Below are 60,948 nucleotides of genomic sequence, written 5' to 3' on the forward strand. Positions count from 1 at the left end.
ACCTTTGCCGGTTGTGGGTTGGGGAGCGGTCAGGGTTGCTGGGCTTGTACAGCAGTTTGAGGTCGCCTGTTAGGATCTCATGTCCTCCTCCATGGTCCCCACTTGACCCCACTCTGGCCCTGGGGGAGAATCAACGTCAAGTGACAAAGCCAGAAAACTCAACAGAGGCAGAGTGGCCGCCTCCCAACCACTGCACCACCCTGCCTCCTCCTGCCGCAGCCCAGACGGCCTCCCAGGGCGTCTCCTGCAGCTGTGCCCCGACTGTCCCAGCCCCGGTAGGGCCGAGGGACCTGGCTTCTCTTCTAGGATGTGGTGTGGGCCTCAGGGGAGAGCTAGAACAATGCTGGGCCCCTTATCAACAGCTAATCCCATCCTGGTCAGCTCCTGGACTTCCCTTCTCAGAAACACCAACTCTTATTTTAACACATGGCGTGTTCGCTTCTGAGTCACCTCAGCCCTAATTGTGTGTGGACAGAGCAGTGGCAAGCCCTCCCTAATGCCGTGGCCACACTCTTCCAGGGAACAAAGAGCTAACACCTTCAAGTCCACCAGGAATGGGCCTGGCTTCCTTCTGCTCTTGTCACAAGCCCTGGGTGCCATAACGTGAAGGCACTGGAAGCAGAGACGCTGGAAATCATCAAATCCTACCCCTCACTCACAGCTGAGTTCACCGAAGCCTAAAGAGGGCCCGGCCTTGCTCAAAGTCACACAGCAAGGTCAGGACTCCTGGTCCAGGCCATTGCTTCTGAGACACACACCTTTCAGAGGTGTGTGTGTGAGGAGGCAGGAGGAAAACCCCAGGAAGTTTGCTTTTGTTGGAGTTTATTTCTATTTCAGTTTCCACTCTATACTTGCCCAGAAGGGTGTTTGTCCTACCTCAGGGCTCAGCACTGGGGCTCAGCTCAGCAGCAGGAGGGGTTTCAGGCACCTCAGTCATCAGGATTATCTCTACCCAGAAGCAGACTATCAGGAGCTCCCGTGTCAGAACTTCCAAGTGTCCCAAAGTGTGGCACTTCCAAGAGAAAGTGCTAAGTGGTTAGATAAATGGCTAATAACAAGAGTTGGTATGGTGTGGGGTGGTGGGGGGACCCCAGGCGCTGGCCCCATCCAGGGACATCTACAGCCCTGGAAACTGAGAACTGGGTCCAAAATGGCCTCCCACAGGCCCCAGGTGGTGCTTTACCACCACTCTGTTCTGAGAGTCTATGAGAAGGATTTCTATCAAAGCCAAAAGGGGTTGAGGCTAATCCCCAACTAACCTTGCATGTGTCCCATGACTCAGCCCACTGCCCCATGTGCATTCTCATTCATCAGAAGGTGGGCTCCAGAGGCAGTCTGCGTGGGGTCAGAGCCCAGCTCCGCTACTCACGGGCCATATAGAGAAGCGAGAGAGCCTAAGTGATGCACTCACTCTGTAAATGTGTGCAGTAACAGACCCTTCCTCCCAGGGATGGTTTAAGCATTAAAGCATTTGGAACAGTGCCTGGCATGTGACAGCTTAGATATCATCATCATCATCATCATCATTATCATCAATCATCATCACTATTATTATTTCAAGTACTCAACAGATACAATCTGCTTCCTCTGGATCCCTAAGTATATCCCTTAAGGGCCAGCATTGTGGAAGCAGGAAATGCTAAGTCCTGTGATCCTCAGGACCACGCCGGGTGCAGCTTTGGGGATCGCTATAAGATAGACATAAGCCAGCAGCTGTGATCAGAACATTCCAGAACAGGAACAGAGGGTTTAGACAGTCTACTGTGTTCTACAATTCAGCCAAAACATCAAATGAGCATTTGCTGTGTGTGTGTTGCTCAACATTTGCCCAAACACTTCCCTTCTTTCTACTTCTGTGTCTTGATAAAGGTAGAAGGCAGACAGAAGTTTTCATTTGATAAAGAGACTGAAAACAAGAGAATTTGAGCTCTGGCCCCAGAGAGTTCCTAGCTTTTGATAATCTAATATCTGACACACTTTGTCATGTCTTTTTAAAGGATTTTTACTTACATATTTTTTATTGTAAGCTTGTTTTAGTTTTTAGCTTTGAAATAATATTAGACTTTGAAAACACTGCAAAAGTGGTACAAAGAATACTATATACCCTTCACCCAGCTTTCCAAAAAAAGCTGCACCACTGCACCATATAATTATCCTAATTCTCACAACCAGGATAGGAACACTGATACAGTACTGTGAACTGATCTCCAGACTTTATTCAAACTTTGTCAACTGTCCCACAAATGTTTTTTTTCTGTTCCAGGATCCCGCATTGCACTGAGTTGTCTCATTCAATCTGGGACAGCTTCCTCCGTCTTTGTCTTTCATGATGGTGGCACTTTTGAAGAGTGGTGGCCAATTATTTTGTAGAATGTTCCTCACTTTGGGTGTGTATAGTGTTTACTCATTATTAGATTGTAGTTACGCATTTTTGGCAAGAACACCACAGAAGGGACAGTGAGTCCTTCTCAGTACATCACAGCAGGAGGCACAGGATGCTGGTACATCTTGTTCCTGGTGATCTTAACTTGGATCACTTGGAAAAGGTGGTACCTACCAGACTGGTCCACTGCACAGTTATTATGCTATTGTTCCCTTTGCAATTAATACGTCTCTTGTGAAGAGGCTTTGAGACTATATAAATATTTTGTTTCTCATCACATTTGCAGCCATTAACTTCAGTGTTCATTGATGGTTCTTGCCGGCCACAGAATCATCTATGAACACTGAAGTTAATGGCTGATATATATACCTAATATATATACCTATAACACATATATATAGTAGATAAACTGTTATAGTTATATATGTATGTGTATGTATATATAGTTATATCTATAACTATAACTGTTTTTATATCTACCTAATATATATACCTATAACAGTTTCTATATCTACCTATATATATAAACCATCCATTCACACCAATTCCTCTGATTCTAATCCAGCTCCATAGGGGGTATTCTAACCTTCCCCCTTTCCATATTTGTTATGCTTTTTCAACAGTGAAAAACCTGGTTCTCACTCTCTGCCACATATTTACTTATTTGATTAATTGTGGAATGCACTTGAGATAGTTTCAGGATTTTGGATGCCTTTTTTATGTTTGTGTAATTTTAGTCAATAAATGTTGTTAAGGTTAAAGGTGAAGCAAGACAGACTGGTGGTTAAGTGTGTAAACTCTGGAAGTTGGAAGTTATTTAATCTTTCTGAATCTCACCTTCCTTATCTGCAAAATAGGAATAATAACAATGTGTAGCTCATAGGAGTGCAGTGAGGATTGAGGGAACGTACGTAAAGTGTTTAGCACATAGGAAACCCTAAATAAATGGTACACATTTTTATGAGCTATTGTTTAGGAAATAAAGTGAAATTTTCTATGAGTACCCAATTGTTTTAATAAAAAGTTGACCCATATATCAGTTGATGTGAGGGAAACAAGAAAGAGGTTGGAAGCTCTGAAGCTTTCCATACAATTTCTCTTTCCACATAGTTATGTGCCACACAATGACGTTTCAGTCAAAGATGGACTACATATATGACAGTGGTTTCATAAGATTATGATACCATATTTTTACTGTACCTTTTCTATGTTTAGATATGTTTAGACACAAATACTTACTAGCATGTTACAATTGCCTACGGTATCAGTACAGTAACACCCTGTAGGGGGTTGTAGCCTCAGTGAAATAGGCTATACCATATAGCCTAGGTGTGAAGTAGACTATACCATCTAGGTTTGTGTGATACCATCTAGGTTTGTGTGATACCATCTAGGTTTGTGTGAGTACACTCTATGATGTTTGCACAACGATGAAATCACCTAAAGACGCGTTTCTCAGACCGTATCTGTATTTCTGTGGTTAAGTGATTCGTGACTTTACGCAGTTGTAGAAACTGATCATTTTCCTCCACTAGGTGGCAGCATATGCGTCGTTGCCTTTAAGGCGGGTTCCGTATGAGACGACCCAAGCATGTTGGAGAAAGAAAACAACTTCGGAATTAGGATCCTCATACAAAATGTGAGAAATAATCCACAACTTTAAAAAAAGAAAAGAAATGCGCCATCCCTAAGCACACTTTTGAAACACCCACAGTGAATTCAAGCAAATCTGCCCAAACCTGGTCCAGGCCACAGGACACCTGCTCCTGATGGGTGGGTCTCAGGTTCCCCCAGGACTTGGAATGTCATCCCTGGGGTGGAAGGTGGACAGAGCTTATTGAGGTCCCAAGCCAGGCAAGGAGCTGGGCAGGTTCTCGGGCTCTGCCCCTTCACACTCTGGGATCTCCCCGACCCAGGGCCTGGGTGGGGCTTACAAAGACGCACAAAGTCATGCGTGCAGGCTCTCTATCTGGGGCTGGAGAAACAAGAGGCTCCATTTGAAGCAAGAAACAGAGACCCACTCAACATGGCTAAAAAGGGGGGTGAGAGGGGGGCAATGGGGCCCCACTGTGGGACCTTGTGTCCATCTAACCACAAAATAAGAGGCTCAGACACAGGAAATCAAGATGACGGCAGTCACTTCCCCTGTCAGTGTCCTCACACTACCAGTCCTGCTCCCATGAGTGGCAGGAGAGGGCAAGAGGCACCCACGGGGGGCGTGCTGGAAGTCTGTTGCAAGAACCCCAGGGTTTTCGGCCTGAGCAAGGGGAAAGCATATCTCACTTAGGTCACCATTTTTCTACGGGTAAATCTCCATCCAGTTCCTGATTCTGTCAGAGACATCTCTTCCTATTTGGAAGTACCACAGTGACAGTACCCACCTGCCAGCACAAGCTGTGCTGGGAATTTGGCACTGCCTATTCCTCTGCCTATCTTCTTTTGGAGAATTATCTGGCACCTACTTTGTACAGTCTTGGTGGAGAGTAAACCCAGCATCCGCCATCCCATTCCTAAGACAAAAGGGTCTTCCAGGTGCCCTGCCGCTGCCTGACTTTCCTCTCGCCATCTTACAGCAACCAAAGGCAGGCATGAGAACTAAGCTTGGACTTGCTTTCCTAGGAATGTGACTATGGAGTAAGAAACACAAGGACAGAAGGAGTGGTGGAAGCTCATTCATCCCAGTAATGGCACCTGGGCGAGACCGTGGAACCGTCCCTGCTTCCAAAACCATCTGAGCTGCCTGGCCCCTGTCTGTTTAAGCTCTGTTCTAGTCCTTCCCTTCCATCCTGTGGCAGCCATGGCCGCCCTGTCACTTCCCTTGTCTTAATTTAGCCTGAGTCCATTTCTGCTTCTTATCATCAATGAGCCTGGCCTTATACGAGCTCATCCTGAGGAAGAAAGAATTCCTATTTCCCCTTCCAAGGGAAGACCAAGGTGGAGCCTAAAGAAAAAATATGACCTTCCTACCCTGAGGGAATAAACTTGCTATGATTCTTAGCCGAAAAGAAGTCTACATAATTTGCTAGGCCTAACCAACAGCCAGTTGGTAACTTCTAAGCAGAACATGGAAAACCTGAGTGTGCTTGGCAGAAAGTTAGGACACCTGTTATGAAAAGGGAAGGGAGGAGTGGAATTTCAAGTGGTTACTCAATTCACCCACTCTCTATTGCATCACTCCTCAGACTTGTGCTGGGAACATTGCAGGGTCAAGCCCATTGCCTCACAGGATGAAGGAAATGGTCAACACGGTCAGGGACTTGGTTTTTCCTCCCCCCAGCCATTTCCAGTCCTGTGCAGAGCATTCTGGTCCTGCTATTCCTCAAGGATATGTGCCCAGATTATTTACCCCAAGTTACAAGGGAGCTCAGGCCTCCATTCTTTGGAGAAAGGTGGATTTGTGTGGTGGTTCACAGCTAAGACTGCCTGGATTCAAATCCCAAATCTGCCAAGGCAATTATGGGGACTGAGCCCCCAACCTGTGGGATCTGACACTGTCTCCAGATAAATAGCGTCAGAATTGAGTTGGAGGACACCTAGCTGGTGTCCACTGCGGAACTGATTGCTTGCTTGCTGGTGGGGAGAAACAGCCACATATTTGGGAGTCAGAGAAGTCTTCTGTGTTGATTGTTGTTGTGTTGGTGTAAGAGCAGAGGAAAAACATGGTTTGTTTTTCCATAAAAGGCATTGTTGAAAACAACAGAGCAATCAGCCAGGAATTAGCGTAGTTTAACAGATAGCTGTGGTCGGAGAAAGAAACAGATAAGAGAGCCCCGCCAAAACCACTGTCATTACAGGAAGACTGTGGGTACACTCAAGGCAACGCTCCTTAAGGTGCAACATCAGAGGCTTCACACTGTGGCGGTGGGGGAATTCACTAAAATAATCCAACCAGTCACCAAACAACTAAACAAGTAAATAACAGTGTCAAGCTTGGATAGGGGCAGGGGGATGACCGGTAGCCAGATATGTGACAATATATTATCTAAAAAGCCCAGTTTCCCAGAGAAACTTATGAGCTATAAAAAGAAATAAAAGAGTGATCCATACACACACACACACACACACACACACACACACACACAAAACAGGAACAGAAACTGCCTGTGAAAGCAACCAGATATCAGATTTAACAAAGATTTCCTAGCAACCATTATAAATATGTTCAGAAATAACTAAAGAAAACTGTGATTGAAGAAGTAAAGAAAGATATGATGATAATGTCTCATCAAATAGAAATATTAATACAGAGATAGAATTATTCTTAAAAAGAACCAAATGGAAATTCTGGAGTTGAAAAGTACAATAACTAGTGGGGCACGGTGCCTCACACTTGTAATCCCAGCACACTGGGAGGTCGAGGCAGTCAGATCACCTGAGGTCAGGAGTTCGAGACCAGCCTGGCCAACATGGCAAAACCCCATCTCTACTAAAAATACAAAAATTAGGCTTGGTGGTGCGCGCCTGTAATCTCAGCTACTCGGGAGGCTGAGGCAGGAGAATTGCTTGAACCCAGGAAGCAGAGGTTGCAGTGAGCCAAACTTGCGCCACTGCACTCCAGCCTGGGCAACCAGAGCAAAACTCCATCTCAAAAAAAAAAAAAAGAAGAAGAAGAAGCAAAGTACAATTACTAAAATGGAAAATTCACTAGTGGAGCTCAACAGTAAATCTGAACAATCAGAAGAAAGAATTAGCCAACTTGAAGATATTAATAAATCAATAGAGATTATGCAATCCAAAGAACAGAGAGAAAATAGAATGAAGAAAAATAAACAGAGCCTCAGAGGACTGGTACACCATAAGCACGCCAACATATGCAGAACAGAATACAGAAGAGAAGGAGACAAAGAACAAAACAGAAAAAAATAGTTGAAGAAATAATGGCTGAAAATGTCACTAATTTATTGAAAAACAATCTACATACCCAGGAAGCTCAATAAACTCTAAATAGGATACATGCAAAGAGATCCACAAATAAATATATCACATTAGAAATGCTGAAAGCCGCCAGGCCCAGTGGCTCACGCCTGTAATCCCAGCACTTTGGGAGTTCAAGGTGGGTGGATCACCTGAGGTTAAGAGTTTGAGACCAGCCTGGCCAACATGATGAAACCTCGTCTCTACTAAAAACACAAAAAATAATTAGCTGGGCATAATGGTGGGGGCCTGTAATCCCAGCTACTTGGGAGGCTGAGGCAGGAGAATCGGTTGAACCCAGGAGGTGGAGGTTGCAGTGAGCTGAGATGGTGCCACTGCACTCCAGCCTGGGTGACTGAGCAAGACTCTGTTGAAGGAAGGAAGGAAGGAAGGAAGGAGGGAGGGAGGGAGGGAGGGAGGGAGGGAAGGGAGGAAGGAAGAAAAGAAAGAAAGAAGTAAGGAAGGAAGAAAAGGAAGAAGGAAGGGGAGAAAGAAAGAGAGAGAGACAGAAAGAAAGAAAAGCTGAAAGCCAAATACAGGGAGAAAATCTTGACAGCAGCAAAAGAAAAACAATTCATCACTTACAAAGGAACCCCCAATTATTAACAGGTGCCTTCTCATCAGAATCAGTGGAGTGCAGATGAGTCCGGATAGCAGTGGGGAAACACACCTCCAGGATAGACTATGTGGTAGCCCATAAAACAAACCTCAATAAATTAAAAAGGATAGAAAGAATACAAAATATGTTCCCTGACCACAACAGAATAAAACTAATAATCAGTAACAGAAACAAATTTGGGGAATTCACAAATATGTGAAAATTAAACAACACACTCCTAAATAACCAATGGATTAAAGGAAAAATCAAGAGGGAAATTAGAAAATACCTTGAGGTGAAAGAAAATGAAACCACAGCACACCAAAACTTACGGGTTGTAGCTTAAGCTGTGCCAAAAGGGAAATTTGTAGCTGTAAATGCCTATATTGAAAAAGAGGAAGATTTGAAATCTTCGTCTCAGAAATCCCATTTTAAGACAATGGAAAAAGGCTGGATGCAGTGGCTCACATCTGTAGTCTCAGCACTTTGAGAGGCCAACGCAGGAAGATCATTTGATGCCAGGAGTTCAAGCCCAGCCTGGGCAACATAGCGAGATCTATCTCTAAAAAAAGGAAAAGTAAATTAGCTGAGCATGGTGGCCTGTGCCTGTAGTCCTAGCTACTTGGGAGTCTGAGGCAGGAAGATTGCTTGAGCCCAGGAGTTCAAGGTTACTATGGAAAAAAAAAAAAAGACATGAGAAAGAAGAGCAAATTAAACCTAAAGCAAGCAGAAAAAAAGATATTTAAAAAATTAGAGTGGAAATGTGGAAATTATTAAAATGGAGACTAGAAACAATATTTGAGAATACGAGATGAAATCAAAAGTTGGTTCTTTGAAAAAGCAAGTCTTTAGTTAGATTGACCACAATAAAAAGAGAGAAGCTGCAAATTACTAGAATCAGAAATGAAGGAGGGGAAATTACAACTGACCTTACAGAGAGAAAAAGGATTATACTATTATGCTAATTAATTATGCTAATGCATTAGACAACTTAGAATGAAATGGGCACATTCCTACAAAGACACAAATGACTGAAACTGATGCAAGAGTAACAGAAAATCTGAATAGACCTATAATAAATAGGTTGAATTAGTCATCAAAACAATGACTCACAAAGAAAATACCAAGCCAGATGTCTTCATTGGTGAATTCTACCAAATATTTAAAGAATTAATATCAATTCTTCAGAAACTCTTCCAAAAACTAGAAGAGGATGCCCTGATGCCAAAACCAGGTGAAACCAGATGAAAACATCAAAAGAAAAAAAAAACTACAGACCAATATCTCTTTTGAATATGGATACAAAAATTTTCAAAAAAAATTCTAGCAGGCTGAATCCTGCAACACATAAAAACAATTATATACCATGACCAAGTAAGATTTATCCAGAAATGCAAGGCAAATCAGCAACCAAAAGTCAAGTAATAAAATTCATCATATCAGTAAAATAAAAAATGAAAAACACATGATCCTCTCAATAGCACAGAAATATCATTTAACAAAATTTAACATCTCTTCATGATAATAGTCTCAACAGCAGGGGAATCACTTGGACCCAGGAACCTGGGAGGTAGAGGTTGCAGCAGCCACTGCACTCCAGCCTGGGGGACTGAGCGAGACTCCGTCACAATAAAAAGGTGTTTCCACTTATGGCAGAAAAGAAAGGGAGCAAGTGTGTGCAGAGATCACATAGTGAGAAAAAAGAGAGACAGGAGGTTTAACAAGCAGCTCTCACAGAAACTAATAGAGCAAGAACTCACTCATTACCACAAGAATGGCACCAAGCCATTCATGAGGGATCCTCCTCCCTGACTCAAACACCTCCCACTAGGTCCCACCTCCAATATTGGGGATCACATGTCTTTTTTTTTTTTTTTTTTTTTTTTTGTGAGATGGAGTTTCGTCCTCATTGCCCAGGCTGGAGCGCAATGGCGCAATCTCGGCCTCCCAGGTTCAAGTGATTCTCCTGCCTCAGCCTCCCGAGTAGCTGGGATTACAGGCATGTGCCGCCACGCCTGGCTAACTTTGTATTTTTAGTAGCGATGGGGTTTCTGCATGTTGGTAAGGCTGGTCTTGAACTCCCAACCTCAGGTGATCCACCCACCTAGGACTCCCAAAATGCTGGGATTACAGGCATGAGCCACTGTGCCCGGCCAGGGATCACATTTCAACATGAAGTTTGAAAGTTGCATTCTTGCAACTTGCCATGGAGTTTGGAGATTACACCTTCCAAACCTCCCAGTGTAAACAGGAGCCCCTATTTACCCTTAAACAGGATTCCCCACTGTTAACACCTTACCACATTGCATGTATGTGGTATATACCTTATCACACTCATTCTTTGCGTATGTATTGCCTTTTTTTCTGAATCATTTCAGAAATTGTAATTGCAGATATGATGACCTATTACTCTTTGAATACCTTAGCGTATATTTTCTAACAAGGACACTGCCGTACATAACCATAGTACAACCATCAAAATCAGGAATTAACATTAACAGAATATTACTATCACAGATTCCAGTCACATTTTATAAATTGCCCCAATTATGTTCTGTATAGGTCTGGATCCAAATCAGGATCATGTGTCGCAATTTGTTGTCATGTCTCTTTAGTTTCCTTCTATCTGGAACAGTTCTTCAATCTTTACTTGTCTTTCAAGACCTTGGCATTTTTGAAGAGGACAGGCTAGAGTGCAATGGCTCCCGCCTGTAATCCCAGCACTTTGAGAGGCCAAGGCAGGCAGATTACTTGAGGTCAGGAGTTTGAGACCAGCCTGGACAACATGGTGAAACCCCTTCTCTAATAAAAAATACAAAATTAGCCAGGTGTGGTGGTACATACCTGTAATCCCAAGCTACTTCGGAGGCTGAGGCAGGAGAATCACTTGAACCCAGGAGGCGGAGATTGCAGTGAGCCCAGATCGTGCCACTGCACTCCAGCCTGGATGACAGAGCCAGACTCAGTCTAAAATAAAAATTTTTTTTTTAATTTTTTAAAAAAAGGATAGGCTAAGTATTTTGTAAAATGTCAGTTTGAGTTGCTCTGATGTTTCCTCATGATTTTTGCATTTTCGGCAGGAACAATGGAAAAGTAGTATTATATTTCTCTCAGAGCATTATACTATGAGGCCCATGATATTGACTTGCCCCATGGGAGGTGGCAGTAACTTTCATCAGCTGACAGGCTTCTCCACTGTCAGGTTAACTAATAATGGAATGTATTAATTAATATCAAATTAGTGAGCCAGGCGCAGTTCTGCACACCTGTAGTCCCAGCTACTCTGGAGGCCTAGGTGGAAGTATCCCTTGAGGCCAGGAGTTTGAGGCTACAGTGTGCTAAGATCATGCCTGAGAAGGGCCACTGCACTCCAGCCTGGGAAACAAAGTGAGACTCTGTCTCTAAAGAATAAATAAATAAATAAATAAACACTTTTAAAAAATCAAGTTAGTATATGATATACTCACTATACCAAATATGTTAGTAGGATATACTTTGCAACTATGTCTACATTTATTAACTGTAATTGTATTGTAAGGTAGCACGTTTCCTTTTCCCTTGTTTATTTATTCATGTATTATTTGTATTTGTATGAATTCATGGATTCTGCTTTATTCAATGGATTACGATCTGTTCTTGTCATCATCTATTCTGAGGCTCAAATAGCCCCAGATTTGGCCATCGGTGGTCCCCTTGAACAGCTTCTTTGATTGAACCCAGAATAACACACCATACTCCTTGGGTGGCCAGCATCCATTTTTCCCTCTTCCCACCAACAGCAGCCCAGATTTTCATGTTTATTGTCAACCAAGTGATTGGGTTGAGATGGACCCCACCTCAGCTCCAGGGGTGTGCCCTGCTTAGCTTAAGCCAATCAGTGTACCCCATTATTCTCCAGGACACAGTGATTGGTCTGAGGGTGGGCAAATGACCTGTGAGAACTGGCCAATGAGAACTGAGGAGATAGCTGATAGGCCTTCTGGGAAAGAAGCTTCCTATCTCTTTCCAAGGGAGCTCTCTCTCCCTCTCATGGAGGCACTGTAAAGAGGTGAAGTGTGGACCTGATGAGGCCATTTCTGCTGCCAAGAGAGAAGCGAACCTGAAGACAATTTCAATATACAGAGGTCGAGAGAATGAAAAATTGCAATAAAACAGGACTGGGGCTCTGCTGACGCCACACATTTCTGGATCATTCTGTGCCTGAACATACCCGCGGACTGGTTAATTATTTGAACCAGTAAATTATCTTTTTTGATTAGGCCAGAGTGGGCTGAGACTTCTGTTGCTTGCAACCAAAAGGGCCCTAAACGATACACTCCCCCGAAACAGCAAAGGAAGGCTGCCTGTCGCAAGAAGCAAGAGGATGGGTTTCTGTTCCTTTTCACCAAAAACAAAACAAAAACACCTCTAACCCTGCTGGTCTCTCCCACTGGTCTGAGAGCTTCTGGGGACTTCGCCACTGTGTGCCTTGGCCTTTCTGAATAACACATGGCTGTGGTGAGTGCTCAGTAAGCATTTCACGACTAACTGTGTGAATGCTGTTAAGGTTGTCTCGTTCACCATTAAATCCATAACATCTACAACAGTGTATGGGACACACGACAGACATTTATTGAAGGACTACACAGCTCACCCCAGCATGCCACTGACACCCACCCCTCAAATCCACCAAAGAAGAAGCAGCTGCGGCTAAAATCTTGCTTGACACTTTATTCTCCTGAGAGGGGAGGACAGCAGAGGGAGTCAGGGGAGGGAGACTGGAGAGTGGATTCTGGATCGAGGAAGCGAGGAGCCGGCAGAGGTTGCTGAGGTTCCCGGGATCTGAGGACAGGAGCCTGTGCTTCTTCCACAGGACAAGGTGAGAGGGCTCAGAGGGGACCTGGAACGGAGAGAACAGCCAGCTGTGGGCAGATGTGGTGGGTACTCAAGGAGAAGCAGGCACTCAGAATGTTACTTGCTTAAGGTTCCAGAGCCACCTGACCCTACTGAACACACCCAGAGGCACATCCTGGAAGCCAGTCGGCAGCCTGAGCAGGTTGTGGGGCCTTGAATAGAAAAGCCACAAGCTCCAATGACAGGAAATGGTGGGGACCCCCGATCTGCTAGCATAAAATCCCAGAGCATTGGCAAGTGCCAGCTGAGCTGCCAGAGCCAATCACCGAGGCCCCTTTCTGGCCCCATTTCCTACAGCCGAGACCTGTTCTCTCCAGGCACAGCCTGGGCAGCCATGGAAGGAAAGGCCTCATGCTCCCCTGACTGAAGGGTTCCCTAGCCCAGCTCTCAGGGCCCGGGATTGTGGGGGAGGATATGGCCCCAGCTCCCGACCCCAGGGGCCTGTGCTGGGCTGGGATTGGAGTTTGACTGAGGGTCTGATGACCTTGAATAGCCTCAGTCTGAGGACATTTCCCCAGGGTCAGGTCCACACACACGGTGACCTCCTTCAATTCTCATTCCAATCTCAAAAATCAGGATTGCTATCTCCCCTTCACAGATGAAGAAACTGAAACTCAGAGAGGTCAAGTTATTTGCTTAAGGTCACACAGCCAGGGAGAGATGGAGACCAGATTTTACTCCATGACCACCTGTGTCTGAAGCCCAAGCTCTAATCAGTATTTCTCAAACATTTCTAGCTAAAGTCCATCTGCTCAATTCTCCACACTTTCCCGTGCTGGGAGATGGGGGAGTAAGGAGGCAGCTTTGATATATCCTGGGGGAAGCTGTCTCCAACCCTCAGGAGGTATCCCTGCTGTCACCTCTGCACTCACCTGTAGAAGGTATACACAACCTGAGGTCCTCACAGATCTGCTGGGCAGTTTCTCCGGCCACGAGGCCCTGGGTAACTCTAGGCTGATACCTCCTCATGAAATTTCTGCAGACGTCGCGCCATCGTGACCTCCCCATCCTACACACCCAGGTCGCAGCATTGGAAACACTTTTCTGCAGCAGCAGCACCACAATGGACATGGTTATAGGGTGAGTCCTGCCCAGCTCTGCCACCCTTCAGGTTCCAGCAGCCCTAGCAATGGGAGTACTGGGTGCGAGGAGCTGGCACCTGGTGCCCATGGGGCCAGAGACTGTAGAGACGGGGCTCAGCCCCTACTCCCAGTCCCCAAGGCCTGGCCCAAGACTGGCCAGGTAGGGCTCCTGAGACAAGGACAGTTAGCCCTGCTGGGGTCTCAGCCCCTTGTGCACCTGTCCCCTGCCTTCTGTGTGGAGAATGGTGCCCATGGCTGCCAGGCACACATTAAATGCTCTGCCATGTAGCTACCTGGGTCCAGGACCTGGCTGGGGGCTCCAGATAGAGGGGGTGCATAGAGAAGACTGGTGGGGGTGGGAGGTGTGGTCAGAGCTTGGAGTCTTGGTTCATTTGGTTTTAAAGTCTCTTCTATGCCATCCCAGGGGAGGAGGATGAATCTGGGTATCCAGGGCTAAGTGTGAGCCTGCAGTGCCAGGATGCTGAGTAGTTTGGGGCAGCAGAGGAGAGGGAAGGAGGGAGAGTGAAACAATAATTCTTGGTAGTAACACAGTCATTCGTTAAGCATTTACTCAGTGCTGGACATGGAGCTAAGCACATCCCAGCCCTCAGCTCTTTTAAAAAGCTTCAGCAGCCAGGTGCAGTGGCTCATGCCTGTAATCCCACACTTTGGGAGGCCAAGGCAGGTAGATTGCTTCAGCTCAGAAGTTGGAGACCAGCCTGGGCAACACAGTGAGACCCTGTTTCTACAAAAGTACAAAAATTAGCTGGGCATGGTGGCACACACCTGGAGCCCCAGGTACTCAGGAGGCTTAGGCAGGAGAATTGCTTGGGCCAGGGAGGCAGAGGTTGCAGTGAGCCAAGATCACACCAGTGCACTCCAGCCTGAGTCTCAGAGTAAGATCCTATCTCAAGGGAAAAAAAAAAGGGTTCGACAACTTGCAAGATAGGGACTATTATCCATCACATTTCAAAGATAAGATAACCGAGGCTCAGAAAGTGGAAGTGACTTGCCCAAGGCCATGCAGCTTGGAAGTAGCAGATCTGGGATTTATCAGTCCTGACCCAGGCCTCTTGGGGAACTAGCTTCTCAAACTCTGCCTTGGACACAAACGTTAGGGCTTTAGGGGAAGATTCCTAACTTCTCTGGGACAAGCCCTCTTTGAGGATACATGATGAAAACCATGTATACTCTGCCGTCTGACTTACACAGTTCCAGAGAGTCACAAACAATTTCACAAGTTCTCTGAAATTCATCCACAGACACACGGGGACTCACAGATTCCCTTCTAGGAAGCCCTCCCCCAGGATCACTGTGCAAGGTGCCCCCGGGCTCCCCGATCCCCGACCTGGTCACAGGCTGGCCCCTCCATTGAGCAGCAGACAGGAGGCTCTGTAGCCCCTTGGCCTCACCTGGGTGGGCTGATCATCCAACATATTCTTCAGTTTTTGGACTATCGTCAGACAGGTCCTGTAGTCACGGCCCAGCTCCTGTGTTTTGGTCAACAGGTCACCCTGTCAGGAAAGAAAGCCCTTATGATGGTCTCTCAGACACTCTGGGAGTGCGTGAAAGTGCCCAGGAAAGGGGCCCTTGGTGTTTCTGAGGCCGGCAGGAATGTCCGTGATCTCTTCCCAGAGCGTGGATACACTGAAGGCCTGAACTGGCTGCCTGGCCCCTGCCCCACCCTTTTGCTTGTCTTAGAGGCTCTGAGACACCCCAGAAACAGCCTCCCACACCCCCAGTACTTTCCCAGCCCTGCACTTGCCCCTCTCCTATTGAGGAACTCCCAGGGGAGTCTGCCTATTTGGGTTCTGCAGCCCCAGGCTCCTTGGAGGGTGAAACCCCAGAGGATCCTCCTGGAGGAGTCTGCCAGATACCTGTAGCCCCCTGGCCAGACATGAATTCGACAAAACCAGCATCGTCAAAAACAGCCCAGCCTCCACTCCCACCTCCTGACCATTAGAGAGCTCCAGCCCTCACCCCAGGAGCCACCAGGGAGGAGGGAAAGGAGAGGGACTGTGGCAGGTGAGCAGAGAGCCAACACGTACCTGGGGGCCCTCCTGGGCCAGGCACGGGCAGGATTTCTCCTCATCACGCAGGTGGGCTCTTGCCAGGTCGTAGTACTCAGGGCTCAGACGAGAGAAGACCAGACCTGAGGAAGAACAGACTTCAGCTTCCCCTCCACAGGCGGAAGGAGAGGGAAAGCCCGTTCTCCTGGCTGGTGGGAGTCCAGGAGGTGACCAGGGCCTAGGACAGGAGCTGGGCCTTGCAGGGGGCCAGGATACCTGTCCACATACTTTGCCCTGGAGCCGCTCTGACCCACTCTCAGCACAAACACGTGTTCTCACATTCCTTCTAGAAAGCCAGGAGGGCAAGACTCTCTCTTCTCCTCTGTTCCCCCAGCAACACAGATTTGGGGGTCGATTTGTCTAGAAACTTCCCTCAATCTCCTTTCAAGGGATTTTCTTTTTTTACCTTCCATCCAGATGGCCCAGCCAAATCCACTCTCCCTTCCAGAAGTGTTCTTGCCCTTGGGGCTCACACTGACCCCAAGGCCTGGGAGAGAGCAGGGTGCAGGGGGCAGGAAGTCTGCCTTGAACACGGAAGAGATCTTGTTCTCTCACCAGCCCTGCACAATCCTAGACAGTGTAGGCCCGAGGAAACTCAGATCCACTGATGAGGGCCAATGGCCTTCACCACGCAGATGCGGAGGCAGGGGCTTGGGAGGGAAAGGGGGGTCTCAGGCCACACAGTGTGGCCAGTGGAGTTAGGACCAGAATCCCTGGCCTGTCTCTCCTCGTTGGCCAGGCCAGTGACAGGCTGGGCAGCACACTGGGCTAAGCCTGGCTCTGAGGGGAGGGCCAGGCCTCCATGACGGGGGAGAAGGCCGGGGGGAGGCAGGGGCACCTGGGTGCCCACAGAATCCATGCTCCAGGTTCAGCCAGCCTGAGAGTGCGAGGCTGGGTGGGCCATCAGGATCGATCCCAAGGGGAAGGCCTTACCTGGGTTGCCCAGGAGCGTGGCTGCAAGGAGCAGGAGGGCCCAGGTAGCCATGGTGGGGCAGCCGCTGAGATGCCTTTCACACCCTGTTTTATGGGCAGGGAGCCTGCAGCTTAATCTTTCTCAGGTCCTGTCCTTTTTGTATGTCATCTCCCCCGTGTCACTGGGTTTACCACAAATACAAATACCAGTGTGTGAAGAAGCAGGTCAGGGCAGTGGTAGCCCACAGGGTCCATGCCACACCCCACTCCCACACAACTAGAATGTGGGGTTGCTGGAGGCCAGCAGCTGCCAGGATGCCTGGGATGTGCCGATGGAGGGAGAAACCCCTTAGTACAAGTATGTTCCAGATATTGCATGGGACATACTTATACTAAAAGCATAAGTGAGTCATCTCACTTGACCCAAAAACTATTTTTAAACAGCTTTTTAATTTAACAATATACCACGAACATCTTTCCACATTTGTAAATACAGATCTTCTTCATCATTTCCCCTGGTTGTCTAATGGTTCCCTTTACACATGAACCATAGCTGGGGTCCTGTAACTCTGGGACTCGTGTCCCCTGTGGTACTTCAGCTTGAAAAGCAGAGGCTGGGAAGCCTCTCCAAGGGCTCACCCAGTAGTCAAGTTGAGTGATGTGAGGGCCTTCTTCAGACAGGGTGCCTCAGCATCTCAAAACGGCAGCTGTAACTCCTCCAGGCTACAAGGCCTGTTCACATGGAAAATGGAAAGAGTGAAGCTGAAAGAGGTGGTACCTGTATAGGAAAAACATCTTTCCCAGGGACCCTCAGCCTCCATCTCATTGATCTGAACTGTGTCACATGATAACCCTGGCTGCAAAGGGCAATAGGAAGGGAGTCTTTTGCTGGACCTTCACTGACACTTTGCTTTTTGTTGTTGTTGTTTGTTTTTGTTTTGTTTTTCTTTTTTGAGACAGAGTTTCACTCTTGTCACCCAAGCTGAAGTGCAGTGGTGTGATCTTGGCTGATTGCAACCTCCACCTCCAGGTTCAAGTGATTCTCCTGTCTCAGCCTCCTGAGTAGCTGGGATTACAGGTGCATGCCACCATGCCCTGCTAATTTGTGTGTTTTTAGTAGAGACAGGGTTTCACCATGTTGGCCAGGCTGGTCTTGAACTCCTTACCTCAGGTGATCCGCCCGCCTCGGCCTCCCAAAGTGTTAGGATTACAGGCATCAGCCATCGCACCTGGCCTTCATTGACACTTCGAACAAAATTGATATTCTGCTAGGGAGGATGAGGGAATGGGAATCGTATAGGCAATGGCAGTGTCAGCTACCGCAGGACTTTTTTTTTTTTTGATACAAGTTCTTGCTCTGTCCCTCAGGCTAGAGTGCAGTGGTGCAATCACAGATCACTGCAGCCTCAACCGCCCAGGCTCCAACAATCCCCCCACCTCAGCCTCCCAAGTAGATGAGACCACAGGTGCTTGCCACTAGCACCCCTGCTGATTTTAAAATTTTTGGTAGAGATGGGTCTCCGTATGTTGTCCAGGCTGGTCTTGAACTCCTGGACTCAAGCGATCCTCCCAGCCTCCAAAGTGCTGGGATTATAGGCATGAGCAACCACGCCTGGCTTTGCAGGACTTTTTGATAAGGAAACATATTTCAGGAAGAATTGGTAGGACTTTGTACCTATATGATTACAAGAAAGAAAGAAGAGAGAGGAGGCAAAGGTTTTACTAGTATTTGGGGCCCAGGAGGCTGAGGGACTGGCTGTGAAAATTAGGAAAAGGAGCTTGTTGGTGAGAAGTTGAGTTTGAGGTACTGCATTTGTGGCTGGCTTGTTTCCCCAGCTGTAAATCAACTGCTTGAGAGCAGGGCTGCCTCTGCCTGTCAGGGTCTCCCCACCATGCCTAGAACAGCTCTCAGACCAATCGGCAAACTCGTTTTACCTCAGATGAGGAAACCAGGACTCAAAAAGATCCAGTGAATTACCCACCAACACACAGCTAGGAAGGGAATGGTCTGTGGATTTGAACCCAGACCCTATGACTCCAAAGCCCAAGTTTTCCCCCAGCCCTACCCTAGCTCAGTCTCCAGGTTTTCAGTGCAGGGCCACTTAACCCTCTTGCGGCCAGCTCAGGAACTACTCCCCCGTCTTAGGAGACCCTCTCTCTCCTGACCACTTGTAGACCTTGGTCTCATGTGTGAAGACCACATTCATGGGGGTAAAGGGTCTTGAAAGGTGACTCATGTCTCTTTATTGTGGGAAACTTGGTGAGACCAAATACTGCAGTAAGTCCTTGTCAGAGGTATTGAGGGGTACGTGGCAAAGCTCATGTAGTTAGTCACAAGCCTCCACCCAGGCCTCTGGGGTCCCGTGTGATAAGAACCTGGGGTAAGTCTTACCCAATTCCCACCCATGGTACCCCAGGAACTGGCCCATTGCAAGTCAGGCCCAGGCCCACAAAGAATTCCTCTGTGAAATATTGCCTTCTGCGGAGCTTGCAGTGAGCCGTGATCGCGCCACTGCACTCCAGCCTGGCGACAGAGCGAGACTCCGTCTCAAAAAAAAAAAGAAAAGAAATATTGCCTGCTGTATCTTCTTCAGGAAATCTTCACTTGCGCTATCATAAAAATCACCTCTATGTTTTTTTCTAGAACCTTTATAATTTTAACTTTGACGTTAGGTCTATGACTCATCTCAAATTAATGCATAGTGTGAGCTGGGTTGAGGTTTTGTTTTTTCATATCAATTTCTTGAAAAGATTTTTCTTTTCCCATTGAATTGCTTTGGCACGTTGGTTGAATATCAATTGACTGTGGGTCTGTTTATGGACTCCTTATTATATCAACTGCTACTGCAATAATAATAATAAAGCAATCCAATTTTTTAAATGGGCAAAATATTTGAACAGGTAATTCGCAAAGGAAGATAAGAATGACCAAAACATTTGAAAACCTGCTCAACATCGTAAATCACAAAAAAATTCTTTTTTTTTTTTTTTTTTTTTGAGATGGAGCCTCACTCTGTCGCCCAGGCTGGAGTGCAGTGGCGTGATCTCGGCTCACTGCCACCTCTGTCTCCCGGGTTCAAGCAATTCTCCTGCCTCAGCCTCCTGAGTAGCTGGGATTACAGGCACACACCACCAAACCTGGCTAATTTTTGTATTTTTGGTAGAGACGGGGTTTCACCATCTTGGTCCAGGCTGGTCTTGAACTGCTGATCTCAAGTGATTCACCCACCTCAGCCTCCCAAAGTGTTGGGATTACAGGCATGAGCCACTGCGCCTGGCCAAGAAATTCTATATTAAAACTATACTGAGATGATGCATCAACATGACTAAAATTAAAGAGACAGAAAACCCAAATGCTGGTGTGTCTGTGGAGCAACTGGTACTCTTAAGCATTGTTGGTGGGAATATAAAACACTAATAACTGAAAATTGGATTGACAGTTTTTCAGAAAGTTGAGCATACACCTGCCCTGTGACTCAACAATTTCACTTCTACGTATTTACCCAAACTAAATGAAAACACCTCTGCATACACAGATTTATACAAGAATGTTCACAGACATGTAACCCAGCAATTCCACTCCTAGGTACACACCCAAAAGAAATAAAAGTAGATTGAAACAGATACTTGTACATCAATGTTCATAGAAGCATTATTCACAGTAGCCAAAAGATGGAAAGAGCCCAGGTGTCCATTGACAAATAAATGGATAAACAAGCCGAGCATAGTGGCTCACACCTGTAATCCCAGCACTTTGGTAGGCCAAGGTGGGAAGATGGCTTGAGGCCAGGAGTTTGAGGCCACCCTGAGCAACATAGTAGACCCCAGCTCTACAGAAAAATTTAAGAATTAGCTGAGCATGGTGGCATGTGCCTGTAGTCCCAGCTACTCAGGAGGCTGAGGTGAGAGGATTGCTTGAGCCCAGGAAGTCGAGGCTGCAGTGAGCCAAGGTCATGGCACTGCACTCCAGCCTGGATGACAGAGTGAGAGCCTGTCTCTAAGAAAAATTAAAATTAAAATTTTAAAAAGTTCATAAACAAAATGTGCTCTACATATACAATGGAATATGATTCAGCCTAAAAAGGGAACACAGTTCTGATACATACTACAACATGAATGAACCTTGAAATAATTATGCCAAGTGAAGTAAGCCAAACACAAAAGGATAAACATTGTATGATTCCACTTACATAAAATTTATAGAATAAACAAATTCATAGGGACAGAAAGTAGATTAGAGGTTACCCAGGGCTGGAAGGAGTGGGAAATGAAGGATTTAGTGCCCACTGGTTAGACTTTCCATTTGGGATGATGAGAATGGTTTTGGAAATCGATAGTTCCAAATAGACGATTCCACAATCTTGTGAGTATAATTAATGCCACTAGATTGTACATTTAAAATGGTTAAAATGGCTAATTTTATTTATTTTTATTAATATTATTTTTAATTGACAAATCATAATTTTATATATTTATGGAGTACAATGTGATGTTTTGATATATGTATACCACTTGGAATGATTAAATCAAGGTAATTAACATATCTATCACCTCCGTTATCATTTTTTGTGGTAAACATTTTATGTTATATTTTACCACAATAGAAAAAAATTGTTTTAAAAGGTTGTTCAAAGAAAATGAAAAAAGGAAGAATGAATGAATAAATAAATAAATAAATAAAAGATTGTTTGCAGAAGCTTTTTCATAACAGCCAAAAATTAGACATAACCCAAATGTCCATCAACAGGTCAATGGATGAAGAAATTAAGGTAGAGCCATACAATATTATACATAACTACTTGGCAATAAAAAGGAATGAACTACTAATACATGCAATAAAATGAATAAATCTTTAAAAAAAAAAAAAAAGGAAAAAGAAGCCAGACACGAAAGACTACATTCTGTATGATTCCATTTGTATGAAGTTCTTGAACAGCAAAATTCATCTATGGCGAAAGAAATCAGAAAAATGGTAGGAGGTGGGAGGAGGATGTGAGGGTTATTGGGCTGGCACAGGGGTATTTTTTTTAGATAGTGAAAGTGTTCTATATCTTAATTAGCTTGTGAATTGCATGAGTGTGCATCTATCAAAACTCTTCAAACTGGACACTTAAGATTTAAGCATTTTGCTAGATGTAAATTATACCTCAATTTAAAAATTATCCAAAAAATTATTATTATTTTTTTTTTTGAGAGGAGATTCCCTCTTGTTGCCCAGGCTGGAGTGCAATGGCACGATCTCGGCTCACCGTAGCCTCCGCCTCCAGTATTCAAGCTATTCTCCTGCCTTGGCCTCATGAGTAGCTGGGATTACAGGCATGTGCCACCATACCTGGCTAATTTTGTATTTTTAGTAGAAACGGGGTTTCTCCATGTTGGTCAGGCTGGTCTAGAACTCCCGACCTCAGGTGATCCGCCCACCTCGGCCTCCCAAAGTGCTGGGATTACAGGTGTGAGCCATCGCGCCCAAGCAAAAAAGATTCTTAAGTTACAATTTTATGGCTCCCAATGAACAATATCAAATACTTCCCCAAAGGATTGTACCCATTTACAACATTGCCAACATTGTATGAGAGTTCCCTGCACTCTCACCAGCATTGAATATTGTCACACTCTTTATTTTGCAAATGTAATGAGTGAAACTAACACCTACTTTCATTTCCATTTCAGTGACTACAAATTAAGTTTAATATTTTCCCAGGTATTTGTTTACATTTACATTTATTTTGAAATTGTCTTTTTATGTCCCTTGTCCAATATCTACTGGACTCTACTATGTTTTTCAATTTGTAAGACTTCTTTATTAATAAATACATTAATGTTTTGATATATTTGCTACAAATATTTTGTCACTTCTTGATTGACCTTTAAATTTCCATAAGGTTCTTATGCATAGAAAGTTTTCATTTTCTATAATCAAATATGTATATTTCTTTATGACATATTTTCTCAGTTTAGAAAGTTGTGATTGCCTCTTTTTCCCTAGAAAATATTTTTTTTGCTAATTTTTACAGTTAGACTTTTTTTAATGTGACACTTCAATCCTCTGGAATTGATTTTAGGGAGGTATGAGGTGGGATGTATTCTTTTCAAAATGCTATTCCCTTAGTGTAAAGGTATTGATTGTATACTTTCCCCTCCTCTCCATTGATCTGAAATGGTTCTTTTATTGTATATTCAATTATATGTAATAGGATCAAATTCTGACCTATCCATTCTGTCTAATTGACCCAAATATCTTGTGTTCTATTAACACCACATTATCTAATCCTGCAGTTTTCTTGATATTTTCCTTTGATATTCCTTTACTTTTAAATTGTACTTGGGTAATATTTTATTTACTATAATACTTTATATGCTAAAAGTATATATAAGGTATATTTATATACTAAATATTAAATATCTACTAAATGCTAAATATAAATTATTTTGACCAATAGTATATCAGATTGTAATTTTCACTTTTAATTTTGTTATAACTAAAAACTAATATGGAAAAAATTCACTTCTTTATAGTCACTCTTTCAGCCATGATCATAGTACAACTTTTTTTTTTTTTTTTTTTGAGACAGGTCTGGCTGTGTTGCCCAGGCTGGAGTGCAGTGGTGTGAGTGGTGTGATCTTGGCTCACTGCAACTTCTGCCTCCCAGGTTCAACTGATTCTCCTGCCTCAGCCTCCAGAGCAGCTGGGATTACAGACGCCCGCCACCACACCTGGCTAATTTTTGTATTTTTAGTAGAGACTGTTTTTCACCATGTTGGCCAGGCTGGTCTTAAACTCCTGGCCTCAAGTGATCTGCCCACCTCGCCCTCCCGAAGTGCTGGGATTACAGGCGTGGCCACCGCGCCCAGCAGATCATAGTATGACTTTCTATTTTTTCCAAGTCATCTTTTTTCTCTCTCAATAAAGTTTTAGGAAGAGTTTTCCAGTGCAGGGGAGCTGAGCATCAGCCAACCCAGGACCCGGACCGTGATGATTCTGGGTGGCCAGGGAGATGGTGGGGGTCAGCGGGGGGCAGGAGACTTCAGAGGGATGTCCAGCTGGGAGCAGATCCCTCTCCGCTTTCTCCCCAACTTGCGCAAATGACTCAGAGCCTATTCACGTGACATTTTGATATAACAAAACAAAATGCCAGGGACTCAAAATGAGATAATTAAAGGCAGTAAAACAGAAATAAAATAGGGAGATAATCAGCCAAAAAAGACCTATGGGAGAAAGCAGATGATGGAAAATAAAGTGAAGCAGCATTTTTTGGTATGTGTTTCACCAGACTTTCTGAAATTTAAAAAATGATGACCCTTTATTTAGAGAACTGCTCTTCTCAGCACCAGTCACAGCAAACAAGCAGTCCCTAGATGTTAACTGTCTGATTGCACTTGGGAAAATATTATGAAATAGCCTCACCCTAAGAATGAGAAGAAAATACACCTATGAAATTGTATGGAATATTTTTACATTTCACCAGCATCCATCAATGTTGTACTTTTGGTAAACATTTCCATCATCTCCTATTTCAGAAATTCTGTACTTTCAGGCACTAGGTTTACTAAATACCACATCTGCCTATTTACTCAAATGATGTCCTTTACTTAAAGCCTTTTTGCATTATCCAGTTTTCCTGATAGTTTATATAGATGATTGCCTGAATTTCTCAAAAAGCAAGCTTCCCTTAAGCGTCAAAATTATTTATATTTCTTTGCAGTAATTTCAATTTAGGTTTCAGTCCTTGCTTACGTTTTGGGAGACCCAGCTGCCAAAGCCTGAAGGCACAGAACGTTTATTCTCAATGTCCTTTCTACATCAGCATTCAGGGTTAGTGGCTGTCATTTTTCGTGATGATTTTATGGTTTTTATAACCTCTTTGTTACATGATTTTAGGATAACTTTCTATATGAATGAGACTATCCTATATCTTCTTCCCTTTCATCCCATTCTAGATATACTGTGAGTTCTAAAAAATTACACTTGCCCAAACTCATTGTTTTCTTGGTACCTGGTTGTCATTTGTACCACTTCAAGTAATCATCCTTTTTCTTTCTTTCTTTTGTTTTGTTTTGTTTTTTATTTGAGACGGAGTCTCGCTCTGTTGCCCAGGCTGGAGTGCAGTGGTGCAATCTCCACCTCCCGGGTTCCCGCCATTCTCCTGCCTCAGCCTCCCGAGTAGCTGGGACTGCAGGCGCCCACCACCACGCCCAGCTAATTTTTTGTATTTTTAGTGGAGACAGGGTTTCACCGTGTTAGCCAGGAAGGTCTTGATCTCCTGACCTCGTGATCCGCCCGCCTTGGCCTCCCAAAGTGCTGGGATTACAGGCGTGAGCCACCACGCCCGGCCCGTAATCATCCTTTTTCTTAAGGTACAGATTCCAGCACTGAGATGAGTTCCCTGGTTGTACTTTGTCAATAGTTTTCTCATCGCTAGTTTATTGGTTTAATCGTCACAAGCTTAATTTAGGAGACATCGAATTACCTGTGGATCCATTTGTCAGCTTGAAATGCTGCTTCCTTCCACATACAATTTATAATCTTGAAAATTTGCTCAATAAGAATCTGTTAATATGTTGCCATGTGAAAGTGAATTAAAATTTACAACTACAATAAGAATCATAATTTTATGATTGGAAAAGAATGATGAGTCGGGATATATAAAAAACAAGCTGAAGGCTGAAGCAGTGGCCCGCACCTGTGGTCCCAGCTTCTCAGGAAGCCCCGGAGTTTAAGAGCAGCCTGGGCAACACACTGAGACCCAGTCTCAAAAAAAAAAAAAAAAAAGGATGAAAGCCTTTCCCCTCTAACTTTCACACCTCTTCAGAATGTATCTTTTGGGGATATGGTATTATTTATTAAATGTATCTTATTTTAAAAACAAAATAATTCCAGCCAGTCATGGTAACTCATGCCTGTAATCCCAGCACTTTGGGAGGCTGAAGTGGGACGATCACTCAAACCCTGGAGTTTGAGATCAGCCAGAACAACGTAGTGAGACCCCATCTCAAAAAAAGTTTTTAAATTTAAAAAACAACTCCAAGAACATTTGTTATGCCTGTTCAGGGACATTGTATATTATAAATATTAATTTGCTATGTAAATATAAAATTTACTACCAACTTTATGATATAAACAAATGAACATTTTAATCAAATTGAAAAACAAAAACAACTCCTCGGAAGCAGCTTGCCACCCAAAATATAAACATCAGTGAGAAAAGCAACACAAAGAAAAAGGCCTTGGGCAACTCTCTCACCCTCCATTTTACCTTCCTTCCAGCTGGACTCCCTTAGGCTGAGAAATCACTTCCACTGCCCTTGACTGTATTAATTTTCTATTATTGTCACAGCAATTGCCACAAACTTAATGGGCTAAAATAACACCTGTGTATTAACTGACAGTTCTGGCGGTCAGAAGACTGGGTGTGCTCAACTGGTTCTCACCAGGCCAAAGTCAGGATGTGGGCTGGCAGGGCTCTAACCTGGAGGATCTGAGAAGAATCTGTTTCTAGGTTCATGCCACATTGTTGGCAGAGCTCAGTGCCGTGTGGTTGCAGGACTGAGATCCCCCTTTCCGTGCTGGCTGTTATCGGAGGGTCATTCTCAGCTCTAAAGGCTGCTGGTATCTCCAGGCTCATGGCCCTGCCCATCCCTTCAAAGCCAGCGATGGTGGGGTAAATCTTTCTCAGGCTTCCAGCCTCTTTGAAGCCCCCTCTGCCTCATCTTCCTGTCCCCCATTCCACTACACACACACACACACACACACACTCACACAAACTCTTACACATACACACAGACTTCAAACACACACACTCACATAGACACACACTCATATAGACACACATATTCACATAGACACACACATACATACGCACACACACACATAGGCACACACACATATGCATGCACTCAAACACACTCTCACATACACACACTCACATAGACACTCACATACACTCTCGCATAGACACATACACTCACATAGATACACTCGCATAAACACACACATAGACACACACAGTCTCGCATAGACACAGTCTCACTCACATAGAGACACACTCTCACATAGACACACTCACATAGACATACATACACACTCTCACACAGACACACACACACTCTCTCTCTCACGTAGACACACAAGCCATTGCCTCTTCTGTCTTCTGCTTAGATCCCCAGTCCTTGCTTCAGTACCTGCAGCTGGAGAACCCCTTCTTTGCTTTCTCATCCATGCATTTATCATGAAAATTTGTGGATTTTCCTTATGAACAGTGCGAGGAAATATTTTATGTATTTTTGACATTTTAATGTACTTATGAAAAGCATAAGGAAAAAGAATATAAGCCCCCACTAGTTCATAGCCTCTCTCCTCAGAGGAAAGAAAAACTGTTAAAATTTTCCTTTTTTGTACCTTTCCATACAAGCATGTATATATATGTTGCTCCCTTTTAAATTACACAATGTAAAACATATTCAGAAATGCACACAAAACAAAACGTACAGCTCAATGGTTTATTATCAAGCACACATCCACGTAACCACCCAGGTCAAGAAATCTGCCAGCTCCCCAGAAGCCCCATCATCTTCCCTCCCAGAGACCACCCCTTCCTCCTTCCCTAGGGAGGACTTAATGATCATTGTGTTCTTGTTTTTCTTTATAGTTTTACCACCTGAGCACATACTCATAAACACCATAGCTCTGTTTTCTCTGGTTTGTTTGTTTGTTTGTTTGTTTGCTTGCTTTGAGCTGGAGTTTTGCTCTTGTTGCCCAGGCTGGAGTGCAATGGCGTGATCTCGGCTCACTGCAACCTCTGCCTCCCAGGTTCAAGCAATTCTCTTGCCTCAGCCTCCTGAGTAGCTGGGATTACAGGCGTGCGCCACCACACCCAGCTAATTTTTGTATTTTTAGTAGAGACAGAGTTTCACCATGTTGGTCAGGCTGGCCTTGAACTCCTGACCTCGGGTGATCCACCTGCCTTGGCCTCCCAAAGTGCTAGAATTATAGGCATAAGCCACCATGCCAGGCCTGTTTTCTCTGTTTTTGAAGTGTATATAAATGGAACCGTACAGAATGATTGTCGCATCTGACGTCTTTTGATCAGCATTCATGTGTGAGATGGTCCATGTTGTCGTATATTTGAGCAATTTGTTCCTTTCTACTGCTGAGCAGTATTCCATTGTATGGATATTCCACAGCTTATCCATTGTCTTGTCCATGGATATGTGGGGTGTTATCAGTTTTGACCTACTGTTATTTACCTTCCTTTTTTCCAACTTTATTGAGATATAATTAAGGTACACTCACATGCACACATTTAAAGTATACCACTTTACCAGTTCTAACACATGTACAAACCCATAAAACCATCATAGCAGTCAAGACAGTGAACACATCCATCAGCCCTAAAAGTGTCCTTGTGCCCCTTTGGATAGATGGATGGATAAGTGGATGGATGGATGATTGAGTGGACAGAAGGATGAAGTCAGTCTGCAAGGAAGAAACAAGAAAGAAAATCTAGATCATGGGTGAATGGATGGATGATTGGAAACAGCCCCCACATGCCATAGTTTTTGCTCATCATTTTGGATACACCCCCCCCCCAGATGCCCTTTATTTTATTTTATTTTTTTATTTATGTAATTATTTAATTATTTATTTATTTACTTATTGAGACTGATTCTCGCTCTGTCGCCCAGGCTGCAGGGCAGTGGCATGATTTCAGCTCACTGCAACCTCCGCCTCCCAAGTTCAAGCGATTCTCCTGCCTCAGCCTCCTGAGGAACTGGGATTACAGGCATGTGCCAGCACTCCCAGCTAATTTTTGTATTTTTAGTACAGACAGGGTTTCACCATACTGGCCAGACTGGTCTCAAACTCCTGACCACCCGCCTCCGCCTCCCAGGGTGCTGGGATAACAGGCATGAGCCACCACGCCCTGCCTGGATGCCCTTTAAAATAGATGTCACAGAGACAGTTATGCATCAGCTGACTCTAAGGACCCATTCTGGGCCCAGGCAGCCTACTCACCCTGGAAGCTTGCTGGATTATTAAGAAATGACAGGCCAGCCAGACTTTGTGTCCTGGACAGAAGCTCCTGAATGCAGCACTATGGCAAACTAAAAATAGATAAAAGTCTGAGAGCTGACTTGTTATAGTAAAAATTGCATATATTTAAGGCATACAACGTGATATTTTGACAAACATATACATAGTGAAGTATCAGTGGAAATGTAAATTAGTATAGCCATTATGGACAACAGTATAAAGTTTCCTTGAAAATTTAAAAATAGAATTACCATATGATTTAGCAATCCCTCTTCTGAGTATGTACCCAAAAGAAATGAGGCTGGGCACGACAGTTTACATCTGTATTCCCAGCACTTTGGGAGGCCAAGGCAGGAGGATCACTTGAGGCCAGGAGTTCAAGGCCAGCCTGGGCAATATAGCGAGACCCCCATCTCTACCAAAAAAAAAAAAAAAAAAAACGCTCCTGACCACATGGCCACCACCATTTGTATCAGGCTTTGGAGTATGACACAAAGGAAATGTCAGCAGTTTCCCAGGGAGTCAGCAGACCTCACCTGAACTGTCCATAACTCATTTCTCAAGTTCCTAGGCTGCAAGAGAGGCTCAGCCTTCATCCATGCCTCTGGTTTCAGAAGTTAACCCTTTACATCACCCTTTCTCCCTCATGCACAGGCTCTCTGCCACATAACTTCTCAAAACTCTCCCACCCCAGGACCTCCCCTACGTGGGTCCCTTCCTTTGGGAGGCTCCAAAGTCACTGGCAACTTCTATGTCTGACTTTCACGGTTGATGACAGCTTGGATCCAGAGGTCTTAGAACTGAGGCTCATATACGCCCACTCTGAACCCTCACCTGGCTGCGAGCCCTACCTGCCTGCTTTCTCCACTCTCCCACCTATCAGCTTCCATCCCAGAATGACCCACATGACCCTGGCCTCCCCTGCAGCCTCACTTGTCTGCTGGCTTCTGTCCCTGGGTGTCCTGGTGCCTGACCTTTACCACACCCCTGTCCTGGCGTTTGACTCATACCTGATGTGGAAGGACTGGGCACTCTGCTCTCAGCTTCCAGAACTGCATTCCCCAGCCTGACCCTCCGTCTTCTGGGATTCCTGCTTCCCCCTCAGGACTGTTGATCCACACCAGCCCCTCATCCTCACAACCAAAACAGGACAAAATCTACACTAGCGAGAACTGTTTTCTAACAGCTTCTTGTTTGCTAGTATATTTGACTGGGAAAGGAAGGTTTTTTTTTTTTCCTTTGGCTTAATTTTTTTTTCAAAGTACAAAGACAATGAGTAATGACCACATGTAATTCTACCAAGAAATACCATTATCAACAAGGTGATACACATCCTGCCAGTATTTCTCCAGTGTTTCGTTTTGTTGTGTTTTTTTTCTTTTTCATTATTAACCTAAGTTTCCTGAGGCATACCAACCTGTGTGTAAATTCCGAGTGGTGACATTTACCCTTATTTTACTGTCTCTTACCCTGTGGGCCATTGCAGTACTTTACATCCCCAACAAATTGCCCTTCAATTATGTCTGCAACTTATTCACCAAATCAGCCAGTTGTATGGTGGCAGTGCCTGGCACCACCATCTGGATAGGCACCAGCCTGTTTCCCAGGATAATTGGTCCCCAGGGTGCTGTTCTCTCTGCAGTGCCACCAGGGCCTGCTGGATGTGGCCATCTCTGCCAGGGATGCAGAGCTGGGCTGTGTCCCCTAGCACCCTGGAGGCCCCAAGGCAGCCAGGGTCTATCCTGAAATGAGAATGTCTCCCCTCCACTCTGGTTTCCCAGTTTGTTAGGCCATTTGAACCTACATGTCCTGGAGCTTTTAGCTGAAGCATCTCCTTCAGCATTTCCTTGCAGACATCCTGTCACTGGGACTTGGACAAGAGCCCCTGGGGGCTGGGCTGGGGCAGACCTCCCTGTCAGTTTTCAGAACTGCCCTACTCCCTGCCCAGCCAGAACACTGGGACTCTGCTACAAGTGGAGCTCCAGCCTGGTTGGAGTCTCTCTCAGCAGTTGCTCTGATAGCCTTCAGGATGGTGCCCCCAACCAGTCTGCAAAGCCTCCAGACCTCAGAATGCAGCCCTCGGTCATGTTCATTGATTCAGCAAATACCAAGTGAATGCTACTCTGTGCCAGGTACTCCGCCAGGCACTGAGAACACGAAGATGAGTAAACATGAACATGGGCCCTGCCCTCACGGAACTTACTTTCTAGTGGGAGAGAAGACAATGATCAAATTACAAATAAGTGGACCCAGCATGGTGAGTTACACCTGTAATCCCAGCACTTTGGGACGCCGAGGACAGACGATCACTTGAGGTCAAGAGTTTGAGACCAGCCTGGCCAACATGGTGAAACCCCCACTTCTACTAAAAATGCAAAAATTGGTCAGGTGTGGTGGTGGGCACCTATAATCCCAGCTACTTGGGAGGCTGAGGCAGGAGAATTGCTTGAACTTGGGAGGCAGAGGTTGCAGTGAGCTGAGATTGTGCTACTGTACTCCAGCCTGGGTGACAAAGCGAGACTCCATCTCAAAAAAATATATATATATACAAATAAGTGTAAACAGTAAGAAAGAACAGCTTGTCCGTGCACGGTGGCTCACACCTGTAATCCTAGCACTTTGGGAGGCCGAGGCAGGCGGATCACCTGAGGTCAGGAGTTCGAGACCAGCCTGGCCAACATGGTGAAACCCTGTCTCTACTAAAAATACAAAACTTAGCCGGGTGTGGTGGCTCATGCCTGTAACCCCAGCTACTCGGGAGGCTGAGGCAGGAGAATCGCTTGAACCCAGGAGGCAGAGGTTGCAGTGAGCCGAGATCGTGCCATTGCGCTCCAGCCTGGCCTATAGAGCGAGATTCCGTCAAAAAAAAAAAAAAAAAAGAAAAAGAAAAATGAGGGAAGGGGAGGGGAGGGGAGGTTAAAATGTTGTAAAGCCCAGGTACTCGGTGCTGCCGCCTGTAATGAAGGAGAGCCTTCCTCAACAGGTGCGTGGGCCCTGGGGTGTCGAGAGACTGGACCCCCTGGTGTTCCTTTAATTCAGCAGAAACAGCTGCCCCAAGAAAGCTGGGCTGCAGCGAAGTCCGCGAAGGGCAAGGTGTGGGGATCGTGCTGCCCAGGGCGGTGCATCTCCACCTGGCTCTCGGGCGCCACCTTCCGGTCCTGCTCGAAATTGCACTCCCTGGCCGCCCTGTGTTTGGGAGTGAGGGTTGGGAAGGCTGGGTGGCGTCCTGCCAGGTTGCTTCCTGAACAGAAGTTAAGCCTGTTCCTTCCCAACTGGAACATTTAACAGCCAGGGAGAGACCCCAGAATTCTCTTTTCTCCTGGCATGATGATGGGCAGTGTTCAAGACGACCGCTGCAAGTCAGCCTGTGCCCTGGGGTGACTGTGATGAGCAGAGTCCCTGGCCACACATGATGGGCCTGAGCCTGGGCATGGGACGAAGCTTTGTGGCCCTGAGCCACTACACTTAAGGGTTTCATGGTAATTTCCTGGAGATAGAGGCTCCTAGTGGCTGAAGGAATGTCTTTGTTGTGTTTTCTCATACAGGTGGCTTGGTGAGAACAGGGCTGCTCTGCCCCTTCTGTCACCCCCACCCTGTGCCTGGAACAGCACTTGGGCACAGAGCCAGGGCCCATCAGATTCAGCGACCTGACCCCATCTTCCTGGGAAAACACTTGTTCGTTCCTGCAGGAATGGCAGCTGGTGCCCTTCCAGTCAGAATCAGCTTCTCTTTTCCTGTTGAAGCCACCATCACTGCTCCCTTGTCCTAAGGCAGCTCAACTAAGGAGGTGCCCACTCGGCCTTCTCTGCTCCAGCCTCAAGATGCCTTCCTCAGGCTGCACATTTTCCCTCCATACTTTGCACCTGTTCAGGGCACAGCCCTCATCATGCCCCTCAGGACTCCACTTGAGGCCTCTTACTTCAGGGAGAGACCAAGAAGAGGGGCCTGAAGCACTTCCTGCAGAAAGGAGACCCAGCCCCTACCAGAGGCCTGTGTGGCATCTTATCTCCTTAGACCAGAGCAGTTGGAAGCTGGGCCAGAAAGGCAGAAAGGAACAGAAACCAACAATGGGCAGGAATGTCCTCCAGCTACAACCTATAGGCGCAGCTACAGCCAACAGGTGCAATTTTAGGGACATTTAAAAGGGTCATAATTGCATAAACAAAATGCGGTGTATGCACACAGCCTTTAAAATGAAGGAAATTATAAGAGATGCATGATAACATGGATGAACCCAAAAGATACTCTGCTAAGTGAAATAAACCAGTCACCAAAAGACAAATACTATATGAGTCCACTTCTAGGAGGGACACAGAACAGTGAAAATCATAGAGACAGGAAGTAGAATGATTGTCAGGGGATGGGGGAAAGGAGAGTTAGAGATGGGAAGTAGAATGATTGTCAGGGGATGGGAGGAAAAGAGAGTTAGAGATGGGAAGTAGAATGATTGTCAGGGGATGGGAGGAAAGGAGAGTTAGTGTTTCATGGGCACAGAGTTTCTGCTTGGGAAGGTGAAAAGCATTCTGGAGATGGATGGTGGTGATGGTTGCGCATCAATGTGAATGTACATAAAGCCACTGAATGTACACTGGGAAATGGTTAGAATGTAAATTTTTTTTTTTTTTTTTTTTAGATGGAGTCTCACTGTCTGTCGGCCAGGCTGGAGTGCAGTGGCGCGATCTCGGCTCACCACAACCTCTACCTCCCAGGTTCAAGCAATTCTCATGCCTCAGCCTCCCAAGTAGTTGGGATTACAGGCACCCGCTAGCATGCCCAGCTAATTTTGGTATTTTTAGTAGAGACGGGGTTTCACCATGTTGGCCAGGCTGGTCTAGAACTCCTGACCTCAGGTGATCCACCCGTCTTGGCCTCCCAAAGTGCTGGGATTACAGGCGTGAGCCACCACTCCTGGCCTAGGATGCAAATTTTAGGTTATGTGTATTTTACCACAAATGAAAAAAGAAAAAGATTCACAATTCCAGTCAGGAGAAAGGCACTGTCTTCTATACTGCTCAGAGGAGATGTCAGCATGACGTCTTGGGAGACTTATTGGCAGTGTGCGTTAAAATGTAAATATGCTAGGCCGGGCGCGGTGGCTCATGCCTGTAATCGCAGCACTTTGGGAGGCCTAGGTGGGAGGATCACCTGAGGCCAGGAGTTTGAGACCAGCCTGGCCAACATTGTGAAACCCCGTCTCTACTAAAAATACAAAAATTAGCTGGAAATGCTGGCAGGTGCCTGTAATCCCAGCTACTCGGGAGGCTGAGGTGGGAGGATCGCTTGAACCCCGGGAGGTTGAGGCTGCAGTGAGCAGAGATCGTGCCACTGCACTCCAGCCTGGGCAACAGAGCAAGACTAGCACTAGAGCTACCAGAGGAGTCCCAATACCTACTTGGACAACGTGGATAAAGCCGTGACATCTGGAACAGCTGTAGCCTTTTCACTGCTATGGAGGAAGACTTGGAGGCTCCAGACAGCAGAGGCTGAGCACAGGGAGAAACCATATCTTGGTGACATGATTTACACCCGTGGATAAACTTTGCCAGCAACTGCTTGATCAACTTCCAGATTTTTCAATTACATGAACCAAAAATCCTGCCCCTGCTTTTCTCTTTGAGACAGAGTCTCACTATGTTGCCCAGGCTGACCTCGAACTCCTGGGCTCAAGCAAAAATTCCCTTTCCTATAGGTCAGTTTGCATCAAGTTCTCTCTGCTTTGTAACATAAAAATGCCTGACAACACTTACCTTTGCAATCAGAATTTAACTAATTAACACAAAAACAATAAATACATTCCCCAAGGTCAAATCTTCTCTTACTAGCTTTAAGAAAGCCTGCAAGTTATTTTTAGTTCTTCCTTTGCCCTCAGATGTTTCTGGATTTTGAATAAAATACGCAAGTGCCGTGTTGAGCGAATTCTCACATTAAGCTTGTCCTGAATGGGGTTAATATATCAGGACTACTTGAAATCAGAAAATATTTTTGAGCCCCCACTATGGACAAAGCCCCATCAAGGGTGTGATAAGAGCCAAAGATATCATTAGATGCAATTTCTGCTCCAGGGGTCAATGAGGAACAAACCTGCCTTCATGAACAGCACCCACTTAGGAGGGAAGCTCCTGGAAGCCAAGCCCATTATCTGGTTGGTTTACTGCTGTATCTCCAGTGCCTAGATTAGTGCCTGGCACATTGCCAAGTATATATTTTTATAATTGAATAAAAATAATAGAAGTGAATAAATGAATGGAACCATTACTTCTTTAGGTCATACCAATGTGGACTTAAAAATGGAGTCAATGCCAGAGTCAAACAACTTGAACTTCAAAAGGGTCCCCTTGAAGTTGTTAGTGGAACAGATTTCTTTGCTTTCTCCTTTCCTGGAACCCAGGCTCTACTTGAAGGGGCAGGGCTGGGCTGGTAGATGACAAATGCCATAAAAAGCTCAGCTCCTGGGCCGGGCACAGTGGCTCACGCCTGTAATCCCAGCATTTTGGGAGACTGAGGTAGGCAGATCACCTGAGGTCAGGAGTTCAAGACCAGCCTGGCCAACATGGTGAAACCTAGTCTCTACTAAAAAATAAAAAAGTTAGCCGGGCGTGGTGATGCATGCCTGTAATCCCAGCTACTCGGGAGGCTGAGGCAGGAGAATTGCTTGAACCCAGGAGATGGAGGTTGCAGTGAGCTGAGATCACACCATTGCACTCCAGCCTGGGCAACAAGAACAAAACATTGTCTCAAAAAAAAAAAAAAGCTCAGCTCCCTTCCTCTCTTCTCATAACTGGGGCTTTGTCAGAGAGTCGAACTGGTCAGTCTGACTCTCTCATCCCTTAGGGAGCAGGTTCTCCTGAGAGGCTCCCAGGCCCCCATGCTCCTTCCCAGCAGGCTACTACAGCAGGACGACATCGGCCAGAACCAAATGTGTGTGCACCCAGGAGGCAGCATGGGAGAGGCTCAAGCTGTAGCCTCCAGGCCAAATGAACACCCAAGTCAAAGCCTGGCAGGTGCTAAGAGCTCTCCCAAAGGACAGATAGTACAATGGCAAGAGGGAGGGGATTGGGTTCCAGGTCTGGGGAAACTGGGAGACCTCCTTGGAGGATGTGAAATTTAAACTGCACAAAAAGGATGCAAAGTACTAACTAACTTCCTTTCTTCCTTCCCTCCCTCTGTTCTTTCTCCTTCTTTCTTTCTGTCTTTCCTTCCTTCTGCCTTTGATTGAGATTATTTGGGCTGCACATAACAGAATATCCAAGTAGAAATTATACAAACAGAACAATAAGGGCTTGGGATTGGTTAAATCAGCATCTTGGCCATGTCAATGCTCTGAGCTCCTTCTCAGTACTTCTTCTGTCTCCCCATTCTTGGGGCAAGATGGCTGCCGTGGTTTCGACATCCCAGCCTTGCATGAGAATGTCCAAAAGAAGAAAGAGGCACTTCTCCTCATCTGTCTGCTTTAACCAGGATGAAAACATTCCCCGGAAGGATCCCCCACCATGCTGCCCCCAGCCAACTTGCGTCAGTCTGGTTGACCAGAACCCAAATACATGCTTACCCTAAGTAATTACCGGCAAAGGGAGATGGCATGGCCAGATCATGGTGCGTCCCCAGGGTGAGGCCACAGAATCAGCTCTCTGAACCAGAACAAAACTTGGGTTCCATTAACAAGGAAGAAAGAGGGAATGGCAGTTGGTTGATTAGGCAGCCACTGTGTTCCCAGCACCATGCTGGGGCCTGAATCAGCCATGAGCAGACAAGCACATTTCCTTCCTGCAGGGAGTGTCCAGTTAGGGACAGAGGGAAAGGACATTCCTGGCAGGGAGGATGAGCAGATGAGCTTTCATCAAGGCCCTGGGGGAGTGGACATCTGACAGATGGTGAAAGAGGACAGCCCTGATGCACGAGCCAAATGTCACCCATCTTGGACACTTACTCAAGGAATATTTCTGCACTGAGATTCAACACTCAGATCTTCCCCAAGGCCTCTACTGCAATCACACTTTTTGGTCATAGAACTCACGCACAGCAAGAGTGACTCGAACTGTGCCTGCCCAAAACCCAACATGTCCAATGTTCAATTTGGATTTGGTAAACAGAGCCTCACATCTTGGTGTGGGGAAGGGGAAACACGGATGGGCTGCAAATATGGTGGGCAGCTGCATGCATTTCCTAGGGCTGCTGGAACAAAGCACCACAAGCTGGGTGGCTTCAAGCAACAGAAATGTGTTCTCTAACGACTATGGAGTCCAGAAGTCAGAAATCCGGGCCGTGCACCCTCCGAAGGCTGTAGGGAAGAACCCTTCCCTGCCTCTTCTTGGCTTCTGGCGGTTGCTGCAATCCCTAATGTTCCTGGGCTTGCAGCTGCCATCACTCCAATCTCTGCCTCCATGGTCACATGGCACTCCCTCTGTGCCCCAATCTCCCTTTCTTATAAAGACACCAGTCATTGGATTAGGGCCCACCCTAATGACCACATCTTAAATTGATTACATCTGCAAAGGCTCTATTTCAAATAAGGTCACAGTCACAGACACCAGGGGTTAGGACATCAACATATTTTAAGGGCACAATTCAGCCCACAACAGCAGCGTAAAGAAAAGGGAATTCGAGGAAGGTCAATGTCAACATTGCCAGTTCCTCCCACCGGCTATTCTTAATAGAATCCAGCTGAGCTTGGGGAGACAGAGGAAGGAAAAGAGATGATCCCAGTCCCCAGAGATGTTTAGGGCCAAAGCTATTCGGGCTGCTCAGACACAGACCAGGGAGCAGGAGATGTGGGTTTGGCTGTCACTCTCTACCAAGCTCCCCAACACTCTGAACCTCTCTATTTGTGGTGCAGAGTGGTGAACTCTCCCTGCACCAGTCCCATGCTCTCTCTTTTCCTAGGCCTTTGCATGAACTATTTATCTGCCTGGAAATCCTCCTCAATCAATCCCACCCCACCATTTGACCAGGCCAATTTCTATGCCTCCCCAAGTCTCCCCGTAGCTGCCCCATCTCCCCCAGCGTCTCCTCTCCCTCTCCAGGCCTGGGTAGTATTCCACTCTGATTACTGGTCTGTGCCCTCATCCATAGATATTAAGTCCACCAGGGCAGTGACCATTGTCATCCCAACTCCTAGCTCATTAACCATTTTTTGGTCAAACGAATGAATTGTGAAAGGTCTTTATAAACTGTAAGTTTCATTGCCAAGGGCCCTACCTCCCTACCCCTTCCCACAGAGAAATTCCTTCTTTTGAAAGAAAGTAAGACATAAGATAGAGCTATGCTAGGAAAGGCTGCTACCATGAGGCCTCCTGAGGTGCACTGGCCTTGTATTTCTCATGGGTTGGTTCTACCCCAGAAACAGAAACTACATTCAAATGAATTCAACTACGAAGAGTGGGGATAGGAGAGGGGAGGAAAGTCATGGGTCCTTAAGCTCAGGCCCCAAGCAGTGTCAGAAGAATGCAGCCCAAAATACAACAAAAGGAACTAAAATGAATTCTGCTCTTCCGTGCATCTCTGCAAGGACATAAAAGAGATTTTAATATCAACTGTCCCATTTGGCTGATCTCTTTTTTCCCAGCCCCAGGTGTCTCAAGTCCCACACTTGGGAGTCTCAGATTTTCCACAGTCAAGAAGAAAAACAAGTCTCTTCTCCACCTGCAGCCTGGCTTGTTTCTCTCTCTTCCCCTTTCTTTTTCAATTGTGATGAAGTATACAAATATAGATAACATAATACTGCCTTAACCATTTTTAAGTGTACAGCTCGGGGACGTCAAGCACACCCACATTATGCAACCAAAACCGTCGTTCATATCCAGAACTTTTCATCACAGGATGAAACTTTGTTTCCATTAACCAGTACCTCCGCGTTCCCTCTTCCCCAGCCCCTGGTAACCTCTGACCTACTTTCTGTCCCTACGAGTTTGACTACTCTGCATACTTCCTATAAATGGAGTCACACAATATTTGTCCTTTTGTGACTGGATTATTTCACTGAGCGTCATGTTTTCAAGATTCATCCGTGTTGTAGCATGTGTCCAAATTTCTTTCCTTTTTTTTCCTACCCCCACCTCCCCCAGACCGAGTATTGCTCTGTTGCCCAGGCTAGAGTGCAGTGGCGCAATCTCAGTTCTCTGCAACCTCCGCCTCCCGGGTTGAAGCGATTCTCCAGCCTCAGCCTCCCGAGTAGCTGGGATTACAGGCATGCACCACCAGGCCCGGCTAATTTTTGTATTTTTAGTAGAGACGGGGTTTCACCATGTTGGTAAGGCTGGTCTCAAACTCCTGACCTCCTGATCTGCCCACCTTGGCCTCCCAAAGTCCTGGGATTACAGGCATGAGCCACTGCGCCTGGCTGAATTTCCTTCCTAAAAAGGCTCAATAATATTCCTTTGAGTGTGTACAACACATTTTGTTTACCCATTCATCCGTGGATGAACACTTGAGTTGTTTCTACCTTTTGGCTATTATGAATAATGCTGCAATGAAAACTGACATACAAATATCTGTTCCAGTACCTGTTTTCCATTCTCTTGAATACGTACGTAGGAGTGGAATTGCTGGGTCTGAAAGTAATTCAATATTCAAACTTTTCAGAAACTGTTTTGTAGAAACTATTTTCCACACAGGTTTCCACAGTGACTGCACTATTTCACATTCTCAGCAGCAAAGCACCTAGGGTTCCAATTTCTCCACATCCTCTCAACATGTATTATTTTCTGGTTTTTCATAATAGCCGTCCTAGAGGGTGTGAGGTATGGTTTTGATTTGCTCCATTTTGCATTAAGTGGCCAAGGACCCCCTTGGCAATGCACCATTAACTTGACTTTGATCCTTCACCCCACAATCAGCTGACTTGGCTCTCATCTCCCAATTTAAAAATCCAATTGGTCCAGCCAAGCATGCAGATGGACTCTTTTGGGGTCTGGTGTGTCTACCTCTGGTCCAGTCGGCTCTGGCCAGGGGGATGAAGGGAGGTGGTCCATGAGGCTTCCCTTTCCAGGGATGTGGTGCGTGGCTTTCTAGGCAGGCAGGGGCAGACCTGTGTGGTGTAGACCCATGGACACAATGCTAGGTGGGACATGTGTCTTCTATATTTTGATGACAAGGAACTGGCTCTCAGAAACATGAGTTTGTCCACACACCAAGAGAGGAGTTAATCAAGTTCTCCATCCCCAGAGTAGCTATCAGAATGTTCTTTTTTTTTTTTTTTTTTTTTCAGAATGTTTCTTTATTCATTTCCAGTGAGAAGCAGGTGGGCCAGGAGAAGAACCATCAGTAGAGGCAGATCCGTGCAGGTTCCCCCTGCAGCCGCGCTTCACAGGAAGCCCGATTTTCATCAGAGACTGTGGTGAGGATGGCATCAAAGCAAGGGGTGCCGGAAGACTGCCCATCCCAGGGACCAGGAGCCAGGACACCCTCAGCTCAGTCAACAGCTGGCTTTTTGTGTCTCCTTTATTGGTGCTCTTGGATGGCAGCTCTCGACAGTCAGATACCAATCCCTCTTTGAGGTTCTGATAAAAGCCACGGACCCACTACCTAGAAAACCCCACATGAGCACCTGGTTTTGCATTCAGCATTATGGCTTTTAGACAATGCTATGTGTCCACCAACTCCATCTCCCTTCCCTCCTGGGCATGCAGGCGCATTGCACTTCCCAGCTTTCCCTGGGGTTAGTGAGGGTGTGAGACTGAACTGAGAGGGAAGAAATGACAGACACCACTCCCAGGCCTCGTCCCTAAAACCTCCTCCACCATCTTCCACTCTTTCTCTCTTCTCCCTGTTGGCCAGATGCAGGGGACCCAGGGGAGGACTCTGAGCCCTCCAAGCAAGCAGAAGGGGGAGTCCGAGCACCTGAATGATGGTGCGGACCTGAGTCTCACCACCCGGAGCCAACCTGTGCTGCACTGTAACCGAGTAAGAAGGAAACATGTGGGCCAGGCGCGGTGGCTCACACCTATAATCCCAGCACTTTGGGAGGCCAAGGCAGGCGGATCACCTGAGATCAGGAGTTCGAAACTAACCTGGTCAACATGGTGAAACCCCATCTCTACTAAAAAAATACAAAAATTAGCTGGGCGTGATCACGGGTGCCTGTACTCCCTAGCTATTCGGGAGGCTGAGGCAGGAGAATCGCTTGAACCCGGGAGGCAGAGGTTGCAGTGAGCCAAGATCGTACCACTGCACTCCAGCCTGGGCAACAGAGTGAGACTCCATCTCAAAAAAAAAAAAAAAAAGAAGGAAACATGTGGCCGGGCACAGTGGCTTATGCCTGTAATCCCAGCACTTTGGGAGGCTGAGGTGGGTGGATCACCTGAGCTCAGGAGTTAGAAACAAGCCTGGGCAATATAGCAAAACCCTGTCTCTACCAAAAATATCATAGAAAAAAATTAGCCAGACGTGGTGGCATATGCCTGTGGTCCCAGCTACTCTGGAGACTTAGGTGGGAGGATCACTTGAGCCTGGGAGGCAGAGGTTGCAGTGAGCCAAGATCACGCCACTGCACTCCAGCCTGAGCGCCAGAGTGAGACCCCATGTCAAAAAACAAAAAAAAAGAAAAAGAAACTTGCATGAAGCCCATAGACTGGAGGGCTCTCTGTTATGGTAGTGGGACCACCCTGACCAATACTCCCCTGGAGGCAGCCAGCCACAAATCCCCACTCTCTTGCGCAGCCTGTCCTGATTGTATCCAAACGAGATACCACTCGCTGATTTGTTTAATACATACTGAATAACAAGCACGTTTCAGTTCCACCTTCCTGAGGTTCTACCAAGGTCACTCAGTTCCCAGTCTTCGGTTACTCATTTTTACACAGTCTTGGTGGACTCCCATGATGGCAGCTGTGTTTGTTGTACTGACAAGGGCTTGAGGCCAACAGAAACTACATAAATCCTTGGGTAACCTTGAGTGTGTCATTAGCCACCTTGTATCTAATTCTTTTTTTTTTTTTTTTTTTGAGACAGAGTGTTACCTGGCCAACATGGTGTCAGGAGACTGCCCATCCCAGGGACCAGGAGCCAGGACACCCTCAGCTCAGTCACATGTTTAATGGCCACATGTTTAATGGCCTCACACTCCCATTCCAGAGTGCAGCGGTGCAATCATGGCTCACTGCAGCCGCGACCTGGTGGGCTCAAGCGATCCTCCTGCCCCAGCTTTCTGAGTAGCTGGGACCAGAGACATGCACCACCACACAAGGTTAATTTTTTAATTTTTTTGTAGTGATGGAGTCTTACTATATCGGCCAGGCTGGTCTCGAATTCCAGGGCTCAAAGGATCCTCCCTCCTCGGCCTCCCAAAGTGCCAGGATTACAGGACTGAGCCACCACGCCCAGCCCCATCTCTTTTCATCATGGTACTAATTCCTGCCCTGTCCACCCACAAGAGCACTGTAGTGCTTCCCGAGTATAGAGGCCTGTGAGCCTCCACCAGGGAGAGGGCTCCTGCAGAGATCAGATAAATTGATCACAATGGCCGGGGTGGTGGCAATGTGCTAATGCTCTCTTTCTTCCACTCGAGATATCCTCTGTCTCCCTCAGCCTGTGAGCTTTTCCTCCAGTGTGCTCTGCCAGTGGGGGCCCTGCCTGAGAGCCCCTGCAGCTGCAGAGGACAGTTTCTTTCTGCTGAACCATCGCAGCTATGCCCCAGCCCCTCCCCTGGAGGGGTCCCCAGGGGCCATGGGCAGTACCTCCTGTATAGGGCTGTCTGGGAGCCACTCCAGGGCCACAGAAATCTTGTCTCTGACTCAGGGTATTTTGTTTTCTGTTTTGTGTAAATGCTCTTCTGACTAATGCGAACCATGTGTCCATAGAACCAGAAGATTTTTCCAGGGGAAAAGGTAAGGAGGAGGTGAGAGTGTCCTGGGTCTGCCCTTCCAGGGCTTGCCCTGGGTTAAGAGCCAGGCAGGAAGCTCTCAAGAGCATTGCTCAAGAGTAGAGGGGGCCTGGGAGGCCCAGGGAGGGGATGGGAGGGGAACACCCAGGCTGCCCCCAACCAGATGCCCCCCACCCTCCTCAGCCTCCCTCCCACGGCCTGGAGAGGTGGGACCAGGTATGGAGGCTTGAGAGCCCCTGGTTGGAGGAAGCCACAAGTCCAGGAACATGGGAGTCTGGGCAGGGGGCAAAGGAGGCAGGAACAGGCCATCAGCCAGGACAGGTGGTAAGGCATGCAGGAGTGTTCCTGCTGGGAAAAGGTGGGATCAAGCACCTGGAGGGCTCTCCAGAGCAAGGACAAACACTGAGGTCGCTGCCACTTCTACAGAGCCCCCATGCCCCGCCCAGCTATAAGGGGCCATGCCCCAAGCAGGGTACCCAGGCTGCAGAGGTGCCATGGCTGAGTCACACCTGCTGCAGTGGCTGCTGCTGCTGCTGCCCATGCTCTGTGGCCCAGGCACTGGTGAGTCTCCCCCAGCCTCCCCTCTCCTAGGCAGCTCCACCACTCACTGAGCACTGCTTTGTGCTAGGCATTATCCCAAGTCTGTCCTCATTTTAAAGACAGGGCAGCTGGGGCTCAGAGAGGGTTCAGAGCTTATCCAAGGTCACACAGCTGGCGGGTCCAGGAGCAGGTGGAACCCAGAGCTGTCTGACGTCCACATGTTTAATGGCCTCACACTCCCAGCAAAACTGGGTCTAGAGGGTGGGTGAAATCATGATGCCAGGTGTGTAGCCTGGATCCTGATTAAGGTTGCTCTGGCCCCAAACCACAGCTGCCTGGACCACCTCATCCTTGGCCTGTGCCCAGGGCCCTGAGTTCTGGTGCCAAAGCCTGGAGCAAGCATTGCAGTGCAGAGCCCTAGGGCATTGCCTACAGGAAGTCTGGGGACATGTGGGAGCCGTGAGTACCACCAAGGATGCATGGCAACTGGGGGTCTGAAATGAAGGGTGCTGGGTGGGCTCTGGATGGGCAGGAGGAGAGTAGAGCCCCCATAGGGGATGGATGAGATGAAATGGGATGAGATGAAATGAGATAGGATAAAATGGAATGGGATGGATGCGATGGGAAACGATGACATAGAATAGATGGAGTCGGACGAATGGGATGGGATTGGATGGATGGGAGGGGAAGGGATAGGATAGGATGACATAGAATAAAGATGGATGGGATGGGATGGGATGGGATGGGATGGGATGGGATGGGGTGGGATGACACAGAATAAAGATGGATGGATTGGGATGGATGAATAGAAGAGATGGATGGGATGGGAGGGATAAAATGATATGGATGAGATGGGACAAGTTGGGCTGGTGGGCAGCTGCATGTGCCTTGGAGTGCTCTGTTGGCCTCTTCCTGAGAGAACCTCCCCATTGGAGCTGGGAGCCTCCCCCACTCATGTGTCCTCCACCTTGGGGCCCCTCCCTCCCCAGGATGACCTATGCCAAGAATGTGAGGACATCGTCCACATCCTTAACAAGATGGCCAAGGAGGCCATTTTCCAGGTAATGATGCCCAGATCCTGGATGAAGGCTGGGGCCCAAGAGATGAGGGACAGAGCAGGGAAGAGCTGAGCCCCCTAAAGGGGCCATTTCCAGGCTGAGGAGGAGGCCTGGGTGCCTGGGAAGTCCCAGCTCCTCCTGGCTGGGAGCAGGTCCTGGCCCTGAGCTCAACAGCACAGCCAGAGATGGTCTTCCCTGAGGGGAAGGGCCCCTACCTGTGCCCAACTACTTAACTCCTTGGCACTCGTGAACTCCAGCACCCTGGGGGATTAGGGGTCAGTCTGCCCTGGTGGGGCCTTGTGTCCAGGGACTTGGGCGGGGTAGACCTCAGAGAGGCCCAGCTGACGGCCCCCTCTGGCCTCCCAGGACACGATGAGGAAGTTCCTGGAGCAGGAGTGCAACGTCCTCCCCTTGAAGCTGCTCATGCCCCAGTGCAACCAAGTGCTCGACGACTACTTCCCCCTGGTCATCGACTACTTCCAGAACCAGATTGTGAGGGCTGCAAGCTCACCTCCTGCCTGCCTCCCCACGCAGGCCCCTGTGCCCACCCATGGGGAGTCACACACACAGCACCCCAGCCAGCTAGACACACACACACACACACACAGCACCCAAGCCGGCCAGACACAAACACACAGCACCCCAGCCAGCCGGACACACACACACACACACACAACACCCCAGCCGGCCGGACACACACACACAGTACCCCAGCTGGCCGGACGCACACACACACAGCACCCTATCCAGACACATACACACACACAGTACCCCAGCCAGCCGGAAACACACACACACACAGCACTCCATCCAGACACATACCCACACAGTACCCCAGCTGGCCAGACACACACACACACACACACACAGCACACACACAGCACCCCAGCTGGCCACACACACACACACACACCCTGTCCACAAAGGGCCTAGGAAACTACGTGCCCTTCAGCCATGCACTCGACCACGGGCCCCCAGGTTCAGGTGCACACGGTGGGCCTGTACGCTCACACACCCTTACACCCTCACTCTCACACACATGCTTACACACTTATTCATTCTCACATATATGCTCATGCTCATTCACACACAATCCCAGCCACCTGCCCTAAAGTCCCCACACAGCCCTATCTTTGCCTTTTGTCCCCCCACATAGAGTTCTAAACCACAGCACCCCCACTAGGCCTGCTTCCTCCCATTCCAGTGGTCCCTGAGCCCTTGGGCCAGCCTGAATAGGGGTGGGCTTCCCTCCCAGACCCTAACACTCCCACCCTGTGCTGTGCCCCAGGACTCAAACGGCATCTGTATGCAACTGGGCCTGTGCAAATCCCGGCAGCCAGAGCCAGAGCAGGAGCCAGGGATGTCAGACCCCCTGCCCAAACCTCTGCGGGACTCTCTGCCAGACCCTCTGCTGGACAAGCTCGTCCTCCCTGTGCTGCCCGGGGCCCTCCAGGCGAGGCCTGGGCCTCACACACAGGTGAGAGAGGCCCCCACAGCGAGTTAAGTGGAGATCCAGAGGGCTAGAGCCACCTCCGAAGCCCATGGGCACTGGGCCCTGGGAGAGGCAGAGCCGGGAAGGTGATAGGAAGCTCCAGGTAGGGCCTAAGGGAGGAGGGAGAGAAAGGGAGGAAGAGGGAGGGGAGGAGAACCTGGAGGACTCTTCTACCAGCACCCAGCCTGGCCTCCACCTGATTCTTTCCCCAGGATCTCTCCGAGCAGCAATTCCCCATTCCTCTCCCCTATTGCTGGCTCTGCAGGGCTCTGATCAAGCGGATCCAAGCCATGATTCCCAAGGTGAGGCATCCAGGGCCTCACAGAGCCCAGGAGCACACGCACACCTGTAGCTCCCTGCAGCTCCCACCTCTCTCCCAACTCACACCCCCATCAGGACCCAGCTGGCTGCCAGAAGTTAGGAGGGGAGAGAGCGGCTTGTGCATTGCCCCCACCCAGGGGACCCTGGGGCTCAGGCTCAGGCCTGGTAGGTGCCAGGCCTACAGTTCATGCAACAAACATTAAGCCCCCACTGTATGGAGGTGCCACGCCAGGAGCCAAAGTACAAAAACGGACAAGACGCAGCTTTGTCCTCCAGCAGCTCACCATCTGATGGAGAAAGATCCCCAGAGGTCTCTGTAGAAAGGTTGCTTTGATCTTTCAAGAGGGGAATTTCCACAGATAGATTCCCCATCCTTGCCTGAGTCCAACTTGGAGTCTTCCAGACCTGCAGTGGCTATTGTCCAATGGCCTCGCCAGCCCAGGGCTACCTTGCCCAAATTGGGGCCCAAATGAGGAAAGGCCCTGCCCCCTCAGCCTTTCCCAGATAGGGTTGTGTGGGCCACCAGGGGCACAAGGCAGCAGGTGAGGTTCCTGCTGAGGCAGGTGGTTCACTTGAGCCCAGGAGTTCAAGACCAGCTTGGGCAACATGGCGAAACCCCGTCTCTACTAAGAATACAAAAATTAGCCAGATGTGACAGGTGCCTGTAGTCCCAGCTACTTAGGAGGCTGAGGCAGGAGAATCACTTGAACCCAGGAGGCGGAGGTTGCAGTGAGCCGACATCACGCCACTGTACTCTAGCCTGGGTGACAGAGCAAGACTCTGTCTCAAAAAAAAGAAAGAAGGAAAGATCACTGCAGAGATTGCAGTGAGAGGTGATGGGACAGGGACGGAGCTGAGGGCTGGCCTGGGGATGCATCTGGGAGGTGGGCCCACTGCTATTGGGCATGGATGGGCCTGGAGCGTGAGGACCAGGGAGGACTCCAAAGTGACTTTTACACACTGGCCAGAGCAACCAGCCCTCTGTAATGCCAGCAGCTGAGATGGGGAGACTAAAGAAGAAAACAGGTTTGAGCAAAAAAACAGAGAGCTCCCTCCTGGCCATGTTGAGTTCAAGATGCCTGTGTGAAGTACAGGAGAGGAGAGTCAGGCAAGCAGCTGAATCCCAAGCATTGGGGGAAGGTCAGGTCCAGCATGTCAGTCTGAGAGTCACTAGCTGTGGGCCAGAGCCTTTGGGGCCAGACGTAGGTATGAAGCTGGCTCCTACACTCAGTGACCTTGTGTGAGTCCCCTGCATCCCCTGTGCAGACTCTCTGATCCCCAGTGTCCTTATTTGTGAATAGCCTTGCCCTCCCTTCTAGAAGAGAATGAGGGAATGTGTAGGAAGTGCCCAGCTGGGTGCTGGGCAGAGAGTGGAGGCTTGCCAAGTGAAGGTCCCATGCTGGCCTCTCTCCGCCCCCGCCCCAGGGTGCGCTAGCTGTGGCAGTGGCCCAGGTGTGCCGCGTGGTACCTCTGGTGGCGGGCGGCATCTGCCAGTGCCTGGCTGAGCGCTACTCCGTCATCCTGCTCGACACGCTGCTGGGCCACATGCTGCCCCAGCTGGTCTGCCGCCTCGTCCTCCGGTGCTCCATGGATGACAGCGCTGGCCCAAGTGAGCCCACTGCCCCCTCCTTAGCCCAATGCCTGCTCTTCTCCTCCCCCTACCCTGCCCCTGCATGACCCTCTCCCTCTCTGGTCCCACTGCAATGCACCAAGGAGGACAGAAACCAAACACCTCTGTAGGGTGGCCTTGCCTGCTTTCCCCCTAATGCTCACATCTCCAGGGTCGCCGACAGGAGAATGGCTGCCGCGAGACTCTGAGTGCCGCCTCTGCATGTCCGTGACCACCCAGGCCGGGAACAGCAGCGAGCAGGCCATACCACAGGCAATGCTCCAGGCCTGTGTCGGCTCCTGGCTGGACAGGGAAAAGGTACGGGGTGAGCACATGGGGACTCATGGTCAGGGCCTGTTCAAGGCAGAAGGCTGAGCCCAGGAAAGGCTTTGCAGCCAGAGACACCTAGGATGGGCCAGAATGGAGCACAGACAGGCAGACAGGATGTGGGGCAGACAATGGTGGGACTGTAAGTTAGGGCAGAGCCTGCTAAGGGTTAGGAGTCACCTCTGGACAAAGGGCTGTGGGCTCCAGAGGACCAGCAGGCCCTCTTCACGGGCTGAGTGAGCACCAGGCAAGCCTTCAGAGGCCTGGTTATCTACCAGGAGATGAGTAATGCCAGGGCCAGTTCAAGCCAGGAAAGGGACTAGCCTTCTCTCCAGGGTCCTGATCCCTTTACTGCCCCCACACTCCTCAAGGTGTGACTCACTCAGGACAAACCCATCGGCAAAAGGAGAGGGCTGGACTTGAAGGTCCTAGGGCCCTTGCCAATACTCAGTCAATGACAGGAAATCCCCTTTTTTTTTTTTTTTTTTTTTTTTGAGATGGAGTTTTGCTCTTGTTGCCCAGGCTGGAGTGCAATGGTGCAATCTTGGCTCACTGCAACCTCTGCCTCCGGGTTCAGGCGATTCTCCTGCCTCAGCCTCTTGAGTAGCTGGGATTACAGGCATGTGCTACCAGGCCCGGCTAATTTTTGTATTTTTAGTTAGAGACAAGGTTTCACCATATTGGTCAGGCTGGTCTCGCACCCCTGACCTGAAGTGATCTGCCCGCCTTGGCCTCCCAAAGTGCTGGGATTACAGGCATGAGCCACTGCACCCGGACAGGAAATTCCCTTCTTAAAGCGAGATCCTGTCCTGAGGAAAGTCAGCTGATGCTCTTTCCAGGAGGCAGCTGTCCACACTGCGCTCCCTGCTCAGCAACTCCCAAGCCTCCCCACTGCCCATCACATCTGGTCTCAAGGACCAGATGAACGTTAAGGTTCCTTCTAGAACTGAAATGGAGGTGGAGGGAGGGGAGGGTGGTGGCTGAGTTTCCACCCCTCTGGCCTGAGTCCTCCGTCTCCAGCGTCGCCTGCTTTTCTGATGGAAGTCCTCCATTTCAGCTGGCTCCAGTTTATTAAGGGTTTTAACTGCAGCCAGAGGTGTTCCGTGAGGGCTGATGGAGGAGTCAGGAGGGAGCCCTAGAGTGATCCAGAGAAGTGGAGAGGCCAGGACCACACGACAGGAGAGTCCTGCAAAGGGCCTGGGTCCCCTCCACAGCTGTGTGTCTCCTTCCTCAGTGCAAGCAATTTGTGGAGCAGCACACGCCCAAGCTGCTGACCCTGGTGCCCAGGGGCTGGGATGCCCACACCACCTGCCAGGTACACCCACCCCTCCCAGTTGGTCCTAGGACTTCCCTTGGCTCCCAGAGCCCCCACCCTTTGGGCCCGTGATCCTCAGAGGCCTCACTCCCCTGGGTCCAAGGTGGTCCCAGGTGCACAGGCCAGGGACTGGGAGGCACCCCTCTCTGTTTCCGTGTAAAAAATCATGAGAGCATGGAAAAGGGGGATGGGAAGGGAAGGACGGCCTGAGGAGTGCGGCTGGATGTCCATTATGGGATGGGGCTGTGTTCCCTGGCCAGTGTGTGCTGGTGGGGTGCGGGTACAAAGTGGGTGTTCTGGAGTGAAAATCTCACCTCCTCAGGCTCTAAACCCTAAGGCCTGTGGCTCAGGGAGTGGCCCGAGGGGTCTACAGAGTCACACTGGTAGCACCCACTAGGCGGGAGGTGGAGTGAGTGCTGTTCTTTCCCGGAAGAGCTGGGTGTGGGGAGCTGAGGGGCCCAGGCCTCAGCCCTGGTGCTGTCCCTGTGACAGGCCCTCGGGGTGTGTGGGACCATGTCCAGCCCTCTCCAGTGTATCCACAGCCCCGATCTTTGATGAGAACTCAGCCGTCCAGGTGAGTCCAGGCCCCCAGTTGCGGGGAGGTAAGGGGGCAGGTCCTGACCATCAGGGCATGGGAGGCCCTTCTGCTCCCCAAGCAGGAAGAGGCGGCCACTCCTGCCAGCTGCTCCATCCTCCCTCTCACCGCACAGCTGGAGGCTCCTGAGGGCTTCTGGCCGGCCATCAGGAAAACGCCCTTTCCGGACCCCGAGCACTGCCCCGCCCAGAACCCCAGTCACCGAGTGCCCAACCCCCAGCTCCCCCCCAACCCCCCCTCCCCGCCCTGTCCCAGGCCTCCCCCTCAGAGCTTGCCCCAGGGACTCTCTGGCCCTCAGGGTTCAATGTATTCTGACCAAGGCCAAGCTTTCCTGGGGCTCAGGGAAAATCACACTTTGCTACCCGAAGCTGTATCCCCTCAGATGCCAGGAAGGCCGTGATTGTCTGACTCCACCCTCCTGAGACACATTCTCTCCCTGACTGTCCTGTCCAAGTCAGTGGAGCACCTTAGGATGGAGGGGTGGAGGCGAGGCCAGATGCAGCCTCTGTGAACAGGTGCCTCGAGGCTGGGAAATGACCCTGAGAGGGCAGGACACAGCAACCGTGGGCTTAAGGTGACCTTGAGAGCAAGCTTGGCCCACTTTACAATTCTGTTCAGAGCCAGCCCCTAACATGGCGGTCATTTATTCATTTGTTCCCTCATTTTAAAAAATGTAAGGCCAGGCATGGTGGCTCACGCCGGTAATCCCAGCACTTTGGGAGGCCGAGGCAGGCAGATCACCTGAGGTCAGGAGTTCGAGACTAGCCTGGCCAACATGGCGAAACCCCGTCTCTACTAAAAATATTTTTAAAAATTAGCTGAGCATGGTGGCGGGTGCCTGTAATCCCAGCTACTCAGGACGCTTAGGCAGGAGAATCACTTGAACCTGGGAGGCGAAGGTTGCAGTGTGCCGAGATCGCGCCACTGCACTCTAGCCTAGGCGACAGAGCACAGCTCCGTCTCAGGAAAAAAAAAAAAAAAAAGGTATTTCTTCGCTGGGCGCAGTGGCTCACACCTGTAATCCCAGCACTTTGGGAGACCGAGGCGAGTGGATCACTTGAGGTCAGGAGTTCAAGACCAGCCTTACCAATATGATGAAACCCCGTATCTACTAAAAAAAAAAAAAAAAAAAAATTAGCCAGATGTGGTGGCACACACCTGTAATCCCAGCTACTTGGGAGGCTGAGGAGGAGAACTGCTTGAACCTGGGAGGCGGAGATTGCAGCGAGCCAAGATTGCGCCTCTGCACTCCAGCGTGGGTGACAGAGTGAGACTCCGTCTCAAAAAAAAAAAAAAAAACAGTGGGTGCCTGTGGCCAGGCCACATCCTAGGGCTATGGCTGAGCCCTGCCCTCCTGGAGCTCATAGCCAAGTCCACTTCTTCCATCTGAGGCGGGGAAGCCAGCCCTGTTCCTGAAACCCTGCATCACAAGCCCCTGTGGGAGGCAGTGGGGATGGGAGGTCCTCCCCCACTCAGACCTGACCCACAGGGACCAGTTTAATGTGTCCTTGCCCCACTGATGACAGCTGGGGATCTGGGGGTGGGGAGTCACCCAGGACCCGGGCAGTCGCCTTTCCCCAGCTCCCAGGGCTCCTGGCCTTCCATGCTGAAACAGCAAGACCAGTGGGTTGGCGTGGGAGGCCTGGGCTTCAAACCCAACTCTGCTATCACCTGGCTGTGGGTCCCCAGGCAGGACATACACACAGTCCCTCTCTGGCCCTCATCCTCCTCAGCTGCAAAGGAAAAGCCAAGTGAGACGGGCTCTGGGACCATGGTGACCAGGCTCTTCCCCTGCTCCCTGGCCCTCGCCAGCTGCCAAGCTGAAAAGAAGCCTCAGCTCCCACACCGCCCTCCTCGCCGCCCTTCCTCGGGAGTCACTTCCACTGGTGGACCACGGGCCCCCAGCCCTGTGTCGGCCTTGTCTGTCTCAGCTCAACCACAGTCTGACGCCAGAGCCCACTTCCATCCTCTCTGGTGTGAGGCACAGCGAGGGCAGCATCTGGAGGAGCTCTGCAGCCTCCACACCTACCAGGACCTCCCAGGGCTGGGCTCAGGGAAAACCAGCCACTGCTTTACAGGACAGGGGGTGAAGCTGAGCCCCGCCTCACACCCACCCCCATGCACTCAAAGATTGGCTTTTACAGCTACTTGCAATTCAAAATTCAGAAGAATAAAAAATGGGAACATACAGAACTCTAAAAGATAGACATCAGAAATTGTTAAGTTAAGCTTTTTCAAAAAGTCAGCAACTCCCCAGCGTGGTCAAGGGTGGACACTGCACGCTCTGGCATGATGGGATGGCGACCGGCCAAGCTTTCTTGCTCGAGATGTTCTGTTGCTTGAGAGCTGTCGCTTTGTTAAGATATAAAAAGGGGTTTCTTTTTGTCTTTCTGTAAGGTGGACTTCCAGCTTTTGACTGAAAGTCCTAGGGTTATTCTATTTCTGCTGTGATTTATCTGCTGAAAGCCCAGCTGGGGTTGTGCAAGCTAGGGACCCATTCCTGTGTAATATAATGCCTGCACCAATGCTAATAAAGTCCTATTCTCTTGTATGAGAAAGAAAAAGACACCATCCTTTAAAGTGCTGCAGTATGGCCGGACGTGGTGGCTCACACCTGCAATCCCAGCACCTTAGGAGGCCGAGGCAGGAGGATCCTTGAGGTCAGGAGTTCGAGACCAGCCTCGCCAACATGGTGAAACCCCATTTCTACTAAAAATACAAAAAATTAGCCAAGTGTGGTGGCGTATGCCTATAATCCCAACTACTCAGAAGGCCGAGGCAGGAGAATTGCTTGAGCGCAGGAGAATCACTGCAGCCCAGGAGACAGAGGTTGCAGTGAGCCGAGATTGCACCACTGCACTCCAGCCTGGGTGACAGAGCAAGACTCCATCTCAGTAAATAAATAAATAAATAAAAAGCGCTGCAGTAGCTGTGGCCTCACCCTGAAGTCAGCGGGCCCAGGCCTACCTCACTCTCTCCCTTGGCAGAGAAGCAGACGTCCACAGCTCCTCTCCCTCACAAGCGCTCTCAGCCTGCCCTCCAGCTGCTGCTCTCCCCTCCCAGTCTCTACTCACTGGGATGAGGTTAGGTCGTGAGGACACCAAAAACCTAAAAATAAATAAAAAGCCAAACAAGCCTTAGCTTTTCTTAAAGACTGAAATGCCTGGAAGTGTCCCTTTATTTATAAAATAACTTTTGTCATATTTGTTATACATGTTTCTTGTAAGAAATTCAGAAACTACAGACAAAGAGAGTGGAAATTACCCACTGTCAGGCCTCTGAGCCCAAGCTAAGCCATCATATCCCCTGTGCCCTGCACGTATACACCCAGATGGCCTGAAGCAACTGAAGATCCACAAAAGAAGTGAAAATAGCCAGTTCCTGCCTTAACTGATGACATTCCACCATTGTGATTTGTTCCTGCCCCACCCTAACTGATCAATTGACCTTGTGACAATACACCTTCCCCACCCTTGAGAAGGTACTTTGTAATATTCTCCCCACCCCCCAACGCCCCCACCCCCGCACCCTTAAGAAGGTATTTTGTAATATTCTCTCCACCATTGAGAATGTGCTTTGTAAGTTCCACCCCCTGCCCACAAAAAATTGCTCCTAACTCCACCGCCTATCCCAAACCTACAAGAACTAATGATAATCCCACCACCCTTTGCTGACTCTTTTCGGACTCAGCCCACCTGCACCCAGGTGATTAAAAAGCTTTATTGTTCACACAAAGCCTGTTTGGTAGTCTCTTCACAGGGAAGCATGTGACACCCACAGTCCCACCTAGCCCAGGAGAGAGCTATTGCAGGGTGTGTGTTTTGACACTGAGCTTGGGGCTTTTTCCATCTTCTCCCCACAGCCTCTGGCTCCGCACCTCCACCGTTCAAGCGCCAGAAAGAGCGTCTATGCAGCCTGCTCTTGGGCTAGGGATGAGACACACAATTCATTGGCTCCTGGATTTTAACTTTTAAGTAGACATTTGTAAATCTATAGCTAACTACTGTCCTTAAAGCCATTGTTTCCATTACAAAATCCAACTCTCTGAGAGAAAAGGGTGTTTTAAATTTAAAAAAATAAAAACAAAAAAGTTTGATTGAGACAATGAAGAGCCAATGTTTGAAGAACTGGAGGCATTAATAGTTTATCCCAAAAATATGAGTGGGAATGAGTGCCTGATAATGAAAAAGGCGGCTTCATTCAAAAGGAGGTCAAGAATTGGCAGACTTTGGGAGGTTGAGGTGGGTGAATCACTTGAGCCCAAGAGTTCAAGACCAGACTGGGCAATGTGGCAAAACACCATCTCTATAAAAAATATAAAAATTTGGCTGGGCATGGTGGCTCACACCTGTAATCCCAGCACTTTTGGAGGCTGAGGTGGGTGGATCACTTGAGGTTAGGAGTTCGAGACCAGCCTAACATGGTGAAACCACATATCTACTAAAAAAAATACAAAATCAGCTGGATGTGGTGATGCATGCCTGTTATCCCAGCTACTTGGAAGGCTGAGACAGGAGAATTGCTTGAACCCAGGAGGCAGAGGCTGCAGTGAGCCAGGATTGCGCCACTGCACTCCAGCCTGGGCAACAAAACCAAAACTATGTCTAAAAGAAAAAAAAAAAAAAGATACAAACATTAGCTGGGCGTGGTGGCATGTGTCTGTGGTCCCAGCTATTCAGGAGGCTGAGGTGGGAGGATTGCTTGAATCCAGGTCAAGGCTGCAGTGAGCCGTGATGATGCCACTGCACTGCACCCTGAGTGACACAGAGAGATCTTATTTCAAAAACAAATAAATAAATAATTTTAAAAAAGAGTTGACTAGCTGGTAGGAGGACAGAATTGGCAGGAAGTGGCTACACTTGAGACTCCTAGGGTCCCTGAGAAGTGTCCAACATCCTGCACCTCTGCCCTTAGGAAGTTGGGGGAAGAGAAGTCCCAGGAGGGATTATAGCCCAAGAGGAGGGGACTTATTCTTCACTTTCCAGGGTGTGGGCTTCTAAGAGAAGCCTGCCTCTCACAGGACATCAGAAAGGGTGAGGACGCTAGCCTGAGGGACGGAGCTAGGCAGCTGGCCTGAGGTCTGCCTCACAGAGTGTCCCCAGTGTGATGTGGTTGCAGAAGAGCAACCTCAACCCACAGACCGAGAGGCAGTCAGAATTGGCTCTGGACAAGATGGTGCACCCGTAAGAGCCCATGGTTGGGGATGAATCTGTGACAGATTTAGTGGATCTTCAGATGAGCAGAAATCAGATGTGTAGCAGTGATGGCACAAGAAGATGATGATCAGGCAAGACGAGAGACACTCCAGAGAGACCTGGATGGCCAGGGAATGCTTAGTCCCCAGTGCCTCTCCTCACCACAGGGCAATCTGTAAATCATTCCCAGGGAAAGGGGAAAGAGGATTCAGTGGTTAGTCAGCCAAGAGAGGCTGAGTATTAAGAAGGGAATGAGTTACTCCGAAATGGAAATAATATGTTTTGAGGGCTCATGAGCCAAAATGAGTTCAGTTATAGAGAAATAAAGATAATTACATTATGTCCCCCTAATGAATAACTGAAATTTTAAATCCATGACATAATCATTATTAACATGTTATTATCTATAATTCCAAAGCTTTCTGTGCACATATACAAAAACAGATACAGCAGATCTACAAAATGGAAACATCCTATACATGCTGCTTTGTAACCTGCACTGTTCATTTAACAATAACCTTTTCAGGTCAATAAATGTAAGTATCTACTATTATTGCTAATTGCCACATGACAGCTCTGTCTCCCAGGCTAGAGTGCAGTGGTGCGATCACTCTGGGGTTCAAGCAATCCTCCTGCCTCTGCCTCCCTAAGTGCTGGGACTACAGGCGTCAGATACCATGGCTGGCCCTTACTTTTTTTTTTTTTTTTTGAGACAGAGTCTCACTCTGTCACCCAGGCTGAATTGCAGTGGCGTGATCTCAGCTCACTGCAAGCTCCGCATCCCAGGTTCACAGCATTCTCCTGCCTCAGCCTCCTGAGTAGCTGGGACTACAGGCGCCCACCACCACACCCAGCTAATTTTTTTTTTTGTATTTTTACTAGAGACGGGGTTTCACTGTGTTAGCCAAGATGGTCTTGATCTCCTGAACTCGTGATCCACCCGCCTCAGCCTCCCAAAGTGCTGGGATTACAGGCGTGAGCCACCGCACACGGCCGGCCCTTTCTTTTTTAAGCAACTATTATCAACGATTTGCGAAAAATAAAAATCCTTGCACTTACATCTTTGTTTGTCTGACTATCTTCTTAGAATCAATTCCAAGACATGAAATTTGGGGGACACCTTTACTTTTAACAGAGGCTGGATTATCAATCTGGGCCTCTGTGCCAGCCGTACCAATTTCTATCCCAAAAGAAAACAAGTGCCTCTTTCCACTCTCACCAAACTGGGGTATTAACAATCTTTCAAACTTTGCTAATCCAAAAATATATATATATATTTATATATACAGGCTGGAGTGCAGTGGCACAATCTCGGCTCACTGCAGCCTCTGCCTCCCAGGTTCAAGCAATTCTCTTGCCTCAGCCTCTGGAGTAGCTGAGATTACAGGAACGTGCTACCATGCCTGGCTAATTTTTGCATTTTTAGTAGAGACAGGGTTTCACCATGTTGTCCAGGCTGGTCTCAAACTCCTGACCTCAGATGATCCACCAGTCTTGGCCTCCCAAAGTGCTGGGATTACAGGTGTGAGCCACTGCATCTGGCCTATCCAAAATATTTGTTTTGTTTTGTTTTGGTTTGGTTTGGTTCCTTTTTTTTCTGCTAATCCAAAATATTTTTAAATGATGTCTCATGGTCGTTCTAATTTGCATTTCTTTAGTTACCAAATAAACACCTTTTCACATGTTTATTGGCCATTTATATTTCATCTTTTGTGAAATGCCTACTTGGGTTTTTTGCCCAATTTTCTGTTTAGGTTTCTTTTTCTTATTGTTTTACCAGTAAAAATAAACTAGGTATATTCATTTATTTACTGTCCTATACATTGCAAATTTTTCTCTATCATATATCTGGAGTATTTTTTCCACATCTATCTTTTTCTTGTGATTTCTGGCTGTGGGGTCATGCTAAGAAAACATGAATTGAATTTCACTTCTTCCCCATGTGTGGTTCAAACTCTGGCCAGACCTTGAGGTCTCCAAAAGAGGAAGGGCATGCTGGGATCAGCTTTGAAGACATGCAGGCCAGGCCTCCAACCCAGACAGCCGTGGTGGAAGCAAGCCATGTGTCACCCACAAAGGACCTCAAGATCACACAGGATATGACAGTCAGCTCCAAGAAATAGTCCCTAAACTTTTAAGTGATAATTCCTATTTTCACCATCTTGGAAGGGTATAAAGAGACAAAATCATTTGTGCAAAAGGACAACACAGAGAACACAGGCTAAGCACTAAAGCATTTACTCAAAAAATATGGGTGATTGGCCGGGCACGGTGGCTCATGCCTGTAATCCCAGCACTTTGGGAGGCCGAGGCGGGCAGAACACCTGAGGTCTAGAGTTCAAGACCAGCCTGACCAACATGGAGAAACCCCGTCTCTATTAAAAATACAAAATTAGCCGGATGTTGTGGCGCATGCCTGTAATCCCAGCTACCCAGGAAGCTGAGGCAGGAGAATTGCTTGAACCCAGGAGGCAGGGGTTGCGGTGAGCTGAGATCATGCCATTGCACTCCAGCCTGGGCAATAAGAGCAAAACTCCATCCGTCTCAAAAAAAAAAAAATGGGTGATTGACTTCTAAGTGCCAAGCATTTCCCAAGGGCTGGGCAAAAAAGTTTCTATCTATCCTTTGTAACTTGAGAGTTTAGTTGGAAAAATAGGCCTTAATCAAAGAATCACAGAAAAAACAAATTTTTCAGGTGCAATAAAGGCTATCAATTAGAGATACACAGGGTATTAAGGGTATGAGAGGTCATGGAGGAGAAAGAATTAAAAGGGAAAGAACGAGCATCCCTCACAGAGGAAGCAGATAGTACAGAGGCCTCATGTCATGTGGTACATCTGAGCAATAGAATGAAGCTCAAGTGAGCCTAGGCTCAAGAACAAGCAGGGGCCAGGCGTGGTGGCTCATGCCTGTAATCCCAGTACTTTAGGAGGCTGAGGCGGGCAGATCACTTGAGCTCAGAAGTTTGAGGCCAGCCTGGGCAACATGGTGAAACACCATCACTACAAAAAAAATCAAAACAATTAGCCCAGTGTAGTGGTGCAAGCCTGTGGGCCCAGCTACTCAGGAGGCTGAGGTGGGAGGATGGCTTGAGCCCAGGAGGCAGAGATTGCAGTGAGCCAAGATCATGCCACTACACTCCAGCCTGGGCGACAGTGCCAGACCCTGTCTCAAAAAAAAAAAAAAAAAAGTAGAAACTTCCTGATAAATTAGGCTAGCAGCTGAGGATTTCACTTGCTATCCTAAAAGCCAGTGAAGTGTCTTTAAGCATGAGATCAGAGTATGGGGGAGAAATGACTCAGGTTTGTGTTTTAAAAGATTACTCTGACTAAAGCATGGATAAACTGGGGGTAGGAGGCAAAGAAATGTGGAGAGACCTATTGAGAGCACTGCAAACAGAAACTGGCAATAGCTTAAACTAAAATAATAGTGGCAAAGGGCCAGTACAGAAGTCTGATGGATCTTGGAGAATGACCGTGGACTATCGTAAACTTAATCAGAGTGACTCCAGCTGAAGCTGCTGTCCCAGATGTTTTTTTTTTTTTTTTTTTTGAGACAGTGTCTTGCTCTATCACCCAGAGCTCAAACTCAGCTCACTGCAGCCTTGACTCAAGTGATCCTCCTGCCTCCCATGTAGCTGGGACCACAGGTGCACGCCACCATGCCTGGCTAATTTTTTTTTTGGAGGGATGGGGTCTCACTTTGTTGCCCAGGCTGGTCTTGAACTCCTGGACTCAAGCAATCCTCCTGCCTTGGCTTCCCAAACTGCTGGGATTACATCTGTAAGCTACCACGCCCGGGGCCAGATGTAGCATCTTTACTCATACACAACAGCTCTTGGCACTTGGTATGGAGCTACCAAGTTAGAATCAAATTGGTATTTCTCCATACCAATTTATAAGGATCACGAGAAGTAGTTTGCTTTTACCTGGCAGGGCCAACAGTATACCTTCACAGTGTTACCTCAGGACTACGTCAGTTCTGTTCTCTAGCATAATACAGTTCACAGAGATCTTGATCATCTTGACAATCCACAAAATATCACACTAGTCCACTACAGTGATGACACTATGCTGTTGGATCTGATGAGCAGAAAGTACCAAGCGCTTTAGATGCCTTAGTAAGACATAAATAAGAAGTTGGGAGTTAAACCCAAAAACAAGTCAGGGAACCAGGCGCGGTGGCTCACACCTGTAATCCCAGCACTTTGGGAGGCCAAGGCGGGCGGATCACAAGGTCAGGAGATTGAGACCATCCTGGATAACACGGTGAACCCCCGTCTCTACTAAAAATACAAAAAAATAGCCAGGCGTGGTGGCAGGCGCCTGTAGTCCCAGCTACTCGGGAGGCTGAGGCAGGAGAATGGCGTGAACCCGGGAGGTGGAGCTTGCAGTGAGCCGAGATCACACCACTGCACTCCAGCCTGGGCGACAGAGCAAGACTCCATCTCAGAAAAAAACAAAACAAAACAAAAAAACAAACAAACAAAAAAACAATTCAGGGGCCTGCCACCTCAGAGACATTTCTCGGAAGTCGACAGTATAATGTCAAAATATCCTCTCCAAGGTAAGACAGGTGGCTGTACCTCATACCACCTCACACACACACACAGACACACACACACACACGCACACTGTTTGATAGGTTTTTCTTGGCTTTTGGAGACCACATATACATTTGAGCAGCACAGGCACCCAGTAGCTCCACCTGGCACTCTCCTCCCTGGACAGTTTTATAGCAGAGGCCTCCAGGGAGACACCTGTGAATGGCTTTCCTGAGTACACTACAAAGCAGATTTTTAACGAGGTTCAGAGGGCATATTTTTAGCAAGGTCTGGATCTCAGCTTTGGACACTGTCAGCCCCAGAACTAGTGGCAGCTCTTTGTATCTGTTATTCTTTACTTTGTTACTAACTAATCCCGTTTCTACAAACCTGTTGTAGTTAATAATTATTGAAATTAAACTTTCCCTGAACAGATTATTATACATGAATTTCTCTAACTGGATAGTGTAATCTTCACCTCAAAAATAGCCAAGTTTGAAAGAGAAACTCATGGCAGGGCACAGTGGCTCACATGCCTGTAATCCCAACACTTTGGGAGGCCAAGGTCGGCAGATCACCTGAGGTCAGGAGTTCAAGACCAGCCTGACCAACATGGTGAAACCCCATCTCTACTAAAAATACTAAAATTAGCTGGGTGTGGGGCGCACACCTGTAGTCCCACCTACTCGGAAGGCTGTGGCAGGAGAATCACTCGAGCCTGAGAGGCAGAGGTCGGCAGTGAGCTGAGATCGCACCACTGCACTCCAGCCTGGACAAGAGTGAGACCCCATCTCAAAAAAAAAAAAAAGGGAAACTCACAAGCTCAATTTTTTTTTCTTTTTTGTAATGACAAGGTCTTGCTCTGTTGCCCAGGCTGGAGTGCAGTGGTGTAATCATGGTTCACTGCAGCCTCAAATCCTGCGCTCAAAGGATCTTCCTGCCTCAGCCTCCCAAACAGGTGGAACTACAGGCACACACCACCATGCCCGGCTAACTTTTGTTGTTGTTATTGTAGAGATAGGGTCTTGCTATGTTGGCCAGGCTGGTCTTGAACTCCTGGCCACAAACAATTCTTCCACCTCAGCCTCCCAAAGTGTTAGGATTACAGGCAGGAGCCACCACACCTGGCAAGCTCAGTTCTAAACAATGTTAAGTTTGAGTTTACTTTAAAACACCCAAAAATAGGGCCGGGCACCATGGCTCACGCCTGTAATCCCAACACTTGGGGAGGCCGAGGCAGGTGGATCACTTGAGG

The 60,948-nt window shown here is 47.9% G+C and overlaps 2 protein-coding genes and 1 pseudogene across 4 annotated transcripts; 2 read left to right on the forward strand and 1 right to left on the reverse strand.

Annotated features, from left to right (window-relative positions):
• Positions 1-12,497: 12,497 nt before the first annotated feature.
• Positions 12,498-17,742, reverse strand: GNLY (granulysin). 2 transcript variants are annotated; one of them, XM_004029556.5, is made up of 7 exons: positions 17,491-17,736; positions 16,873-17,033; positions 16,346-16,426; positions 15,919-16,022; positions 15,283-15,384; positions 13,661-13,832; positions 12,498-12,774 (listed from the first exon to the last, which is right to left on the reverse strand). In XM_004029556.5, the coding sequence occupies exons 2-7, from the start codon at positions 16,922-16,924 to the stop codon at positions 12,764-12,766; spliced, it is 522 nt and encodes a 173-aa protein (XP_004029605.2). In that variant the 5' UTR covers positions 16,925-17,033; positions 17,491-17,736; the 3' UTR covers positions 12,498-12,763. The 2 variants fall into 2 exon arrangements, with proteins under 2 accessions (XP_004029605.2, XP_055234183.1); XM_055378208.2 differs by lacking the exons at positions 13,661-13,832; positions 16,346-16,426 and having other exon boundaries at positions 17,491-17,742.
• A 6,402-nt stretch (positions 17,743-24,144) lies between these two features.
• Positions 24,145-26,514, forward strand: LOC109025622 (probable G-protein coupled receptor 160; annotated as a pseudogene).
• Positions 26,515-43,156: 16,642 nt separating this feature from the next.
• On the forward strand, positions 43,157-54,084 carry SFTPB (surfactant protein B). 2 transcript variants are annotated; one of them, XM_031008314.3, is made up of 11 exons: positions 43,157-43,259; positions 43,570-43,697; positions 44,228-44,299; positions 44,663-44,788; positions 45,585-45,773; positions 46,001-46,090; positions 47,535-47,718; positions 47,891-48,036; positions 49,280-49,360; positions 49,853-49,934; positions 51,689-54,084. In XM_031008314.3, the coding sequence occupies exons 1-10, from the start codon at positions 43,157-43,159 to the stop codon at positions 49,913-49,915; spliced, it is 1,182 nt and encodes a 393-aa protein (XP_030864174.3). In that variant the 3' UTR covers positions 49,916-49,934; positions 51,689-54,084. The 2 variants fall into 2 exon arrangements, with proteins under 2 accessions (XP_030864174.3, XP_030864175.1); XM_031008315.3 differs by lacking the exons at positions 49,280-49,360; positions 49,853-49,934 and having other exon boundaries at positions 43,177-43,259; positions 52,515-54,084.
• The last annotated feature ends 6,864 nt before the right edge of the window (positions 54,085-60,948 follow it).

This window comes from Gorilla gorilla, chromosome 12, assembly GCF_029281585.2.
Source record: "Gorilla gorilla gorilla isolate KB3781 chromosome 12, NHGRI_mGorGor1-v2.1_pri, whole genome shotgun sequence".
Lineage (NCBI taxonomy): Eukaryota > Metazoa > Chordata > Mammalia > Primates > Hominidae > Gorilla > Gorilla gorilla.

What these genes read in the sequence shown, in the direction of transcription:
- SFTPB (XM_031008314.3), top strand. Translation starts at nt 43,157, where the DNA reads ATGCCCCAAGCAGGGTACCCAGGCTGCAGAGGTGCCATGGCTGAGTCA. An exon ending in CCAAGGAGGCCATTTTCCAG is followed by an intron (nt 44,300 to 44,662) that starts GTAATGATGCCC and finishes CTGGCCTCCCAG; the next exon opens with GACACGATGAGGAAGTTCCT. An exon ending in GGCCTGGGCCTCACACACAG is followed by an intron (nt 45,774 to 46,000) that starts GTGAGAGAGGCC and finishes TTCTTTCCCCAG; the next exon opens with GATCTCTCCGAGCAGCAATT.
- GNLY (XM_055378208.2), bottom strand. Translation starts at nt 16,924, where the DNA reads ATGGCTACCTGGGCCCTCCTGCTCCTTGCAGCCACGCTCCTGGGCAAC. An exon ending in CACGCTCCTGGGCAACCCAG is followed by an intron (nt 16,023 to 16,872) that starts GTAAGGCCTTCC and finishes GTTCTTCCTCAG; the next exon opens with GTCTGGTCTTCTCTCGTCTG. An exon ending in TGGCCCAGGAGGGCCCCCAG is followed by an intron (nt 15,385 to 15,918) that starts GTACGTGTTGGC and finishes CTTTCCTGACAG; the next exon opens with GGTGACCTGTTGACCAAAAC.